At 38.0% G+C, this 60,948-nt stretch overlaps 1 protein-coding gene across 1 annotated transcript; it reads left to right on the top strand.

Moving 5' to 3' along the window:
* Positions 1-8,534: 8,534 nt before the first annotated feature.
* On the top strand, positions 8,535-58,594 carry LOC311293757 (uncharacterized protein; the record flags this gene model as incomplete). Its single annotated transcript, XM_084414248.1, has 6 exons — positions 8,535-8,825; positions 20,341-20,387; positions 46,685-46,811; positions 55,046-55,106; positions 58,278-58,404; positions 58,525-58,594. Exons 3-6 carry the CDS (start codon positions 46,767-46,769, stop codon positions 58,592-58,594), a joined length of 303 nt encoding a protein of 100 aa, XP_084270374.1. The 5' UTR covers positions 8,535-8,825; positions 20,341-20,387; positions 46,685-46,766.
* Positions 58,595-60,948: the final 2,354 nt, after the last annotated feature.

Below are 60,948 nucleotides of genomic sequence, written 5' to 3'. Positions count from 1 at the left end.
GAGAGAAATAATGTATTATCTGTTTATGGTTAGAACCTGGCCAAATCCAACCTTGGAAAAGCTGTGTGTCGGTGTGTGTGTTAGTCTTCTTGGCTACAGGTTAAGGAACCACTGGCATTATTGGAGATTGACTGAGTTGTTGTTCTGGACATGCTGGCGACCAGCAACCCAAATCTGCGACCTGGAAGGTCATGACATGCCTAACTTCAGGGTCAAAGTGTCAGCCGCATAATCGATAGATATATGCTTCAGTCTATCTGTATATGTGTGGAAAATTACTATGTTTATCTATTTATTAGCCAATCAGAAACTGCAACCTGAAGCAAGGACGTAGCTTAGACCTTGGTGTAGGGTATAACTGCTGTGATCTTTGTAACTGTAAGCGGGGCGGCCTACAAACTCCTGTGTGAGTCTTGAAGCTGACTTCTGCTGATGAATCTGCAAAGTAAAACTTTTCTTCAATTTTATTATAATTCTGACTCTGGGTCTTCTTTCAAACATCTGGTGTTTGGGTCCTAAACTGTTACCCCCTAACAATATACAGTGGCTTCTTCTACTTTTCTTAGTGATATTTAGCACCAGTTTATCAGGAAGTCACGATTTTTGTTCTCTTCGACTGGAAATGGTGCTTTATTCTCAAATGTTTGATGTGATGTTCCAATTTTGCGCATAAGTTAAATTCGCAACTTTGAATGGAAACATAGCTACTGTAACTCTCTCGGATGTGGGAAAGACAGTTAAGGTGGACTCATCACAGAACAATACATGTTTTACATTGTCCACAGTCCAAGATTTCCTCTGCTGACACTATTGAAATTTATATTTGGCATTGGCACGAGTGACCAAAGGTTTGACCATGAATATTGACCCTGTGGAGCTCCAAACAAAAAAAGTTTTGGTGTAAACAGGAGAGTCATGGTGCGCATTTAATTCTGCAGGGATTTGGGCAGCTTTGTTTTTTGGATACAATACGGGTTAGTATCCGGCATCTCGGGATGCACAGATGTGTCAATTTTGGCAGATACCAATAACCACTAATTCTTTATATTTGAAAGCCGATAACCGATATATTGGCTGATAAGTCTATATCCACATTTTTATATAATTTTTGAGAGCCAACAAAGCCTTCACCTATCCATGTCTCAAGCACTTCAACATAAATCAAACATATACAGCACTGTAGCCTAGTTTGAACCAGTGTTTTAAAATTAATTTTACACTCATATGGACAACTTTCTTTATCAAAAAAGAAAAGATTGCCTTACAAATAAATAAATAATGCAAACAGGTCATTGGACAACATTACTTAGGTATAAAGAATCAAAATGCATGTGCCATGGATAAATAAATTGGAATCGCATCCACATTGACAATAATGGAGTGATTTTAATTAAACCATGTTGTCGATGAAAATAATACGAGAAAAATAAAAGTGCTAGTTATTATTAATAATGCATCAATGTTTTTGAAAAAGAAACATCTAAAATGAATATTACTGTTTCAAATAACAGCACTGCTGTTTGAGCTTTGTGCGATTAAGCTGAAGAGCTGAATGAACACCGGGAAATTGAAGCACTTTGTTAGCGGGTTAATTAGCTCAACGAAATGCATCCTATATGAGATTAATCAGATATTAATACAACATAAACATAATATTGCAACTTATATCTGCACAAAGTGATGCGAATGCACAAGTGAACTTGAGCTAAGTTACGTGCTAGGTTAGTTATAATTACCATGAGTCTCTATGAATTTGATAGTATAATGTTTTTTTTCTTTTTTTTCTAGCTGTTATTTCTTAAGATTCGTAAGAAACATAATCTCGTCTTTCAAACATTTCATACATAAAATATAAAATCATTTACTTCAAAAGATGTCACTGACATCCACACTTGTTTCTTCAGGGGAGGTGTAACTTGCTGGGTGTAATTTGCATGGGTGTGGTTTGTAGTACTGCGGGACGCAGACAGACCCTTCTCATTTGAGTTGATGCGCTATTGCTAAACATGATCACCGGTAAACTGAAGTGCTTTATTACCGCGTTAATTAACTTAACCAAACACATCCTATATGAGATAAATCATATATATATATACACAAAATAAACATAATGCTACAACTTACAAAAAGGCTGTGAAAGCACTAGCGACTAACGTTCTAAACAAAGAATTCACATTCTTTTACAGTAGTGTTCTCTTTATAATTTTATGTAGCCTATATGACAGATTTGTGCTGCACATGTTGCACTTAACTGTATTTTCTTTTTCGAAGTGATTCCAATCGTATTTAAAAAAAATTCAAAACCATCATGGCGAACATTGCGAAAAAAATTATGAAAAAAATTAAGAAGTCAGACCGAGATGGTTTGGGACAACCATAATGTGTTTTTGTGCAGTCAAGTATATGCATTAAACCAACAAAATTAAATGTTTGTTTATTGCTTATGAATTTCCAAGATTTTCTTTATCGGGGGTTTTCAAACTTTTTAATAGCAAGGATCCTTAAAAAATACCCTTGTGAGATCAGGTTAGGCTTATAATAAAATATAATATAAAAAACTAAAATGATATCAGTTTAAATGCTTCAATTTGTTTTAATATTATATTATTATAATATGAAGTCAAACTGAAGCATTTAAATAGATCTAATAGCAAAATATTTTCTAGAAAAGTGAACATGTGAACATGAACAACTTTTATAGTTATCCAAACATCCCTGAAACCCATAAAACCAAGGGCGAAATTGTCAATCACACATTGGGGGGGACAGCTGTGGGACTTTTTGTGTTGGCGCATGCACACATTTTTTTAATCAAAATAAAATAAAAGTCAGAGTCCGAACACTTAACAGCATACAACAGTAATGCTGTTAAGTGTACTTGGTAGGGGGGTCCGGGGGCATGCTCCCCCGGAAGAAAATTTTGTACATTTTAAAGGTAAGTTCATTAATCTGGTGCACTTTGAGTCACCCGAATCCACTGTTAAAAATAAAAAATCCACCCGCAAACCGCCCGAACCTATGATATTCTCTGATTTAGATATCTGCATCTGATCATCACATTACAATTATTCAAATTCTTAGTGTTAAGCATGATAATATGGTAACATATCACACTGACATAGGCTGATTTAATATGAACATTTATTTAAAATAAAAGTTCTTCTTTTGGCAAAATTATATTTCCTTAATAGCCTAAACAGAGGCTTTACTCCCTTCAAACTTAAAATTGTCCATTTTTCATTACATCACTGTTTGAAAACACTCAGAATAGTTTTTTGTACCTTTATAAAGGGCATTTTCCCCCTAATTTTATTAACTGTATGCTCCATCTTTCATTTCAAATTCTTAAATTTGATAAATATATCTAATTAAAATAATAAGACAATAGGCTGTTACCAATCAAATTAAATAATTTACATTGAAAAATTATAACTGTATTAAATTAGATTATTTTAAATATTTTTATAACCGCAACAGAACCATCACGGTGGGAAAAGTGTATCTGTGACTGTCTGTCCGAGTTTTGTCGAGAGCCGGAGGCGGCACGAAATTTGACGGAGGCGGCCGCCTCATAATTCTCTATGCAGGAAAAACTCTGGCAATACCCATAAATGGAAACATAAATTTACAACTGTACTTCGGTTTCTTTGCGAGGACACCGCCGTCACCTGCCATGTCTATCGGCTCGCTTTCGGGTTAAACTTTCCACGACTGCGCAACTGGGTTATAGGTTGCCACTTGCCAGGTTGAGGTGACAAACGGGTTGAAATTGTATATGGTGTGTGGATTGTGTGAATATAATGCATTTAATACAAGATATGGCAACTGGTCAGACAAACATATTGGTCCGATTATTCATAAAGGAGTTTGGGCCATGCAAATTATGGGAGTTTCCCGGGAGAAATAACAAACCGGGAGGGGTCCGGGAGATAGGGCTAAAAAACGGGAGAAACCCGGTAAAAACGGGAGTGTTGACAGGTATGGCCAAATGTCTGTCAGATTTCGCGCTCCTAACTCTTCTTCTGTTTGGTTTTTCCTAACTCACTGACGGTGCACGAGCTACTAAAGGTATAAGGAAAACATGACATGGATTTCAGGAGAAATAGGTTTTGTTAATGTATAGTGTAAGGCCAGTCGAATGAATTTGGGAAATGGACCGGCCGGGATTTTATATTTTCGGAGCTGGAAAGAAAGACGTATTTGCAATCGCATCGACATTGCCCGCATAATCATACAGTATGATCAAATATTGGGGGGGACAACGTTCTCTTTCTATAAAACCTGTAAAAACGTAAAACATTTTATGTGTTTTGGCCATTCATTTACAAGACAATGGTGTTTTGGGTGGGTGAAAACGGACTCAGTGTAAACAACAAAAACGCAAATCTCTGTAACCGATGACGTCGTGCACATGCGTATTATGTGTTCAATCTATAGTGTTTCATTGCATCTAGTGACCTGGCAGTAGAATACAGCGTTTTTTAGTCGTTACGCGGATCCATGTGAATGGGGATCATTTTGACAATGGTGTCGTCTGTACCCAGAAAAACGTCTCAGTTTTAAGAATATCGTTGTCGTGTAAACATACATAAACCGATCTCGAAATATCCGAATGCATGCGTTTTTTTTCTCTTTACACTGTCATAGAACACATCCGATCTGTGTCACATATAAGCAAAAAATTGGAATTGGGTCACATTTCACTGACAGTGTAAACGAGGCCTTAGAGGGAACATTGATGCCGTGGCTCTCGATACACCACAAAGACTTGCTTTCCTCCTGGTCACATATGCGCCAGTGAGATGCGCAGTTGCGCACCAACAATTTGTCCACTTTTGAACTATGATATGTCTCCCATTATGTTGTGTGTATTGCAATGTTTTATGTGCAGCTGTGCTATTGCTCTGCTAATTCAATCTCCACACTTTGCTCTTACTGATGGACTGTGCAATCAGTGGAGATTGGCCACTAGGCCGCGTATGTTAGTGCTGTCAAATCGATTAATCTTGATTAATCACATCTAAACATAAAGTTTGTGTATATATACTGTATATATGTGTATATATGTTCTATATAATATATTTACACTTAACTTTTATGTTAAATACGATTAATTGCAATTAATCTATTTGACAGCACTAATGTGTGTGTGTGTGTGTGTATATGTATATACATACACACATACACACCCATACATCATCTATATATACCCAAATCATCAGATTACACTGCTCAGGCTGACCATGGTTTAGCGTTACCCATAGATCTACTATGTCATCCAAGCTGCACTAGTCACAGTCTGCGTGTAGCTGTCCTCAGTGTTATGCTTATTGCTATGATTCAGCAAAGCCAGCAGAGCATAGTACAAAACACAGACAGAATGTTCTGTCTGCTCGCTGGATTACTGGAGCTATTTCCAGATAGCACTCTGTAGTTTTCTTTCTGCCACACATACACACACATACAAGGTTTTTAAGGGCGGCCTGCCTCTGGGGACAGCTGTGATCTCTCTGAGTTAGGCTCACTGAGCCATGGCTCCTATACATTCATGTGTGAAAGCAATGATGGCTATATGTCTATAAGCCCAGAAGAGTTCTGGCCAGTTTTTGGAGTCATGAATTCTTAGATCCTAGAATGCTCTAATATTTGGATGCTGGAGTCTGGACTCCTTATGCCTTATACATACAGCAAACATGAAACGTTCAGTCTGATGAAAGACTCTGGGTGTGACTGTGTTTGACTGTGGGACATGATGTACTTTATCTGCTGTCGTATAGTCTGTATGCTATATGTGTATATATAGACTCATTTACAGTATGTAAATGTGTAAATGTGGGTCAGGAAAAAAAGAGGAGATTATGTACAGACAGATCTGCTGTTGGTGTCAGAGCTGTGGGATATATTAGATTGAGGGATTTCTAGGACAGACATCAGAGAACATTCAGATTGCCCTAAACCATATACACACAGTTCAGGATGTCCTCATTTATTTGCCATATACGACACACTTCCATTGCTATATGTGTAATGCTCCTGACAATAATGCTGGTACAGTTTAGAAATACACAGTATTAGATAAATGTTGGACTAACTCTACATTATGACTGCATTTTAGAATAATAGTACAGTCATCAAAACTGAAATAACATATAGTGAGGAAGGCTGGAAATTATGTAGTGACCAAAAGATCAAAAACAGATCAAAGCTATCTCATGATTTTGTTGCCTCAAAGTAGTTACTTTTTTAAATTTAACTTTTGACTGGTGCTCACTGTTGTAGTGTAGAGTAACACAATTTGTGCACTATTTTTCTCTTTTAGGCAAAACTGGTCTTATAATTTGGATCAGAGAGGGAGTGATAGGAAGGTGATAATGCTATTTGAAGACAAAGATGACCATGGTTATGAAATCTCTGTCATATGAAGGCATATACAGTATAGGTTCTCTTTGATTAGTTGTGTTGACACAGTAAGTTTGGTTTTGATCACTTCGTTTCGAAAACTTGATAAGGGAAATTCTTTGATAAGGGGATTGAAAAAAACAACAGGATTTGAGAACTTTACCTTTGCATACCATACGTATATTAAGATATAACATTTTCTATTGGCAAGTTGTCTTTTGTTGCACCTTTTTTCATTGTGAACATATGCATGGTTATCATGCTTATCAGTCGCAGATTCGAATCTTAGATTCAGATCATCAGATATAAATGACTTTTGGGAATCAGAATGTGTTCAGAACATGAATATGTATGATATATATATATATATATATATATATACAGTATATTGTACTATATTTACTGATGTATTATATAGTCGTTGTAATAAATATCTTTCTGGAGTAAACCAATTAACTATCTAAGTGTCCGATAAATGTAGTTACTGTCTCCCAATAGAAAGAACCAATTCTGAACTGCCTGAAAGGAGTTGTCAGTAATTCCACTCTTACCGAACCTACGTAGGTTTATTACATAGTCCTCATTAGCTGACTGTGAACAACATCTACTTAGACCCACCCTCAAACACTGTAGTTGTAGCTGAGGCCTGAAATAGTTTGGTTCGCATTGTCGACAGGTTGAGAAGACTCGGTTTTCAGTGCTACGAAAGTTTACTTCCAAAGGATGTGATTGACATGGTAAAACCGGCACCATTGTTACTGTTCGTATCACTGTGTACAAGTGCCGTGGAAGCCTCCGGAGCTGAAATTCAGATATGGTAATGGCTGTTTAATTTCCGTGACGCGCTGTAAGTGGTAGACCAACCACACCAGACTGAGCCATCTGACCAATCAGAGCAGAGTAGGCTATCGGAAAGGAGGGGTTTAGAGAGACTGAATCCTTTATCAAACCGTTTCAGACACTGAGAAATTAGGTGAACCTGCAATGTATATTATGAGGAATTTAAAGTGTTTTTTGACCTTGAATCCATATTGAAGGTAGCCTGGTAATCCCAAACTCTGCTACTTCGCTTTGCTTCGTAGACAGAGTCTGGCATGGCACAATTGAAAAGCGTTTTCTTTCTCGCGGGGAGGCGCTTGTCTGAAGTTTAAAATCATTGGTTCCCGTAAGCCAATCACATAACGTTTGGTTATGGCGTGTGTTATGCGCATTCTCAGCCGCATCTAACTTCCACTGTAAACACATGTAGTATGATGCGAAAACAAAACCATCGAGCGAAATACCGGAGTGAACATGGCTGTGAACGACTTTTGCAGATTATGTGAAGTAAATCTACGCATCCACGGTACAATCAGTGTCTACGTCACAGCTCTCAGCCCGCCCTCTGTTCGTTGATTGGCCGGCTGTTTTCAGGCCGGAGGAAAACGGAAAGCTATTACGCTGTCTCAGACTGAGTACAGAAGCGAAATGAAATTGAGCGGAAGTAAGAAGTCTGACGTAGTCAGTCTATATTGAAGGAGTCCTCCAAAACAAAGTTAGGAACCTTTAAAATAGCATAATAGGGGCACTTTAATGGTAAGTTTTATGCTATTTTCATACTGTTTTATGTCTGTCAAGTGCATCTTAAAAGAAAACTAACACATAATAGACAAATAAATATATGCAGCAGCTTCATGCCCCATGCACGTTAATTGAAAGCTGTACTGTACCACTTAACTAACATGTATAGAACTACTAAGTTTTTAAAAAGTGTTTTATTTTTTCTTCTTCCCCCATGTCTTTTCTTGCCAATGGCACCAAGTAAGCCGCCACGACTTCCATTGGTCCTTTCTCAAAAACACACAGACACACTGTATGCTTACATAACTTCACACGCTGTGGGGATGCAAACTCAATACAGTGCAAACTGTAAATTTTATTCTTCCTCTCTCTCTCTCTCTCTCTCTCTCACACACACACACACACACACACACACACACACACACACACACACACACACACACACACACACACACACACACACACACACACACACACACACACACTGCATTTGCAGTGGACTTTGGCCTGTACCAGATGGCTTCTGCTCTGCTACAGGACTGAGTCTCTGAAAGGGGAGGGTAGGAGAGCTGAGCAGAGGAGGGTTGGGGGGTGGAAGAGTATGCAGAAAAGTGGCAGTGGTCTTTTCACTGAGCGTTTGTGTCTGGAGCGTTCACTAGCTTCTACCACTCGCTCTCTCTCTCTCTCTCTCGCTCTTTTTGCTCAGGGAAGAGGTTGAAACTGGATTTAACTGACTGAGGAAAGAAAGTAAAGTGAAATAGAGGAGCAGAGCAGAACGTGTGTTGTACATGTTTTTCAGATATCTCTGCATGAAAATAAAGAACGGTCCCCACACGGAACGGACGGCTGAAGTTGTGGAGTAGTGGGTAAGTATATTTCTGGAGTCTGGCTGAGTGTCGTGTGTGTGTGAGTGAGTGAGTGTGTTTGTGAGGTTAGGTTTTGATACCATGAGCATGTTTTTCTCAGTACAGTTTTTCACTTCATGGCAATGGGAGGGTCTAAAGTTAGCACACAGGTTTTCTTCATCTAAACACGTGGCTTTAAATGTCTTAAACGTGATTTAAATGTAACAGTATTTCACTTTGGGAGGCTTATGATCAGTTTAGAAGGGTAAAAAGACTATATTTTTGCAGACAAGATTTGCACGATTTGCACGTACATACTTGATAAAAGTACTGTTGACATTATGTCTACTCTGTGAAATCTGTAAAAGTAAGAAATATTGTGATCCGTGTGCATGTGCTGTATATGAGTTATGCTATATACTTGACTGAATGTCATATGAATTTGTATGCATGCGTGCATGCGTGTGTGTGTCATATACTCATCTGGAGTGTTTGCGTGTGTCATGGATGTGTATTAATCAGATTGTATTATTAACGGAGGGGTTGCTCACTGCTGCAGTGTATGATGGACTCAGCTGCCGTCTTTTTCCTCGTCTGTCTCGTCTGTGTCTCCTTTGTTCAGACGTCCAGACATCTACTGCATCCAGAAATAGAGACTCACTCTCTCTTTCTCTCCCTAGTGTTTTGAGGGGGCACACACAGAGACATAGTTTCAGACGGCATCAAAGCAGTTCCTCACAGCTGTCTGCATATGCCGTCGACTGATTGATAAGCCAAGCGACGCAAGAAAAAGCTCTGATTCTTTCTTATCGCTCCCTGATCCATACAATCGCTCCTCAGTTACTTGCTTAAGGGCTTTGAATTGTTTATGCTTATGCTGCATTAGCAATGTGTGCGTGTGCACACAGCCTGCAAAAGTTGTCAGGTGACTTTTCTGGTTCAGGGGTGGTTGGGTGGTAATCTGCATGAGAGTTTGAAAATATACAGCATGTCCAAAAGGATATCCTGAGGGGAAACCGCCTAAAATAGCCATCCTTTTTTAACTTAATTTCAAACTCTTATCGCAAGTTGTGTGCTTATGGAGAACGAAAGAATCTGTGGCAGAGAAACTGATAAAAGACAGAAAGAAAACAGAGTGAACAAGCAGAAAGGGAGGTAGAGATACAGACTGAGAATGAGGGAGAGAAAAGGGCTTACTAGGAAGAGAGACACATGCAGTCTTTGCATGCCGTGCATTCTTAGTGGCTGACCCCTATGGAAAATAACAACAGGCACATGTGAAGGTCATTCAGTCATCATGCTCCCTTCTGACCACTTGCACACACACACACACACATACACACCATTGGTCATATAGTGGACTTTCAACACTTGCTTCGCTCACAAACCTTACTGTCAGCACTTGATAGAACCTCCTAATTCAAGTCTTCATTGCGTTATTCGGTTACACTGAGATAGAATGAGAAAAGTGGGACAAAATCAAACAGAAGAGGGACCTGTGATTAAAAAGTGTTTCTTGTTGTGTCTGATTCGGTCTGATCTCATCCCTTTCCTCCTCTTTTTAATCTGATTAGTTCTCAGGTTTTTGCTGAGCTGGCTCATACCGAGGAGCGAGAGGTCACGATGACTCCCATTGTGTTTGTGAAAGGAGACGATGAGGTCATGAGGGACTTTGGTCCTTCACAGGTTAAAGTTCAGCTTACGGGCAGGCTCTGTTCTTGGTTGGATGCTGTTTTGAGTGGCTAAACTGAATAAGATGACGACTGGGAGAACCCATTACTTAAATATGTAAATGTACTTATACAATATTTATTTCTTGCCGTTTGTTAGAACGTGAATAAACTAAATGTTCTCCGTTTTTCTCTATGAATGGACGATGATGCCAATTTTTTATTTGTTATTAGCGTCCGTGGGATTTTTGTGAATACTCCACTCCCCTCCTTACCTTTGCTCTACTTCTGTCTTCCTGCACTGTTATGCAGTGTCTGAAGATTTCACACTCTGCCTTGTAAAAAATAAATTATTTAAACCACAGTGATCATATATAATTAATGAGAAACCATCTGCATATATATGATCTATATGAACTATTGCTATTTAAAAAGAACCATGTGATCTTCTGCTGAGATGTATGAACTCAGTTATGTCAGTTTCACAATATTGAGAAAACTGAATTCTGATCATTTCATGGCATTTAGTTGAATTATAATTAATTTAACATTTCAGACTCCGTGAGGTGAATTGGAAGCACTGCTGGGTTCACCACAAGATTTCAAAATAGTTGTTGATAGTGTAACTTGACCTCAGCCAATGGCGTCGCTCAGAGCTGCTTTAATCCCTCCCACATGTAAACAATGGCATGTTGCCCAGAGCAACTGCCAAAACCGCCATGCCTCATATGAACTGACCGAAAGTGCCTTTTCCCACCCCTCTCTTTGCTGTATTCTATTACTCTTTTTCTGCTTTCTTTCTGTTGTTAGTTCACAGGAAGAGAAAGAAAAGAGTTGCACCTGTAGTCAGTGTGCTTTTGTTTGGGCACATGTATTCCCAGTTGTATTTGCTTTGATTAAACAACTACAAAATTTGTATTATTATTATTATTATTAGCTCAATTGATTGATGTTATCCCATTTTTAATCCTTTTTTTTTTTTTATAGCAGACCAGGGTCTTTCTTAGAATGTTTATTAGTATTAAAGTAAAATTAGCCTATATTATTATCTAGCAAAAAAAAAAAGAAGTATAATTGCTTACAGTATCATAATTACTTTTATCTCATGTGGGCTCATCTTATTTGTTGGTATACAAAGTAGCACTTCACTACTTGTCATTGCCTTTATGAACAAAACAAAACAAAACAAGCATCATATTGCTCAATCCAGTTAGCAAGTGCTTTGTTTTTTGCTTGCTAAATTCAAAAGAGAAGAATGAGCCGACTGAAGGTCGACTATCAGCAAGTGTGAAGTTGACTGTCCTGTGCATTAAATTCAGTTCTCAGCTTATAAATGCAAAGGAGCGTATCATGAGACTGTTTGAGCTAGATGAAGTCTGACAGTCTGTATTTAAATGGAGTGTGTGGCAGCTAGAAGGGCAGCAATGCTGAAAATACATTGAGGACTATATCTGGTTTTCGATTAGCCATTATGACAGATCCCAGATGTTTTTAGTTTCTATAGTCAGAAACTTAGAGCAAACAGCTCAAAAGTTTGGAGTTGGAATGTTTTTTAAGATGTTTTTGAAAGAAATCTCTTATTTGATCAAGATCAAATGTAATTGTCAAAGCTAAATCATTCATTTCAGCATTTAAGCATCATTTCAGCATCATTACTCCAGTCTTTAGTGTCACATGATCCCTCAGAAATCATTCTAATATGCCGATTTGGAGCTCAAGAAACATTTATTTTTATTGTTAATGATGTGCTTTTTCAGGATTCTTTGAATTGAAGTTTAAAAGAACAGCAATTTTTTTTTCAAAAGAAACATGTTTTAGCATTATAAATGTCTTTGCTTTTCTGATCAATTCATCCAAAGTGTTTTCTTTAGGAAAAAAATAGATTTTTTTTACTGACCCCAAACTTTTGAACGGTAGTGTGTCTTACATTAGTACTGTTAATCTAATATAGTATACTTAACAAAAGTAAAATGAGTCGACACAACATACCACAATAACAAAATGTAAAATATATTGCTTGAGGAACTCTCCGGAGATCTCTCTCCACACTCAGTTTCATTTGACGCACTAAACAGAAGTAGACTTTGTGACCACCTCATTATAATTGGCTAAACACAAACATTAATGACGCAAGTAGCTGACAGATGTAAGAGCTGTAAGATCAGGAGGAGAATTTGGAAGAAAACAGGACAGATAAACATAAAGCGAAACTTTGAATCTGAGACGGTTAGTCGTGCTGTAGATGAAGAAAGAGAGAGTGAGACAGATGCCTTGGGCTAAGTCTGACCCAGCTGTGTAAAAATACCATCTATACACTCTCAAACACTCTCGTCAACTGAAGATTCTGTTTATCTCCCTGTGCCTCCAACCAAAACAGGGACACAACTCCCCATCCAGAAATAGATCAGACATAGTGTGCTGCAAATTACACTATAGAGTCCTGACAGGGTTCGTATAGGTTTGGTTGTTGTTGTTGTTGGTGTTTTTCTATTTGAATATATGGGTATTGAGAGGAAGGCTGCTTACTACAACTAGATTTTTTTCTCTTACTACAACTATTGTAGAGTTTATGGTTGTGAATGGTGCTACAGAGATTAGATTAGAGCATCTACTGTACATGCATCCCAGAATAGTCCAAAGAATGACAGGAAGTGGGTTGCCACAGTTGCAGGGGCCAGGCAGGGTCAACTGCTGTATGTGCGACTGGATGAGACTGGAGTAATAGAATTTGAGCAGCTTATACTGGTACACGCACGTAGCTTCTTGGGGACATTTGACAAATGGTGTGACACAGTTCTTCAGTACACCTTTATTCACAGAGCTCAGGCATATTTATATTTAAATCTATAGTTGTGCATTATAAGCTTTAGTGATGCAAATTCTCACATATGAAAATATGTTCTGACAGTCATGCAAATGAGTATTTTGTATTATAAAACGTTTCCCTTTGGTTGTCGATGTGTCTCTGTTTTTTGTTTTTTTCTGTTTTTCAATATCCAATGACAGCAATTCAGAGAAACATCAAGAGATTGTTCTTTCATAGCTCAGGAAAACGTTCTGTAATTAGATAAATTGGTACCATGTGCGTTATTGGAAAATATTACATTTATTAATTTTATATATCATTTTTTGTATGCTCATTTCGCCTATTTTTACATTACAGTTAGCTGCGCTGTCATCTTACAATCAAAGTTCTTTAATCTTTAAAACCACAATTTTTTACACTGTGCATTATAGTGTTGTGACGCCTAGATGAACTTGTGGCATTAAAAATGAAAATATATATTTTTTTATTCAGACAAATAGAATATTGTCCTTAACAAGAAAATTATTATTTGATCGTATTGACCAAAGTTTTAATGTGTGCTTATGTTTTATTAGTCCTAATGAAATTGGAATAAAGTTTTTTTGGCTTTTAGTATGACATTTATTTAGGTTATCTGTATGGTAGTGTGCTCCAAAACAATGACAAAATTCTCATTTAGAAGATATAAGCTTTCAAAACTTACAGTCTCTCACTTCCGCCAAAATGGATCAATGATTTTGATGACATCACTCTGCACTCTACTCTCAAATTTTCTATCCAATCAAATTCTCTCTAGAATTCGAAGCGTCCCGCCCCTTACACGATAAATAGACGCTGAAGGCACTTCAGGGGGCCTTTAAAGCCTCAGTTATTTCTTAGATGTTTCTACTAAAAGATTTTTCCTTAGGAGAAGATAATTGAAATAACTGACTTTTAATATTTTGCTAAATCTTTGCTGTGTGTGAACATTATCTGAAATGTATGAGGATAGAAACAGCAAACTTAAGCAAACAAAATTGCTCTCAATTTAATCTCAATGCTGTCTGGTAGAACAATTTTTCTTATATACTATTCTATATAGATATTAAAGTGATCTAATTTCTTTTTTTCTTTCCTTTTTTTTAAATGAGAAACACACAGACAGCAGCGAATCAATTTGGAAATAGCACACTCCCGGTTTTCTTCTAGCTTCCTGCTGCACTGGGAGGTGCCAAAGAACACGTTCCAGTCGTTCTTCTGTGTAGTAAATCCAACCACGGAGAAAAATCACACTACAGCGTTAATTCATGGATTAATTTCGGTAAATTTAACATCAGAGCACAGCACGTGTTTCAGAAACATCTGTTTATGGCATTCTTGTGCAAGTCTTTTTGTGTTTTTTGGGGGTATTTTGTTTTATTGGGACTGAAACAGTCACCATGTCTTTGTTTACTCTATCCAGCAGAAAGTCGTTAGACTTTCAGAATTTCTTAGCAAAATATGAGAGTGCCTCTTTGTGTACATTACATATGACAGAATGAGACTGTGTATGAAAGTTATCCAAAGCAGTTGAAGAAAGCTAAGTGACCGCTGTGTTTATTATACTGTCATATGTAGAAGTCCAGAGAAGTCATGTAGCTGTACGCGCACAAAACACACACTGTACTCAGCCGTTAGTCGACATGAAGTGCTGTTCACAACACATTAAATCTATAATGTACGTCATTATAGAAGTAACGGGAATTCATGTAGATGCTAACAGTGTGTATTTCTGAGGGAAACATAATGTTAATTGAGAAAAAAAATGTTTCTGTTTTTTGACAGTATCCAATAGCCTGCAAGGCCTTAGTGACGTGGAGAAAGGGAAAGTTGTTTTAGAAGGAAATTATTATTTTTTTATTAAATATTACTTAAGCCCTATTCGCACTGGATTTTTATTATCTAGGGACCTTGTGTGATTGAGAAATTCACACACCCCCCCACACACCCCCCCCCCCCCCCCCCCACACACACTTCTGAATTTCATGTGGCGCATTCGCACAGGATAAGCGAAGCCTGTGATTTTACTCGAATTTACTGACTTATCTCCCGGATATGATGTCAGTAGGCTTATTGCTTGGAAATGTCTTGTCTTTATAGGTCTAGCTGTATGATATATCATAAACAGAATGATGTTCTTTACCGCATGCTGTTATATATGTCATCCATCTCCATCTAATCGTTCTTTTTGTTTTTGCTCTTCTGATGGTTTTCAGCTTTCTCTTTCTGCAAATTGTATAGTTGTATACGTGGTGTATATATGGTGTATAGCGATATGACCCAGCACCCAAAATACAATCAAAACACTCCAACGCAGCCTCCATTCTTCGTGAAAGATGTATAAAAAAGCGCACAGGAAACAAAAACCTTGAAAAAAATATATACGACCCCTCCAAATCACAGAGATGGCGATTCGCACGGGACTAATATTATCACGGGACCTCGGTGTTCTGCGAAATATTGCAGGTCATTTGCGGGGGAATTTTTTACTTTACAAATTACAGACATGGTTGATTCGCGCGGGATTAAGATCACAGACAACTTCTGCAATTATTACAAATGACTAGAGGTCACCAGGTAATGCTAATCCAGTGTGAATAGGGTTAAAGACTATTCGTTTTTCTTCTTTCAATAATAACATTCTCTGATAAATCATTCATAATAAAATTAGGAGCAGGCATTAAAAATACATTTTGATTGACTTTAGATGCTATTCTGGCCATATTTAGACCTCTCTGGTTGAAGAGACATTTGGAATAGCTGGTTTCTCAAAAGGCTTACTATTTTCAGGTAGAAAATATGACAAAATGTGAGACTGGAAACCCAACTCCCCTTATGACATCAATGTCAGTGGTAACTGAGAAGCCAGAATGCCAGTAACTATGAAAGAGCCGTGGGTTCTCTTAAACAGGTAAATGACTGAGGTGTCCATTCTTAAGCCAGAAAGAAAAAGAACCGGTCTGGAATGTAGTTTGTCAGGCAACATGTATGTCGATACAGTTTCAGGACATCTGGCCACAGTCCAAACAAGGATTCATTGAGCAACTCTTTGAGAGATATTTTTCTTCATTCCTTTTTTTTTTTTTCCACTATTCACTAAACATCTAGAGCCACAGAATGTCTCTTTATTTGACCAAAAGATAGTTTAGACTAAGAAGTGTCTAGGACGGTTTCCTTTTTAGAACTGTTTTCATGTGTTTGTTCAAAAATTCAAACCTAGTCCATTTTCAGCATGATCATTGTATGTTTGTAGAATGGACACATGACTTCATCCTAATGGATAGAAATTATGTTTTTACTAGCGCAATAATCAGCAAGGGGTCCATGTTTTCCCTGCATTTGTCTGCCGCTCAGGAAAGGAAGGAGCCAAACATATGCGCGTATGTGTGTGTGTGCTGGCATTGTCACATGGAGAAGGCATGTGTGTTTCCTCCCAGAGGCCTCCGCTGAGTGTATGTGTACACATGTATATGAATGAACTTGTTGCACTGCAGCAGTTTCCAGGGTCAGAGGGTGCAGCGTTTTCAGAGCAGCACTGTATGTTTACAGTGCTCACGCACATACATTCAAAGACATACATTAACCTACTCACCTATCCAGAGAGGCCTCTTAGGGTGGAAACCCAGTTCGTTCTCTCTAAAAACACACAGCTGTTTTGTACAATTTGATTCTTTGTGTTGTCCAGTTAAAGAAATATTCTAAGTTAATCTAAATCCAGCATTTGTTGCATAATGTTGATTATTACCACAAAAAAATGATGTAAACCTTTTTTTTTAAATTACACATTTGCATTTAGACACTTACAATTGAAGTAAATGGGGTCAATTTTCAAGTTTTTTCAAGTAAAACAATCAATCAAGTTTTAAAAGAAAAAAAAAGAAGAAAAAAAGTGCTGCTTAATTTTATAAAAGCAATTCTTTAGCTAAAACTTGTGCTTTGTAGAGTGTTTGTTGTGGTGTTTACAGGCCTGTTTATGTTTTTTTCCCTTTTTTTCCCTTTTTTTTTTTTGATTTTCAAACTGAAATCATGTTAACAAGCTTTGTTTACATCTTGCGATTATGCTATTGAAACAGTATTTAATGTGGAAATACATTTTTGTGGTAATCAACATTATGCCACAAGTTATGTCAATCGAGCTTAATTTGTACGGAATGCAGAATGTTCCTTTAAACCTACCTGTAGCGAGGACTTTCTAACCTATCTAGTAAAGCTAAAAATAGAAGGATCAATAAAATTCTCAAGTACTGTATGTAAATCTGTCAAATGATTTTCAACCTCTTTGAACTGATTTGAAACTAATTGAACTATGTATACTTTTCTGAGTAAATACTTAACTTTTATAAAAGATAAATTATATGAAAGTCTGAGGCCAAAGAGAAAAAGAAAGCTACAGGGAAAATTGGAGACATGAGAGATAGACATTTAGACGGTAGTGAAATACAGAAACAGTCAGACTGTCAAAGGCTCTATTGTCTTTACTTTGCTCTGGGCTCAAGACATCCGCATAGTTGTACCTCTCCATGGGGCCTTTGCACAGCTGTGTGTGTGTGTGTGTGTGTGTGTGCATGCACGGGCGTCCTCTTACGCAGTATGGGTTACAGTGTAACTGTCAGTGTTTTCTCTAGGAAGAGTGTTTGTCTTACAGGCCGCTGGAGAGGCCCTTTTGTTTAACTTGGTGAAGAGGATCATCCTCAAAGCAAAGACCTTCAACAATACTGTACGCTTACGCTGTAGTTTAGTCAGTGTACGTGCTTGTAGAGTATGCGTGTGTGTGTGTGTGTTTGAATGTGTCTCTGCAAGTTTGTTTAGTGCCTACGCTCCAAGGAAACAGCAAGCGGTGGCCTTGCTCAGTTATTACATTTATTATCTGTGTTTACATCCAAGTTGTGAAATTAATTTAGGTGAGGAAAAGAAATGTCACATAACACGTTTCCAAAGGGAAAAAGTGACATTTCAAACCCCATGCTCGAGAGAACAAAATCATCACTTCTGTGGAAATTGGCTACTTCCTCTCAGATGTTGGCAAACATTTTATGGACTGGCTTTGGCTCCAACATTTCTAAATGACCAGAGAAACATCTTTTCTTTTCGTTCTCAGAGCAAATTATTCAGTTACACAAACTTGTTGAGGCAAAGACACGTGACTTTTGTGATGCTTATCTAGGAATTTATTCGGTAAATGTGTTGTCATCGTGGTCAATATGCATGTGTTCTTACTGAAAAATACTTTAACCACTTGAAGCAAGCATATTTTATGTAAGTAAAAGTATGTATGTATTTTGGTATTTCCAAACACAATTTTTTTTTTTTATGTAGTGTCCCTAAATTCACAAATACATATGAAAACCAGATTGACATATTTTTTTCCCCAGCGTTTGAAAATTTGCTTATGCTAAATGTGGATCCCATGAAGAGTTTTTCATTGTTTGTTTTTTCCCCAAAAGACAAAAACAATTGAATGAACAATATTGTATGAACTTGTATTTTATTTGCATCTTGGTATTTCTAAACAGTATATTTATGTAATGTGTAGTCCCCACATTTACAAAAATATATGGAAACATATAAACATATGGATGTTTTTTTTCTCGTAGTTTCACATTCTTACAATTTATGCTAAATGTGGATCCCATGAAGAGTTTTTCATTGTTAGTTGTTTCTTCGTAAAATCTGTCCTATACCTGCTTGTTTTGCTGTAAAGGATCACACATCATTATCCACATGCTTGTTTAGTTTCTCACTGTAATAATCACTCTCAGCTCACAGTGTCAAGGGCTACATGATCAATAACGCTGAACCTGAAGACCTCAGATCCGTGGTCATAGTTCAGAATTCTGTGTAAGGGGAGTCTGTGAAACAATAGTGCCCTCTTCTGGGAAGAGAGAAGAGAAAAGGCCAGAATAAGGCCAGCATAAGGCCAGCAACAGATCAGAGACACTGCTCTAAGGGGAATAGAAAGCTTTGCAGCAGATGTGCTCTTATAATAGTCCCTATTGGAAGCGAAACACCAAACCAAAATAGTGAAATTCAAACAGGTTAAATCCATCTTCAGAAAAGTAACATGAAATTGAGGCAATTGCTTGTAGGCAAGTTTTGATTGCCTCTTTTTAATGTCATTGAACTTTTGACTGTTTTAGGAAACAAAAAAACTAAATGTAGCTCATGAATTAGTCACAGTAGCTGAATGATAGACTAAGACACAGACATTCACAATTTGCACAGCGTCTCACAGTCAAACACACACACACACTTTACTCATGTGCATTGGTAGAAATGGAGCTGTCTGGTGCCATGGCAACCAATGCGGATATCCACCCCAATTCCCACCCCCTTCTTCATCAGAAAGAGAGAGAGAGCGATACAACGTTAATTAAAATGGAAGCAGGGAATAACCGGAGATCGAGGGGGAAAAAAGAGTAAAGCATAGCTTCTACAAGATAAAAGGTTACACTTTGCCTGCAATGCAAATAAAAAGGAAATGAGACGAATCCTGTATGCGAGAAGTTGAATGAAGTACGTGAAATGAAGTCCAACATAATTAAACGGGTTTTGCACAAATTTGACACAGTGCCAAATAATGAAAAACTGCAATTTACCTACGTTATATATGTTTTCTTCCTTTTATATTCTTTCATTTTAATAATCACTTTTGCTTTGGCAATAAACACGTGTAAATATTTGTCATGCAGTGAAGCACAAGGAAAAACTGAAGCATTAAGACGCACACACACAGACAGGAAAAGCACCAACATGAGCTAAACAGGGCGCCAGGCCGGGGCATTTGAGGACAACGTGGGAGGGAGGAAAGCAGGGGGGAGGGACTAAGGTAGATTTAGAACAGGAGAGAAGAATAATTCCAGGGTACACAGAGAAATAAATGAAGGGATCGAGATAAAGGGGTAGAGTAAAGATCATGATGTGCCTACGTCATTGAATGTCTGTTTCTGAGACACTCCTGAGACATACAGTTTAAAACATTTCTTTAAAGGTTTGACTGTAATTCTTTTACTAAACTGAGTTTTTCTTTGTATGTCCCTTACAGATGAACCTGCAAATTCAACATGGAATTGAATATTTCCCACATATGAGGTAAGAGCAATGTGAAATGTCCCTTGATACGCATGGTTGCAGTACTGTAGTGAACCTGCAGGTGGCAGACTGTCACACCAGCGTCCTGTTGGAGCTGTCCGTTCAACCGTCTTCGAAACATTACCCAGCAGAACAGTGTTATAAAAAGGGAGTGGTTGGTGATACCGCCCCTCTATAGTCACAATTCATGAGTCAACCAGATATGATCATCATAATTTGGTTAGAAGGACAGCGGTTGTGCATGTGTGAGTCCCCTGTGTGCTCCTATAGTTGGAAAGGTATTCCACATACATACTACAATCTCTCTTTTATGTGTACTGTCCAGCTCTTACAGACTCTGTGGACAGCACAAACGTGTATTCAATCGCTGTACATAATTAGCTAAATATTATGGAAGCCTTTTTCCATCTGAGAGTAAAAAATAAAAATGTAATTGTGGGAAAGTTACATTGTGAGATAGCTACATAACACAAAATGTCACAAAATGCATTGTGACAATATATCTTGTAACTGTGACTTTCTTTCTCTCTAAATTTTTATTATCCCACAAAGTTGCAATTGCAAGATGTAAAGTCGAATGACGTCATATAGTGAATCACATTGCGATAAAGGTGCATTAATGAGAAACACAAGATACAGCATGTCTTATTGGGAGATATTAAGTCAATCGAGAAATATAATGTTGCAATAATGAGAAAGTCACAGTTGCGACACTGATTCAAAAAAATCACAATTTGGAGAAATAAAGATACATTTTGAAATGCAAAATTGGAATTATGAGAAACAAAGTTGCTTAACTGTGAAACAAAGTCACAATTCTGAAAAAATCAAGTTGCATTTGCAAAATGTACAGTCACATTTTGAAAAATAAAGTTGCAATTACTAGACAGTCAAAACTGTGAGATAAAAAGTCACAATTTGGAAGAAATAAAGTATTATAATGAGAATAAAGTTGCAATTTACTCTGAGACAGAAACAGGCATCCATTAAATACTGAGGTCTTAGAAAACCTGAAAAAGTATTTTCTTTCTGAATCAACAGTAATCGTATCAGGATTCGGCACATCTGTGCATCAAGCAACAAAGTGAAAACATGACTCATCAGTCTCCTGGCACCCTCTTAGCCATGGGATAGCTGCCCATGGATGTGCCCAATCAAATAAACCTTAATCTCTAAAGGCCTCCAGGCCAAACAGGCCGATCCGGCTCCATCCAGTCCTATACAGGCAGGCCACAAGTCTGCCTGGGCCTCGCTTGCAAAGTCATGCCCACTGCGCCCTCCCTGCAGCGGGTACGGGACTGAGGGGAAATGTCCCCCTCCCTCCCTTCTTTCTCTCACCCAGGCCTGTTCGAGGCAATAGCCAATAGTATAACCAACTCGGACAAAGTTAAAGTGGTTCGAGACAAGCTTTCATCCAATCAGAGCACACTGCAGTAGAGCAAGCAGGTGGGTGGGGGGTGGAAGGAGAGAGACAAGGGGAAAGACAAAGGAAACGGAAGATGGAGGGATTGACTTGGCACAAGGGAGAAGAATAGAAATCGAGATAGATGGAGGAGAAAAGAACATGTTGTTTGTCGGGGAGGAAGCAACGAGTATCGACTGTTGCTGCACTTATTGATCGTTCTCAAATGCTGTTTGTCCAGCACAGTCACCGAGACATTTATCTTCACGTGTGCACACACCCAGACGTTGTGCGGATTTTGTAACATTTGTGCAATTGTTGTAACAACCGTAACTGCCTGTGTTCTTTGAATAGTAACACCCACATTGTGAATTCTGGACCTCAGGGCAGGAGACAGACACACTCCATGCGTCTTCCTGCCAAGATTCGCCAAGTTCACTCACCAGTGAGAAATTGGTTAGTGTAGCAGACTGACTCCTCCGCCTCATATCGCTCATCCTTTTCCTGCCATCAATAGACGGATGACCCAGGCGGACCAGAGTTGATGGAGGAATGGGCAGAGAGCAGAGCTCCCACACACACTGAGAGTCTATCTATCCTTCTGTCTGTTTCAATAGATGAAGGGAAGAGAGGTGATTGAATGAGTTCAGCTGCATTGCTTTGCATTCTGCTTCAGAACTGCAGAATCCTTCTCTCTGTTTATCTCTCCATCTTTTCATCTTCTGTCTTCCTTCCATTTCCTGACCGCTTTTTGTCTTCTCAAGAGTCCTCTCAGATACCACACACACAACACATACAGGAACACAGACGAAAAATACACAAACATCCAGTGGGGCAACATTATCTAAAGAGGAAGGTCATATAAATTGGTGTTTTACAGATAAACTTGATTCAAAATTACAGAGAAAATTACCCTCTCAGGAAAACAAAGTGGAAAAATTGCAAAAGTATCTTTTTGAGCGTGACAAGCTGTTGCACCCCTAAAGGTAATTTGTTTGTGAGTGTTCCTATTATTTTTAACTTACTCTTAACTAACTAACTCTAAGGCCCTCTGAGAAACGCAGTCTTGCCCAAATAGGAATTTATATATAGTCATGGTTCAAGGTACTGTTTATTGTGTTCCATGGGAGAAATTGAATGAGAGAACTGCTGCAACATTAACCAACAAAACATACATAATACAGACATTAACAAACCATCACACTTACAAAAACTTCCTAAAAAAACAACATTTTAATGCATAAATTACTTACATCACATCACCCTTAGCTGCATGTACACCAACATACAAGCAGTTGATAGTACCTACAATTATCTCAACACTCTCCCTATATCCTGCTGAAATTACTTGATTGACAAAGGAACAAATTAGTATTTATATCAATTGTACCTACATAATGGGACCCTGTATCTCCTACCAGAGTTCATCAGCATGTACTAAGAATACAACACATGCAAAGAATCCAATAAAATCTAATTGGCTTGCTGAACGGACTGCTAAAAATATATCGTGCTAAGTGTGGGTATTCCCACAATCTTCCCTGACACTTTTGTTATTTGAACTTTCATAATGCAATATACTGTGCGTATATAGTTCAAATGTTTGTGGTCGGAAAAATGTTTGTGTATATACATTTTTTGTTCCACGATTGACATTGATACACATTTCTCATTGCACTGCCTGGTGCACTTCATGCAATACATATGCAGGCTTTATCCTCTCTATGTTAGAGGAGATCTCCAGATGGACATGTGATGAAAAACGATTAATATTTGTCCATCATAAACAGCTTCTTTGTGGCAAATGCTTTCTTAGAATCACAGGCTCCAATTTGATTGGATGGTTTTATGCAATTTCCGGGAGTCAGGATGCACTGATTTTTATCAGGCTTGTCAGAAATCAAAGTTGTTGTGTTTACAAGGTAATGGACTCTGATAATGAGAACTTTGGCAAATTCAGTCTTTTTCAATTAAAGTTTATGGTTTATGACATCTTACATTTTTCAAAGATATTCAGAGATTGATTTGTCTACTACTTGATATCAGAATCGGAAAGCTTTTATTGCCAAATATTTTTACTAGGGGTGTAATGGTACATATATTCGTCCTGAACCGTCACGGTTCGGTGCATGCAGTCAGATGATGAATACAGTCAGTCACAGGCGATCCACACTCCAATCCAGAAGGGGGCGTACGTGGTTATGCAACACTGTTTGCTAACCGCCACAACAGGAAAAAGAGCAGAAGAAGAGAATCTACACAGTACCAGAGCCCGTCTACGGAGAGCCTGTCCACTCCCTATTAAGCCCTATTGTACCGAATTGTGGTTGTAGTACCACCAGAGTTCCACTGGGGGGCGCTCGCCATGAGTGCAAAATGAATGGGAGTCAATGGGGCTAGACGGCTAAATTTGTCTCTTTCACCCGATTGCCGTTGAGAAATCTCAGATTTGATTGTAGGTTTTGCAAGTTCAACATGGGTTTTAGGTCGAAAGTTGAATGAACGAGTACTTATGTCGTTTTGATTTCTTACAGGTTGAGTTGTTGTTGCCCATAACACGCTAGCATTCTGCTAATGACGTCAGCATTCTGACGTCATTGACATTTTGAAAGACTTTTTTAAAGCAAATAAGTGACTCTAAAAAATCTAACACCCAGCAATGTGTCATTTCTTTGCATCTCCTTTCGAATACAACATTCAAATTACTAGACAAAAAATTATATCCTGAGAAAAGTGGATTTTGAGGGGTATACCGCCATTGACCTCCATTCATTCTGCACTCGTCCTGTGAGCGCCCTCATATGGAATCAGAGTGGAACTGCAACCAGTTCAGAAGCCGGAAGTGTAGTGAGAGTGAAACTTCTCGCCATATTAGACATTCTCTGACAGTACACACCAACCTAAAACAAGAGTTCAAATGGCACGCAAGAGCTTGCTAGTAGCCAAACTTGACGGAAAGGAAATCGGGACAGCAGAAAGCAGCATTCTGTTTGTTTTCTTTATTTTACAAAAGCTCAATGTTTTGTTTTTATTGTGAGTGTACACAAATAGACCCTTTAGACCTAGTTTCGAATGATGTCTTACATTTATCTGTATGACCATAAATAACATTTATTTAATATTTTAAGTTGGTTTCACTGTTATACTGAGACAAAATCATTTGGTATTGTGCCGATTTGTGTCGTGGAAGTCTCACTGAAGTGTCATGGCGTGTCCTGGAAATGGGAAGCACAGGTGCAGCTTCACTCGCTGTCTCCTCGTGGAAAGGTGAAGTAGGCTCAGATAATACCACTTTTTCTCCTCGCTCATCTTTTTTCGTGATTTCGGGACTTACGAAGAATTTGTCTTTGTGAGAGAAGCTTCCACAGCACAGACAGTATGACAGTGACAAGACACAGATAAAAAAATATGTATGTTATATACAAATGTACAGACCCTTTCCAAAAAATTAGAATATCATGGAAAAGTTTATTTATTTCCATAATTCCATTCAAAACATTAAACTTCCATAGATTATAGATTCAGGGCCCACAACTTAAACGATTTCAAGTATTTAGTTGTTTATTTGAACATAATTTGGGCTTCCAGCTTATAAAACCCACGAAAACAGGATTTCAAAAAATTTGAATATTACATGAAATCACACAGTAATTACACAGTGATACCATGGTCATTGAACCAGGTTTTGGTTATTTTGGCAGTGTGGGAAGGTGCAAATCCTGCTGGAAAATTAAGGAAGCATGAAGTGCTCTGAAAATGTCCTGGTAGAAGGCTGCGTTGACTCTGGATTTAATAAAGCACAGTGGACCAAAGTCCTCTTTTCTGATAAGAGCAAATTTTGCATCTCATTTGGAAACCAAGGTCCCAGAGTCTGGAGGAAGAATGGAGAGGCACACAATCCAAGATGCTTGAAGTCCAGTGTGAAGTTTCCACTGTCTGTCTTGGTTTGGGGAGCCATGTCATCGGCTGGTGTTGGTCCACTGTGCCGTCCACTCAACGCAACCGTCTACCAGGACATTTTCAGAGCACTTCATGCTTTCTTCAGCAGACAAGCTTTATGGAGATGCTGACTTCATTTTCCAGCAGGATTTGCACCTGCCCACACTGCCAAAATAACCAAAACCTGGTTCAATGACCATGGTGTCACTGTGTAATTACTGTGTGATTTCATGTAATATTCAAAAAAAAAAAAATCCTGTTTTCATGGGTTTTATAAGCTGGAAGCCCAAATTATGTTCAAATAAACAACTAAATACTTGAAATCGTTTAGGTTGTGGGCCCTGAATCTATAATCTATGGAAGTTTAACGTTTTGAATGGAATTATGGAAATAAATAAACTTTTCCATGATATTCAAATTTTTTGGAAAGGATCTGTAAGGGAATGTAAATAAGAGGTATGGTGTGCTAAATAAATATTATAAATAGTGTTTTGTATTGCACGTTTATTGCCCAGTGGGGGCATTTAACTGTTCATAAGGTAGATGGCCTGAGGAAAGAAACTTTTCTTGTGCCTGGATGTTCTGGTGCTAAGTGCTCTGTAGCACCAACCAGACAGCAACAGTTCAAAGAGGAATTGGCCTGGATGTGAGGGGTCCAGTGTGATTTTTGCCAGCCCTTTTACTCATTCTGGATGAGTACAGTGCTTGGAGAGTGGGGAGGGGTGTACCAATGATTCTCTCAGCAATCCGGACCATCCGCTGTAGTCTTCTGTGGTCTGATTTGGTAGCTGAGCTGAACCAGACCTTTATAGAGGTGTAGAGGACAGACTCAATGACTGCAGAGTAGAACTGCATCAGCAGCTCCTGTAGCAGGCTGAACTTCCTCAGCTGGCGAAGGAAGTACAACCTCTGCTGGGCCTTTGGAGTCAATGTGATTGTGCCACTTCAGGTCCTGAGAGATGGTAGTGCCAAGGAACCTGAATGACTCCACGGTCACCACATTGCTGTTCATGATGGTGAGTGGGAAGAGTGCTGTGGTGTTTCTCCTGATGAAGACCACAATCATCACCACTGTTTTGAGTGTGTTCAGCTCCAGGTTGTTATGACTGCACCAGACAGTAAAAATGGTAAAATATAGTTACACGATCTGTCCATGCTCGATCCATTGAATTTTGTCTAACTAAATTTAGTAGGAAAGTCACAGATAAACAAGACACAGAAAATGGCAAATGCAATATTTTTGTGAATGTAGCTTTTTTTCATTATTTTATTAATTGAATTATTTTTGGTTGGGATGCTACTTAGAAATAGTAGCTTGCCAAGCTATAATCTACTCATAATTTGTGAGTAGTGATTGTCTCAAGGTTACAAATAAGATCTGTGGATCTCAACCTTTTTGACTTGAATGCCCCCTAAATATTCGAAAGCCCCTCATATTGACTAAGATTTCCTCTGGAGTTTCTGCAGTAATTATGACAATGCTGCTTGTTTTCAAACTTTTTTTATTAACAGAAACTGGGAGTGTTGATTTATTAATTTTCAAGATTCGGATTTTGTATGTTCTTCTATAAAATCAATAGTTATTGAAGGGGAAATTTCTGTTTATTTTTTATTTTCATTAAGTTGATATTTTTTATATAATTCATTTTAAGTCACCCTTTGGATCTGTGGAAGTTTACTGAGGCACCCAGGTTGAGAACCACTGCCTTGGATGGTATTTTTAAGGCTTCTGTTTGTATGCCCATGATGTTATGCTGCTATATTCCAGGCACCTTTATACTGTCACCACATAATGCACAATAATTCATATAGGCTAAGTAATATTTACTATTGAACTAGGCAGGCATAAATGTGTTTGTTTGGATAGTTCTGCATTTCTATAGACTTAAATCTTTGTTCTTACCTGGATCAGAGTTTTTATTATTATTTTATGATTCTTTTAAAGCAGCACTGGAAGCCACTCGGGCAGATTGCCACATACTGCTCATACCAACACATTATCCCACTGAATGCCTGCCGAAGAATGCAGCACATACCTCACCCTCCACCCCGCTATATCCCTCTGCCTGACTTTCTACCATCTCTTTATCACCAACCGCGAAGGAAAGATGAAGATAGAAATTGAGAGAAAGATGCAAGATTATAAATTCGAGCATAAAGTCTGTGAGTGGGAAGATAATGTGGTTTGAGTGATGAATGACAGGTGTGTGCTGAATTTTATGAGTTATGATTCTGCAAAAGTATGTGTATGAGTAGCGCATTACTCTTTAACCGTTGTGTGTGTGTGTGTGTGTGTGTGGGGGGGGGGGGGGGGGGGGGGTTCAGCTCGGCAAGCTCTATTCTTCCTAATGTGTGTGTGCTACAGGTATGACTCAGTGACGGATATGAGCAGGCATGAGGTATGTGTGCGGGTTTGTGTAGAGGATGTGACTCAGGAGGCATGCACTGGTTGTTCAGTTTAAATCGTTCGATATAATGACAACTGGAGTAATCACATTGTTCAGTAGTCTGAGCCAGCAGAGAAAGTGCTCTGTGACTCATACAGAAAGGCAGGGTGAAGCTCACACTCGCAAACAATATAACCCCAAGGGCCGTCATTCGCTAAACGTGAGATAATTTGCTATAAACATGAGATAATTCAGGGGGAAACGCCTTGCATGGTTGTTTGTTTTTCTAGATAGTTTATTTCATCTGTAAAATGTGTTAGTTGAAGTTAAGGCCACTCACTCCCAGGAGACAATAACATAAACCTACTCATATGTAATGTACACAAAGTTACAACAAAATGATGAAAACCTTTTGGCTGTGTATACGCATACTTAACAGTATACTCAGTAGGACATTTCCAGTGTTTTGGTCAGTGCTGAAGTATTTAATATACTTCATATATAATTATTTTAGTAAACTCTGAAGGATATGACTTCACCTCAAATCTTATATTAGTAAGCACTATCCCTGTGGTTTAAAACTGCCCTTCAGGCCATTCGTATTATGGTATTATATTCATAAAATAAATGATGAAATTTCAATTAAATTAGTATAATAATCTTGAGGTGTATAAGCAGGGTTTTTCTTTTTTCCCCCAGTAGCCTATAAACGATTAAGTAGTGAGCTTCAGTGTTTTGGACAACAATCCTGGTGTAATTTGATAACTACTTTCCAGGCTTGATCCTTTGAAAATAAGCAAATTTGCACCAAAATTGTATCATAAAAGAACATTTTCGATCACAAGAGAAAAGGCTGAAATTATGAATATAAAACTGATCTGAAAACAGAAACTTTAAAATGGACAAAGCAGCATGGATATAAATTTTAACTTGATGTCAAGTTTGATCATATTTGTGATATCTTGCCAGAAAGAGCCCGCTTTTACAGTTGATGAGACATGTACAACTGCTCTATATGTGTGATGAGATGCACAGAGAAATCCAGACGGGCAATAAGCACTCAGTCTGAAGACCAACGGTATTAGCATATTGTCAAAATTCAGATGTGATTGCAAACTCATTTTGCATTTGCGTTGCCTAATTGTGCACACACAAATTGTGACAATTCAAATACTTAAATATAACGCAAATAACATTTGCATTTCCCAAGATACTCCTTTTGGATACTGGCTGATTAAAAAAGAGTTTTTCCCGTTCTTGAACAGATTGCAGGCTTGCGCTTGTCTGCCCTTTGCGTTATATAAAGGGACTAACCAAAATTTAATGTAATACGTGCAGGGAACAGATGGACTTGTATTTGAAATTACAGTTTTATTGAAATAGTATTAATTTGGCACATGCATAACTACTGGTACACCTTATTTTTCTATACGATTGTTAATTTATTTAAACAGAAAAATGTTGACCTTTTTATTATAAAATCACACCAATGAAGGAATTAACTGTATTTAACATTGATTGAATTGCTCTTTAATCAAAGCAAAAGCTAATTGAAAATGAGCATTTTTGCTATTGTTTTTCAGCCCAATGAGTTCAGATTTGGCTAAGAATTGCTTAGTAATCTTAGTAAGAATGCATTAATATTAATAAGTATACTGAAGGTTTTAAAAATGCCAGGGGGGTTCATTTCATTTTTGTTTCATCTAACAATATTCACAATTGTTATAGAAAAAGCATTTTACAGTTGGCATTAAATAGGTGACTGTAGTGAATGATGTAAATATTTGAAGTGATGGGAAATAATGATGTCTAAATAATAGTACTGAAGTCTCTTGGCTGGATTAGGGTTTTTTTGAGTTCCCAAAATGTGCCAAAATGCGGAACCTTGAAACATTTCCTGACTACATAACTTGTAAGCTTTAAAGAGAAAACAAACATAAGTGGCTTTTAGACATAAACTTCATGCCAAGATATGATGAAAACAGGACAGGCCATCTGTGAAGTGATGGGATATCTCTTAAATGATTTTGAAGTGTTCTACATTTATTAATACTTTCAAAGATGGCGATTAGAAATTGTGCTTTCCAGGACTCGGAAAGTCATGTAAATTAAAAAAGTGTGGGAACCCTTAATTAAAGCTGGAAAACATACTGTTTCTTTTCACAGTGTAGTATGCAGAGACCATATGGAGAGGGTTGATTCCCCTGAAAAGTATAAACACTGTGAGCAACCCAACACATTTCAGCTGATGGCATGAGTTTTGGGCTTGACTATCTTTTTATCAAGCCAATTGAAGATGGGGCAGTGTTTAGAAAACCTGTTTGAGAACATTACGTTTGGTGATTTTAAACAGTTGGTCATGAATTGCAGGATACTCTTTTTGCTTGTTTCAGCAAGATTCACATTGATTTGCTGCCAAAATGTTAATCAATTTAGTGCAGCTGTTTAGTCTGTCACCCTTCCTCCATTCTTAATTGGTGAATGTGACAGACCTGTAAGAAGAGGGTGAGAATTCAGCAAAAACAGTTGAAGGTGTGACATCCCCCAAATCACATTTTTGAGTCAGCTAGTGGAGTTTTGGCTCGTGTAATGCCTCACCATTCAATGGGTAATTGCTTGCTATTTTCTCCTTTTATTCAGTTTTACTTTTTCTAAATCCTGACTTTAGAAAAGATTTTGACATTTTCTATCTTTCCGTTTTTGTCTTGCATTTTGCGCTTTGGGCAAATTGGTTTTAAGACAAGTTGCTTTACATTTATATAATATATATATCTTTTCTTTTTTCTTTTCTTTTTCTTTCTATCTTTCTTTCCCTTTATCTTTCCCCATTTCATCTCCTCTTGTGTTACTGAGGGATCATGGTCCTGTCATAATTAGGCCCTTTCTCCGTAATATTATTCTGTGGCCCATTAGGGGGACGACAGGCACTTCTGCTTCCTCTCAGCTGAAACATTACAACTCTTTAGCCTGAGTAAACACACTCTGAGATTGACTCTTCTCTCTGGTCAACACCCCTACTCACTAAGATATCAGAGTAGTACTGTAAGCACTGACCGCACTGGTGATTTAATCACCGTCCAAGAAATGTTAAATGTGTTTACAAATATGGGTTTCTTAATGTATTCCAAAGTGTTGGGAAATGGTGTGTTACTGCCCTCTATTTTCACTCAAGCTCTTTGTAGTGCAATACAGAGTCACTTCAAAACTTGCATGTCATCCTGTTTTTCTCTTTTTTTTGTTTTTAAGTTACAGCCACAGAAACACATACTGTGGTAAATGCAAACCCTCTCAAGTTGTAAAGTCCTCTCACTTGTGAGTAGTGCTCAATGTTGAATAGTCCACCCAGAAATGACAATTTTGTCATTATTTACGCACCCTCATGTTGTTCCAGAGCTGAATGACTTTTCTGACCACAAAAGGAGAATTTTTAGAGCCTTCACACAGTTCCTTTCCATTCAACAACAATTCACACTTTCACAGGCTACCAAGATCTAGAAATGTGTTAAAACATCATAAAAGGACCATACAAGTGGTCCATATGATGCATCACTGCATCCTTTTTTGAATGTGATCCTTCTATAATGTATGGCTTGAGAAGACTTGGAAAGATGCACAAGTCATAATTACGACTTTTATAGTGCATTTATTGTTTTTTTCATATACTGTAAAAAATATGGACATAGTGTCCGTGACGTCACCCGTAGGTTTCTGAAGAGCATTTTTGGAGCCCAGAGTGGGCGGAGTCAGCCGTTGCATCTTTGCCGGGCTTCATTCCTGGATAACCGAAAATGGGCAAAGAGGCGGGATTAGCTGAAGTGACGTGACAGCTAACAGACAGCAGACAAACGGCTAGTAGTGACAGCAGCGGCAATCCACCTGTCAATCAATTGGCCACGCCCCTTAACTATGCAGAACTTTAAGGCTTAATAAAATATAAAAAACAGATGAGTTATAAAAAAATAATCCCCCCCCCTCACAGTTGTCATGAAGTGCAAAATTAGCTAAATAGACCAAAACCACTTTTTGTACCAGGCTGTAAACATATTTTTTTCTGCTGTAAAGTTGCATGGGCATATTAAAATGGGGGGTATATGGGATTGACTCTCTTTTGGAGCCTTTTTAGAGCCTATATCTAGCGGCCAGTCGATGAATTGCAGTTTAAGTCACTTCCGTGTTGGATTCAGGAGAGAGATCGGAAGGTTGCCACTTTTTCTTTTTTTTTTGCTAGACCATGACCGTTGTGGTCTATCTTTGTGAGCTGCCCTCAAATCTCTCCTTATGTGTCCTGGAAAAACAGCGTATGGTTTTGGAATGATATGAGGATGAGTAAATGATGACAGAATTTTCATTTTTGGATGAATGACTCCTTTAAGATGTTTGAGAGTGTTGGTAATTTTCTCCAGCACTTTAACAGTCTTTGTTGTTCTTGTGTTGGTAGATGTTCCAATTTGTCCATTCATTTACTCCATGTTTCCATTTGCAAACAAGCTTTTCTTTTCTTTCTTTTTTTCTAAAGAAATATTCAAAAGAATCTGTCAAAATCTGGCAGAGAGGTTTTGCTGTATAACTGTAACAGTTTGCAAGTTAACTGCAACCTTTCCTAAGTTGCTGCCAAAGGGAACATAAAGTGTAAATTATTTATTTACATTGTTGGATGCTGTGATCACATCTGAATCACTTTTTCACACATGTCCCTTTAGCCAGCTGATCGTGTGTGAGAAAAATGGGTCAGAGTTTGTTTATTATTCTGGGGTTTGCAATGGATTGCCTCAGTAGGTGAAATTATTGGCTTTTCTCTGAAAATCTTTTCTCTCTCTTCAAGTGCCCATTCATTTCTAGACATGCACATAATCAGTCAACTATTCTGTCTTGTGACTAACTTTTATCTTCTTGTCAATCATAATAACTTGTCATTTGTCAATTAGACCTTGTGGAGCTTGTGGTTACTGTGTCATTAAAGTTACGGATGCCGCAACTTCTTTTGAAGCCTCTCCTCTGACTTACTGTTTCCCCTCAGTTTTTATTTAAGCTTTTTGTTTTATTTATCTACCTAAGGTTAAGATTTGCGTGGAGGCATCTGGTCCTGGATCATCTCAAAAGAAGCGGTTTCACTTAAGGTTTCTGCATTGTTATGGTGGACGTTGAGCCAGTGCTGGGTGTCTAAATGGGTTTTATTGAAAAGGAAATCTGTCAGAGCCTGATAAAAGAGAATGGGCTCCTGGACATGAAGAATGGGTCAGAGGGTTCATTCTGAAAGGACTGCCTTTTCATCACTGCATGACTCATTCTTTGTGTGTCTGTGTATGTGTGTGTGTGTGTGTGTGCATGCATAGTATTCAAATACCCAATCATGTGTATCCAGAGAGTGTGTTTCCTTGTTCTTTTGGTGTTTATTAAAGTGTGAGGGATAACATTTACGATAATGCAGCAATATATAGATGGTCCTGGAGCTGAAGTCAGGAAAATATAGACATTTTTCTGTGTGTGTGCGAGACATTTAACTTGAGAAGCATTGTGTGATTTTATGTGTGTGAGTGTGTGTGTGTTCTGGCTCACTGAGGTATAGTGCCCTCTTACCTCACCGCTCAGGCATCCCTGTGCGGAGCAGAGCAGTGTGAACAGAGAGAGAGAAAGTCTCACAGTGAGGGCATTCATATACTGCTAGCATTGACAAAAGAGATGAAGGGAGGGAGGGAAAGTGAGAGAGAAAGAGTACAGGGGATCAAACTGAGATTGTGGAGGCTTAAACATCAAACATTCATATTACCGTTATGAATGACTAATCAGCAAAAATGGGTGTGAATTAAGCCCAGATTGGTTTTGCAGACGAGGTATTAAAAATATAATTATCATCCAGCTATCCCATTACCCTACTAGTATGGGTTGGGATACATTGTACCTTGATTATGTATCCTCAAATGGGCTTGTCCATTGTAGCGTTACCTTCTAATTCACTGTTCTTCTGTCTATCTTTCCCTTCTCATCTTTATTCACCTCTCCCATTCTCTAACCCCCCCATTCATCCATCCACCCAAACTGCCTAATCCTGCTCCTTTGGACACCAGTAAGTGCCCCGTCCTTCCCCTCCTCTTTCCATCATGTTGAGCAGGATTCCTAGAGTTCCAGTTGTGGCGCTGCGTCCCTCACAGGCCCCTTAGCAGGGCCCTCTCCTTCATATCGGGTGGCCTGGTTCACCGTGTCCTCAGACAACCCGAGCTGAGCACAGGAAAGGGGCCACGATCTGGGGGAGGCCCACCTCAGCCTCAGCTCGGGATCTACAGCTCTACTGCTCTGCCGCTCCCTCTCTCCAAGCAGCCACAATATAGTTATATGGTGTAATGCCTCTGACAGCCATACAGAAAGATGTTTATACAAGTGTGTGTGTATGTGTGTATATATATATATGTATGTATATATGTAAGTTTTTTTTTTTTTTTTTTGATTAATATACACACTTTTTATGATATAATAATTATAATTATTTTATAGCAATTTTTACTCCTATTTAATAATAATTGTTTCTGGAATCCCTCTAGCTATCTATCTATCCATTCATTGATCCATCTATCTATCTATCCACAAATCTATCTTTCTGTCTACCTGTCTATAATAAATTACATAAAAATATACATTTTGTTTTATTATATGTATTTTAAATGAATGACTGGTCTCAGGTAGTCTTTATACATTCATTATTATTATTATAATTACATAGAAATAGGTTTTACTCATATTTATTACAATCATTATTATCTACAGAGAATATATATTATTCACATTCTCTTTGTGGAAAATGTGCGTATATATATATATATATAGCCTATATATATATATATATATATGTGTGTGTGTGTGTATCATATTTATTACAATCATTATTATCTACAGAGAATATATATTATTCACATTCTCTTTGTGGAAAATGTGCGTATATATATATATATATATATATATATATATATATACACATAGCCTATATATATGTGTGTATATATATATATATATATATATATGTGTATATGTGTATATATATATATGTATGTGTGTGTGTGTGTATATATATGTATGTATGTATATATATATATATATATATGTGTATGTATGTTTGTATGTATGTATATGTAGCCTATAAAAGTATGTGTATACACACACACACACACACACACACACATATATTTAAAGTAACAAACAAATTGCAGTTTTCTGCAAACCTTATCATTTTCTGACTGACATATCACATTTGCAGAGCCAACAAAACACTATGCGGTAACTACCTGAGACAGAGAAAGTGGCCATGTTTGAAGGAGTTCTAGAGAGTGAGAGAGCTTGATAGGTTGATAGTCATTCTGCTGCATCTACATGTTACCAGACCAGCAGTCACATGATCAGTTAGCTTCTGTTTGATTGGACGAGAAAGCAAAATCCAGTGTTAAATTAAATTAAGTGTCCTATGAGCAATGCCGAACATGTTTCAAACCAAACACTGTGCGGCATCACCACAGGTCGATGCGTAGATGCCACTTCACTTGTGTGACTCAGCGGATTTAACAATCTAACAGATTCTGAAGTTCACAATTAGTAAAGTGGTCCTGTATCCTCGTTTTTATGAGCATGTGTGCATGTGGGTGTGTGTCTATGTGAGATGGTGCTCAGTATTCAGACCACACTGCAGACAGTCTCAGCAGCATAATGGGAGGTTGACTGTTGGGGCTAGAGGAGAGGAGGGGATGCGGTGAATGAGGGCTGAAGGAGGGGAGGGAAAAGGGGTAACGGACGTGGCGGTGCTCCAGAATCAATTGGCGGTGTAATGAGATGGCACTACGCCAGGTAACCATGGCGCTGCCCCCTCCGCTCTCCTCCAGAGTAAATTAAAGAGGAAAAGAGCATGGAGAGAAAGTGAGTTCGTTTCTGAGAATGACAGAGAGAGAGAGAAGGATGAGACGGAGATGCAGACAAAAGAAATCGAAAGAGAGAGACCAAAAAATATAGATGGGGCACTGATAAAGGGTAGTTCAGTGTTAGAAGGTGAAGAGAAGAAAACATTTAGCGACGAGGGAAAAACAGAACTAGAGAGAGGAAGAATGCAAGAAAGCAAGTGAGAGAGGCACTTACCTCACACAATGAGCATTCCTGAACTCCTTTTCTCAAGCCCCTGCTCTAAAGAGAGAGGGGAGAATGGAGTCCAAAGTTTGAGGCCAGAGGGGCTTTTTATATTATTATTAAAATTTACTGAGACATCTTTTTTACGGCACCTAGAAAAGAAACTGGCATGAGATGAATTAGTAGATTGTGTCCCCTTGAGTCCCAGCAACCACCTTCTCAGCTCTCTCTGTCTGTCTCTAACCCCTTTTCTCTCTTTCTTTTTATTTCAATTCAAGCTGTGATATTTATTGCCAAAGCACAGGTAAAATCATAATGGAATCATAATAATCGTAATCTCTTATATGTATAATTGTGCAATAATAATAATAATGTCAGTGGTGTAGCTAAAGGATGAAAGAACATTGAATAAATGCTCTTACATTCACCGCTGTTATAAAGACGGGTTCAATGGTTTCAGAATTCAATGAAGATGTGACCGAAAAGGTTTTCCTACAGCTATAGTGGTTTTGAAGATAAACGTCTGTTGAATAATGCACTCAGAGTTGCTCCTCGAGATGCATCCTTTTAAAATATTCACCACAGAATATAACCAACCCCTTCCCTACTTTGGCACACGCCACATATCTGAACCCCCCTCTCTTCTTTTCTCTCTCTGTCAGTGCTGTGCTGATTTTCTGGTTGGATGAGAGGCATCAGTCAGTTTGATTTTACTGAGGCTGTATGCATTTCTTCATCAGCCCCTTTCTCCCTTTCTTTCCATCCTGCCGAGGGGCTGAGATGTGTTAATACTGTGTAGTTGGCTGTGTTACTTGCTTCTCTGATTAGTGAGCGTGTGTGACGGTTACTGGAGATGAATTGAAATTAAAGCTTGATTAATATCGTAATTAGGTTCCCCCCTCTCCCATTTCTTCCTGGTCCAACCTCACGCCTTCCTAAGAAGGACTCCGGCTGTTTTCTTTCTTTGTCTACATTTTTGTGTCTCTTTAGCCACCTGCTTGCTTCAGTCTAAAGAGGATTTAACTGTTTATGCCACTTTGGAAGATTTTATCAATGCAATTTGACTGTTGTTGTGGTTTTATACCATGTGATTTATATTAATATTGAACAAATATTATTACATTACATACTGGATGTGAAGAAAAGTCATGTGCTCTAGTGTCCTAGTGAGTTTTGTACATAGGCAACATTTTAAGATGTCATATACACATTACCGATACAAAGGCTGTTCCAAAAGGTATAGGTATCTTTTGGAAGATACAATTAAGCCCATATTATTTTTAAGATTATGGCCAATAACTGATAAATGGTCAATATTATAAATCTATAATCTACATACTTGAAATAACAATTTGCTGCAAGTGAATTTAGGCATCACATCATTATAATGTACAATGTATGTAAAAGAATGATAAATATTAATTTTAAAAAGTGAAAAAATATATTGTTTGATTTAGTAAAAAAAAACAAAAAAAAACCCTTGTGATTGTAAAGGAGGGAGCTCTGGGGTGCTGGTTAAATTGTTGAACCTTTGTCATAATCTATCGCTATCCCTTTAAGTTAGTGCTAAATGCTGATCTAAATTCTAAAATAAGCAGAAGCGATTAAATACCCAATATAGTGGTCAAAACTGGCACTAAATAACTAATAGCAATCAACTGAACCAATATGGTGCTAATACAGTACATTGTGCATCTCTACCCATCCCTGAAACTATCAGGCAGCTTCATACAGTATGTATCAGTCACGGTGAAGGCAATCCCAAAATGGCAACAATCTCAGTTTGGTCAACGTTGCCACTTAAAGTTGCGATGTAACGGAAGTAGCGACAGATAATTTTTCTGTATTGTGACGTTCATTCCATTGAATTAATTATTGACAAAGCAAAAAAGATTAGAGAGATCTGGCATACATCGTCAGAGAGAAGTCTGTCGTTTCGAGTTATGATCTAAAAAAAATCTGATTTAAATTTTAAGACTCATTAGATCTTGGGAGGGATAGAGCTATAGTTTCATGCACTGTGATGCTGATTGCAAATTCAGTTACTGGCACGCTTTTTGACTTTTATGTAAGGAATATTATATTTACTTTGTTATCCCCACAGTAAAGATTTGTTGAGTTGTTGGTTAAAACCAGTTGAAACGTCATCTTTCCTAAAAGTTTTTTTTTTTTTTTTTACAAAGGAGGTTACTTGGCTCTAATCAGATCAGTGCTTGAAATGCAACTACCATTTATTGACCAAAAAAGTGTACTGAAGGCACTGAAATGTGATGAAATTAGTAGTTTATGACTCCAAGTTTGCACTAGCACCGTCTTTTGTACAATGGTAATCTCCAGCCATTGCATCCTGGGAATGGAGGACAGTGACAACGCTGTATATCTGAGTGGTAGATTAATAGGGAGGACTGGAGTGTGGGTGCCGCAGTAGCACATGAGGAGAATATCAGACAGAGAGACGAGAGAGAACTGGAATGGGAAAGAAAAGCAGTGGACAAATTCAGTACCAGCACAAAATTACAACTATCTTCAGAAGTGTTTATATCATATTGGAAACTGTAGCTGCTGGGTTTAATCACTTTCTTTTATATTGTTGTATTAAACAGAGAAAGGAGATGCCAAAAGCTAAAAACAGGGATTTAGAAACCTGTTAACAATACTATCTATATTGTTTAAAGTAAAGAAGCTATTTTTACTGGATCTAATCTATTGATATTTAAAATTGCTTAAACGTAGTAAGTTTGATTCATTCATATACATGTGTGTGTGTGTGTGTGTGTATATATATATATTTACTTGCCCTGACAAAATTTTCACTGGCACCACCATAAAAAAAGTGAATAAAATAAATAAAATTGGCTTTGGAGTTGTTGTTTTTGACCCATAACCTTAATAAATATGGTTGTGACACCAAAAACTAGCCTAACTCATAAATTTAGTTAAAGACAATTAACCTGCAGTAATAAAATAAGAACAAATAAAGCAATAGCACAAATACAATAGAACACTACAAATAAAAAACACTGCTCTTCATGTTTTTCAGAAATAATCAAATGTAAAATTGCACTGCATCTTCACTGTATAAATTAAATATCGATTAATCCTTATTAAAGTTGCGAAAGTTATTCAGTCAAGAGCAGCGAGTGATATTTTTTCTTTGTCCTTTGTTGTTTAATTAACATTGCTGTCTGAGAAGCGGCTTTCTGGGCACACGCTTCAAATGTGTGCTGTGCGCACAAAACTTCTCTTTGTCGTCTTCTTGTGCCTGAATATTTAAATTGGCAAGGCTTAAAAACTTGCAACTAGTGACAGTTGCGTCGACTGTCCCTAGTGATGTTTACGCGGGCAGTCCTTATTGTCGAGCCAAACATGTGTGAGTGTATGATGTGACATTTAATGTGTTTACTGAAACCAGATCACAAGGATATTTAGATCCCTTCAGCCAGGTCCACATTAACATACATATCATACCTGCTCTATGTTTAGATCAGGATAACATAAATGCATTACATTTGAAACAGAATTGCCAGACTTCAAAGCGGTCTTGCAGAAGCACATATTTGATATTTAGATTGATTTCTTGGAAACATGCAACTTAATGTAAAGATCTTTTGTATACTCAGCTATAGTTTACTTTTGTGAATGTTAATGTGAATGTTTTCTCTGTTAACTCTTTCCCCGCCATTGACTGAAATTTACGGCTTTCCGTGTTTTTACTGTTATACAGTAGGGGGTGCTATTATGGATCTTCTGAAAGAGTACAGAATCTCCTGATCAAAACACATGTGAAGAAGAAGCAGAAACAAGAGATATGATATGTAAGCAGATTCATATGTAAAATAACGCGATCACCAACATTAAACAGCTTAAAAATCAAAACTGCCTAATGTTCCCGGATGAAATGACGACCCAGTACAAAGGAATGCATGAAGGCTTGTTTTTTTCTTTTTTTTTTTTTTTAAACAGAGGGTCTGTTCTTTCTTTTGATATATTGTATATTCAGATATTCATACAACTAAATATTCTGGGGACCATGAAACTTGGTGGCTGGCAGCTTTTTTCAAAATCGCTGGCTGGGAAAGTGATAAATGAACATCTGGGTTTTTTTTTTTTGGTAATTCAAGCTGGAGCAGTTTGTTTTCTGAATGCGTAATTAAAATGTATTGTTACATATTTAGTTATTTCCTAATTAATTGTATTTTTCTCTACCTAATACTGAATTGCTTTGGTTTATTGTCTATAATAAACAAATAATCATCAGAAATTCTGATGTACCTCTTCAGACTAATTTCTGTGACAGAGAGGGGGGAAAAAAAGATTTGCAAAGCTATTTTTTACCTCTTTAAAATTTAGATGCTTGTCATTTGCTTGCTGACCAGGCAGCTGGTTGACAAGACACAGAAGATTTTAATGACTCAAGTGGTCACCCATGTCTTATTCTTATCATGGGGAAGATTCATAATTTTTGTTCTTTATCACTTAATCTGTGTCTCTCTTCCTTACTGTGTTTGTGCTGAGTGGGTGTTCTCTCTTATATTTCTCTCTTCTGGCTTCAGAGGATTTGACTCCTCAGAACCACTGCCAAGGCTCTTTCTTTGAAAACCAATAAGACCTCACCGGTATGTCACCATAAACAGGCTCGGAGCCATTGAGCACAAGACGACATTGTTCTTCCTGTTGAGGTTGATGATGCCCTATGGAGTCATTATAGGCGTTTGTGCTTTCGAGTGCTGTTTAGAATGTCTCAGACCTGCCCTCTTGTTGCAAATATACAGGCTCAAAACGTTTTATTAAAATGTATTCATATTGTCTCAGAGCTTTTGCCGCTGGTGGATGCCTCAGGAGATTTTATGACACTTTTCTCTAAACCTATGTCTAGTTAACAGGTGTTTTTGGGAGTGTTTAATTTTATGATGTGATAAATAATTGGCTGTTCTGTCATAGATTTTTCATCTGCACTTTTATTTATTGTTGTAATGGAAAAGATAAAAGTGAAAAAAGAAAAAAAAATAGAAGCAAGTTGACCTTGGAACTTGGAAACCATTATGCGCATAAACATAAGTTTAAAAATAACTGTTAAATAAAGATTTTAGTCTTCACAAAGGGATGACAGAACTAAGGCATTTTGCATACCCCTGTCATAAGATCTTGTTGCACCTCTGTCTCACATTACAAGAAACAAAAAACCACCGTAGGGCAACAAACAAGCAGAGAGAAAAGTGATATGGAAAGCATTGTAAATGTGGTTATTCTTTATCTATATATATACTATACCTATCTGTCTGTCAAACGTTGTGCTTTTCCAAGCTGAGTGTTGCACCTGCCGCTCTGCATATCCTTCTGAAGAATCCCAATGTTAGAAACGAGCGGCTGAAGTTTATTTTTAACAAGGTCCATTTCAGACTGCTCTTTTTTTAGCAGTTGATGTGGGCCAATCGAAAATCAAAAATCGACAGTATGACAGTTTTTGGAACAGACAAACAGTATAAACGAATATCGTTTATGTTCAGTTAGTTAATGTTTCACATTGCTTACACTCTCTCTCTCTTTGCATCCATTTCTTCTCCGTCTTTGCTCCCCTGTGTTGGAACCAGCCGCTGCGGACAGTACTCCCTATCCTAATGCCCTCTTTGTTCACCCTTATGTTGGAGGCCCGCTCTTAAAGCTTGGCATGGGTTAAGGCAGGCGAGAGGGTTGAGGGGGGAAGGAAGAAGAGCGGGCACAGGGCAAACAAGGGGCAGACAAGGGGGCTTGGCAGACACCTGAAAGTCAAATCTGCTCATTTAGATTCAAGAGGAGCAGGATGTGGAAGAGACTTAAAAAGCCTCTTTGTACCCCCCTCGACCCTCTTATAAGCTCCTACAGACAATTTCATTATGTTGCAATTGTTTACGAGCAGATGTCAACCTAATTTATTGACATTTAACACAGAATAATTAAATATTTATTAATATCAGTTCATTTAACATTAACTATATTTTTAATATCATACACTACTGTTCAAAAGTTTGGTGTAGATATATATATCTTACCGACACCAAACTTTTGAATATACTTATATATTAGGGGTGTGTGATATTGACAAAAAATGATATCTCAATATTTTCTGGGTTTTTATCAATAACGATAATTAGACAATATTTTTTTAAACACAATAGTGTGTTTATTGGTTTAGGACTACCGTTGACAGCTGACTCCTAAAGATTTGGATATTTTTCATATTCTGTACGGTGGTCAGTTCGTAGCATTGACATTTTTTTTATTTTCCAATAAGTTTAAATTGATTTTTAACTTTTATGGGCATTTTTACCTTTATAAAGCCATTTTTAACCTAATTAATTGAGTGCATCATCTTTTGAGTCAAATTCTACCATTTAATCAATAAATTAAATTAGAATAATAAGACACAATATGGCTGTTACCAATCAAGTGAAATCGGTATCAACAAAATCCATCTTAGCAATGCAGAGGAAACACAGAAGCTGCATCTGAAGTGGCATTTATGTATTTACACAGACTGTTTAATGCAGCTCAGAGGGGACACGAATGCACCTGCAGTTACAAATGCATAAATTATCTATTGATGTTTTAAACATAAAACGTTAAATACTGATATTTTGAAATTATAAAAAAAAAATTAAAGATACTTTAAATGTGAAATTAAAACCACCAGTAGGTGGCAGCAATGAGTGAGTCATTGAGTTTCAACCGATTCATTTAAACGGCTGATTCATTCAGGAACGAAGCATTTGACTGTCTTAAAGCTACACTGTGTACAATTTTTTAAGTTGATTCTTAGCAAAAAACACTTTGTTCTTTCAAAATGATATGTGCTCATTAATGTGTAATTACTTCTACCAACTAATCAAGTATTCTCATAAGCGTAGAGTCTGCCATTTAGAATACATACGAGCGAGTCGCTCGAATGGCGGCAGCCATGTTGCGCCTCCATTTTGAAAATACATTAGCCAAAGAGGGACATACCTGGAAATTCAAGCTTCGCCTTTCATGTTTTGACACTCAGTGGCACCGTGACGAATGCGAGGGGGAGATTACTCGCGACTGCCGGCAGATTTGAAATAATACGGCCACCGTAGGAGTTAAAAACCCCTCGGAATGGGAGGGGCTAGAAAGTAATATTCAGTTGGTAGTCATAAACAATTTCACCGCTAGATGGGACAAAATCCTACACAGTGTAGCTTTAATGAGTGAGTCGTTGAATCATTCATCCAAATGATGTGTTCATTCAGTAAGCCATTGCTCAGAGACGCAAAACAGTCCTGTGGCTTTGTTTGGAGCCATTTTCCTTGGCAAAATGGAGCAAAAACAAGCAATACTGTGTCTAAAATATAGTCAAACCCAAAATTATTCAGACACCAGACACCATTTTTTTACTAGTGGGTGCAGGACACTAGTTCATTTATGTAAGTGAGGATAGCAAAATAAAGTAAACTGTGACAAAACTTTATTGCTAATGTGACCTTTTTACACCACAGAATGAACAAAATTAAGCATTGTTTGGTAATTGGCCTAAATTGGTATTATCTAATTGTGTACTTAAATTTAACAGCTGACAACTGACAGCTATTCAACCTAATTCATTTGTGAGACAGTCTAACAGAAGGATGGCCAAAACCAGTGAAATATCACTGATATAAACTGATTTGATGATTTTGATTTGTCATATTTTATTACCATTTTCTAAACTATAGCGAATAAACTGTGATAATATGAGAAATGTTGAAGGTGTCTGAATAAATTTTGGTTTGACTGTATATGTCACTTAATATTAACTTCTTGTTTATTGAACCGTTGTATATCCATTACTAATCATGCTGATATTTGAAGAAAAAAATTTACTCTTTCAGTGATATTAACTATATTAAATTAAATTAGACAAACAGAGGTATTTTTGTCCCCCCCTTATCTTGAATATTGGGGGCATTCTACATGCATTTTAATAGACTAAATCACGTGCACACACACACATACACATACAGTACCGTCAAAAGTTTGGAAACATTACTATTTTTAATGTTTTTGAAAGAAGTCTCTTCTGTTCATCAAGCCTGCACTTATTTTATCAAATTTTTTTATATATTTTGCTAAATATTATTACAATATAAAATAATGTTTTTTTCTTTTTAATATACTTAAATACAATTTATTTCTATGATGCAAAGTCAGAAATTTCAGCATCATTACTCCAGTCTCAATCCTTCATTCTAATATGCTGATTTGCTGCTCAAGAAACATTTCTTATTGTGGATGTTGAAAACAGCTCAGTAATTCTTTGGAAACCGGGATACATTTCTTTTCAGGATTTTGTGGTGAATTGAAAGTTCAAAAGAACAGCATTTATTAGAAATGGAAATCTTTTGTAACATTATAAATACCTTTACTGTCAATTTGATCAATTTAATGAGACTTGCCTAATAAAAGTATTAAGTTCTCAAAACAAATCTTACTGAGCCCAAACTTTTAAACTGTAGTGTATATTTAATAATTTATATACAAAATATATCATTTTAAACTTTTAGTTACACATTATAAAACAATCGATTTATCTTCAAACATGATCCAAATTCATGTTTATTATGTTTATTATTTATTTATATATTTATTGAAAAGGATTCTTTAAATGAATTAGACTTTTATTTTGCAGTTCACATCACGTTGGCACCTTTGGAAAGTAAAAATGTGGGGAATGAATATGATGTTGCACCACATGCTGGCTGCAGAATGTGCACCCCTGAAATTATTCCCCTCCTGCCATGTTGCACACCGTAGATGAGTTGGGCTGCATTGCAGGATAAAAGGGAAGCCATATTGAGATCCCGTGAACCATTTCACGAGTAATTCCCATGTGATTCTGCAACTTCGCCAGATACACTCCTTTCTTCATGTAGAAAACCATTCGGCTATGAAAATATTTTTGTCAGGATGCAAATTAAAGAAATATGAAGTGTTTTATTCATAAAGAGGCATATTTTTAGGCGAATGATGAATAATGTAGGTGAAAGACTCTCTGTGACAGTGAGGTAATAGCACTCAAATATGTTTGACTGTCTGGGGACCGGCGGAACGCCAGCCAGACTGTGACCAACTGACACACTGACTCACACACACACACACACACACACACGGGGAGCATTGGAGAGACTGTGCCAATGCCTGGATTAGGCAGCCATGTAAACAAGCAAATAGATATGGAGACAAGCAGACAGACAGACACAGGCAGAGGGACAGATGGATGGACAGACACAGAGACAAAATGCTATTAATTGCATCCGATTAGCATGGCGGGCACAGCACCCCGTCTACAGCGGGCACTATATCTGATCGCGGGGCATAACAAAAATATTTTTCGCTGTCGTTTTGTTGATCCGAGGGAGTTTGTACCTTAAAAAAAAGAATCGAGACTGCTGCCCGTGGTTTTATCCAGAACAGAACAGGACAGTGAGCTGTGCTCCCTTTCGCTTGCTCTCTTTCTCTCTCTTGCTTGTAACTTTCTGTCTCTGCCATTTTGATGAGGTTGAAAAAAAGTGTATCTCTTTTTCTCTCTCACTACGTGGCGTGGATTGGACGCCGACTGGAAGGAAGGAGGGAGGAGTAGGAGCAAGAGAGAGCGCTCTGCTCGCGTAGACGGAGAGATGGCATATTTGCAGAAAGAGTAATGTGGTGTGAAAGCAGTCCTTTTCAGTCTTCACTCTTTAGACTGTTCTGTCGTCCGTAAAGCTGCTTTTTATTTTCTGCACTACGCTCTACCCCTCTTTCTGCATCTGCTTCTCTCCATTATAAACTTTTTTCTTAACGTTTTTATAGCTTTATTTCATTGCTCTGTCAGTTCGTTTCTGTTTCAATTCGTTCCTTGCTTGTTTTTAATCGCCCCTCAGTTGTTGGGAGTTCATGGGAGTTAAAGACAAAGGGAAACGTCCACATTTTGGCACCACTAAGGGGAGTCAGAACTGCAGCCAAGGACCCTGCTGAGATCCAAAAAACCCCAGTACAGCGAAGCGCCAAAAAAAGAAAAAAAAAAAGAAAAGAAAACACCACCCTTCCCTTTGCATGGTCACAAATTCCACTCTCCCTGTAGCCAGGGCAGTGCCGCAGCTCCTCCTCGACCACATCTCACCGCATTCGACCTTTCCGCCTTCTCTTCTCAGTCTTCCATGGAACCTTTTCTGACCCATTTTTGAGGATTTTCTTTTTTTCCACGGTAAATACGAATAGGACCGGCCGCACAGGAGGGCGAAAGAGGGGACAGGGGCTTTTTCAATGTTGTCTGCCGATGACTTGGCGATTTGCTCTTGTTGAACTAGGGTTGCCGTTTTTGGCTTCTTTTTCAAGGTTGTAGGTGCTGTATGTGTTCTTCCTTCATGTCAGGACGTGTTTGTGTATTAATGGTTTGAACGTGCGAATGAGCACTTTTGTACTTCCTTCTAACATGCTGTTTTTCTTTCCTGCTCCAGTTTTTTTGCGGGCAACGGAATTGGCCTAGTCTGCACCCTAAGCCTGACTCCATATTGCCGCCAGGTGTAGGATGACTCTGGTATGGACATAAAACTGGTCATCACCATAGACAGACGTCCTCCACCGGTATGAAACTTTCCTATGCCCTTTTTTCTTCTGTCCATTCTTTTCGTTCTTTTTCAGTCCGAACTTTTTCTGAACGTTTTTTTTTTACCTGCATCTTGTTTACCATCGGGTTGTGTCATTTCTTGTTCGTTTAAAAGTCCGCCTTGACGTAAAAATAGTCTCCGTATCCACAGTTGTCCACATTCCATTATGCTCCATAAGCAAACATTTTAGTTTTATTTTGTACGTTTGGATTTTTTCAGTGACAAGTCGTAGACCACTAGTCTAAGGTCATATCCGAAATAAATGTAGGTCAATTGCGGTCAAACATTTAACATACTTAGAAACTTTTATTTTTTACAGGGTCAGTTGTTGTCAGATATTTGTGTACACAAACTGTTTGACGAATCAACAATTCATTCATTTTCCAGTGGCTAGAAATCAGCAAGCAAATAACAGTAACGGGTTCTGAGTGCTCGTACGATGCCATGGAAACACATTTGAAATGTGAGACTGTGTACTGGATGCATGTTCAAGATTCGATTCACTAACAACTTATTTTCTTTTTCTCTGGCATTTCTCATAATACAATACACCGTGTCTCTGTGTAGAAATAGGTCAAGATATAATACTGATATATTTAATATTTACTCTATTGTTCTGGAATAACCTTTGATTTTCCTTAGGGAGTGGCACTGTACCATGAATCATGGCATTTCTAATTGCAGCTTGTTGCACCTACATCTTGTAGTACAGACTGGGAAAGCCCTTGATGGAGAGTCTGTGATTTCTTATTTCTGTATATTAAATGGCAGTAATTGGTAAACAAAAAGATACACTGAATGTGTGCGATATAGTTAACTAAAACTAGCTAAACAGTTTTTAGGTTTATTTAAGGTTTATTTTAGGTTTATTTAAAAAAGTTTCGTATTTCTATACTTGCGCTTATGTTGCATATACACTAAGTTTGGAAACCAAAATAAATAAAGCGTTTTTGCTATTGCTGCTTTCTCAAATGTCAGTCACTGCAGTATATTTGATCCAACAGTAGCGGTGTTGTCTCATCTGGGCACGGCAAACACCACATGTCTTTCAAACTGACCTTCACTCTGAATGATATGTTTTAAACTGTAGTGATTTGAAATACAAAGAATTTATGGTAAAAAAAATGTAATCCCATCTTAATCATGTCTCTAATTAGTTATTAAACAAGTTATTTTTGTTGAACCACACCCAATAATTTTGTATCAAATTATTTGAACAATTACTTGAGTTTAAGTTGCAGTAACATTTGGGAATTTGTCGTTATTTTTCTTGTCTAATCAATAAGACTTATTCTGTATGTTAGCAATATTCTAACCTCATTAAAGTAAATGTATTCATTTTGTGCAGATTTTTACCCCCTGAATTTTTTTGACCTGAATTCCACTGTCACATTATATATTTGACTTACTTATGTTGTTGTTTGCTTGTGGAAAGGGACATGGATAATTTGTATAGTTCTTCTTAATGTTTCAGCAGCTGTACATATTTTTTTAAAAGCCACTCATTTTACAGGATCAATACTTTCTCTGTTTATGAATTCCTAATCTTATCTTTTATCTATCCTTTTCATGAATTTCAGGTGACGTACATAATGATCTTCTTCCTCTGTATTACCTGGCGAGGCCATTATGTCTATTAAAAAAAAAAAAACGTATCTTCCAAAAATGGCCATCTATGCCTGTCTTTTGTTTTAAACTGACTTGTCAAAGTGTTTTGAAATTGGTGCGTGAGGAAAAAGAAAAACAACAGTCATAAGAATAAGCGTTTTTTTTAGTGCAGTGGATTTTATTTTTGGTGTCCTGTGAAAGGTGGAGTGTGTAGCTGTGACGCAGTGCAGTGATGCCAGCTGCCACAAACCCGTAGATCCGAACTTGTGGTGACTCTGTGCACAAGCTCGTGTCTATAGGTATGTGTCTGCGAGGTGAACGCAACAGTCTTCCCTGCAACCACTGCTGTTGCTGACTAGAAACTTCTGTTCAGGGTTGACACTTTAGCTGTAAAGGATAAATGTTAGGTGACTGCATGAATGTTTGCATCTATTTATTAGAATTAATTGATTGCACCTATTTTCAACATTGAGGCATATAGCATATGCGCAAACGTAAGCAGTGGAGACATTCTCCTATCCTCCCCCTCAAGACAGCGATGTCTCGGGATGAGGTAGTAGGTTGTATAGTTTAGAGTTACAACATGGGAGATAACTGTACAGCCTCCTAGCTTTCCCCGAGCAGACGCCCTTCTCTGTACAAGCTACAGTGCTAATGCTAACGTTGCTAGCATCGCAACTAACATGCTTCCCTGACGTGCTAAGAGCAGTACAACAGTGATTATAAATGTTATATGTGGAGTCTAATGGTCTTTGTTGATGATGTAAAGGGTTTGACAGAATGCCCATTCACTCTGAGAAGGATAACTATAAACTATAAAGTTTTAATAATCACTCTAATTCTATGAAAATAGGAAAGTCTGCGGCTCTGCGCCAAAACTATAACGATAACAACACACTGGAATCACTTTCAGAATGATTTTCAGCCAATCAGAAGCCACCCGACTTTAAGGAACTGGAGCATTTACAGCAGCAGACGACATAGCTGCAACGTGCACTTACAATAAAACAGCATGTTATCATCTGTTGGTGTGGACACTAATATAGTTATTGTTCTTGGTGGGAATAGGCTTTTAGCCAGAATTTAGCCATTTAAACCATTCCCTACGTATTTAATACGTAGCTGATAATACATCCCATAGCTGATTATATTTTGTCAGTGAATCTGTTAACATCATGCTTGCCTACAAGTATAGCATTTAATAAAAACAGCATTGTGTTCCCACTCCCCACAGAGAATAGAAATGTTACATTTCTATCAAAAGACCACACAGTTATTGCAACAGGGTGTTTAACATGGTATCCTACAATGTTCTGCACCACAAACACCATGTCTTAAAATACACATGGGAACTGTGAAAGCCTTATGTTCTTTACCATATCCTTCTGGATTTTATATGACCATCAATTGTTGTGCGTTTCTCTCCTGCTTTGAAAACACATTTATAACTGGCAAAATGTCTGTCTTTTTTTTCTTTCTTAAGTGGTTATGAAAAGTGATATCAATGACATCAGGTACAAATTCTACCATAAAGGAAACTGTAGACTGTCCGTTAGATAGGAAACTTGTTTAACCGTCTACCTGCTTTGTATGTATTTTATTACAAGTTTGCTTATAGTTTTATCAGCATGCATAGAGCTTTGAGAGTCGTAATGCTATACTATGGAGACATTAGGCTGTTGCAATGGCTATTTTAGGGCAAATATTTGGTTTTGTGTGTTCATGCTTTTGTGGCTATTTCAAAAAGATGTCAAAACATGGAGAATATTTTGTGAGGACTTGAAAAGCAAATTTGGTACCACCAATTTGTTGGAAGCAGCATCAGCAGTCACTGCGTCAGATAAAATATGTGTTTTGAATGACACTCCTATACATACATGTGTGCATGTTGTGTTGTTTCAGTCAGTGTCTTTGTTTTCTGTTGTGCTTTAAGTTTGTGTGTGCCGTGGTGAGGTTTGACCCAGGTGTGTGTGCTTGTTTAGGTGTGGTTGTTGTTTTAGTTGTTTAGTGTAAATTTCTGCTTGATTCAGTGGTACACGTGCAAGCATGTCTGTGTGCGTGGAAATCGGGTTTATTAAAGCAGTTTGAATCAAATGGTGGAGGTGCTAGTTGTGATGTCATGAAATGGCGAAGACTTTGCTTGTGAATATTTACACTATTCAAAGATTTGGGGTCAGTTAGATAAGATGACAGTAAAGACATTTATAATACTTTTATATCTTAAATAAATGCTGTTGTTAATCAAGGAATCATGAAAATATCACGGTTTCCACAAAAATAGCAGCACAGCCATTTTAAATAAAAAATCGAATAAAAAAATCTTGAGTAGCAAATCAACATATTAGAATGATTTCTGAAGGATCATGTTCAAAAACATTTAAACGGGAGTGTATGTTATCCAGAAATGATTTAGCATGCACTTTTTCATGAATTGTTTTGATAAATAGTCAATACAGACTAAATATATATATAATCTGGAGGTCAGGGGTGTGCTCATCTCCAATTAAAAACTGAAATGTAAACAATCACATTAAGATCAGAAATATCCTACAATCTTTTAAGCAACAATTTTAATAGCACAATGAGTTTTTAAAAAAAACATAACTACTGCATTACGCAGTAATTTGAGGGAGCATTGCAGTCAATTAAATTCATTTCAAATGCTCAATTGAACCTTTGACTTACTTAATTTGACAGCTTAATTTCTACATTGGTTAGTCTTGGTATTTTGTTGGTCAGTAGATAAATGATTCGATCAGTGTGTAAAAATTAAGAATGACTTGTTGGTCTAGCGGTAACATTTTCACTTTTAGTATGATGAGCTCCTAACCACCCCCATATGACTTTATTTAATAAATCAAAACTACAGCTTAAAGTCAGTGTGTATCGGGAGTGGGTTAAATGGTTGATAGCATTTTGTTTCATGATTTCACTAGAATGAGGCAGCAGAAAAGCGATACATCGGAGTATGAAAGCTGTTTGCTGGTCAGAACCTTACAGCTGATGCGTTCCTCTACGATGAAAACCGCAACAAATTTTTTTTTGAAACATCGGATTGCCACTCATTGGATATTTAATATTTGTGTTATCTAAGGTATGCTAATATATTTATGTTATGCTATATGCATCTATATTATCTGTATTATTCCTTATGCAATAGTTTGCATAATGTACTGGGGACAAAATTGACAATGTCTCCACCGTAAACAACGTCTGGTTAGTGCTGCTTCCTCTGAGGTGGTATATGGTTAGGTGCCTAGCCTTAATAAATGTTTGAAGCCAGTTTATTATACATAATATACAGTTTCCTGCTTTGCTAACAGTGTGAGTCAGCAAACTTCTAATGCAGCTTAAGAAACACAGTGTGGATAAATAATGTTTTGAGCGCTCTGCCACCCAGAATGCCTTAGGGAGAGAAAATGGTGCACTGAAGCCAAATATGTACAGAGTTCAGCCTCGTTTAACCAAAAACTGTGCCGTCAATGTGGAAAAACCAGCTCCAGAAATGCAAGTCTGCAGCTAAAAAAGGCTGGAAGAACCAAACCACATTTAGACTAGCACAGTTTAGAATGCTCTGGAGTAACAGATCTGATTTGGATGGATAGATTGATTTGGACCACTTTTTCACCACTGAAATATCCATATTTGTAAAATGAGTTCTCAAGGTCAAACCCTGCTGAAATATTATGAGCTTGAGAAATTTGAGAAACTGCATATATTTGACAAATTGTCACTGTTGTGCAATTAATGATTAAACCTCTTAATTCAGTCCTTTCTATGCCAAAACCTTATTTCTGATAGATGTTTGGGATCAGTAATAGACATTCATCTGCTCTCTTTCTCTCTTTATATTTGTCCCACTGTCAGTCATGTCCTTAAGGCTGCTTATACACTTGGCAAACAATAGTGCTTTTGTGTTAAAGGAGAAGATGGGACCCAGAGAATGTGTTTCGCTGATGACATCATTCTTTGAGCTAAAAAAAGTGTCTGATTCAAAAATGTCAAACAGTGCAATTTTTTTATGGTGTTGTGAGTGGTTTCCTTAGAGGGATCATTCCACATTACTGTTGTTAAAATGAAGAGTATTGTGTATTTATGTAAACTATACCATTAAAAATGTTGGGCTTGGTAAGAATTTTAAATGTTTTTAAAAGAAGTCTTTTGTCACCAAACTTGCTTTTATTTGATCAAACATATAGTAAAACAGTAATATTGTGAAATATTATTACAATTTAAAATAACTGTTTCTATTTTAATACATTGTAAAAGGTCATTTATTCCTGATATGATCAAGCTGAATTTTCAGCATCATTACTCCAGTCTTCAGTGTCACATGATCCTTCGGAAATCATTCTAATATGATGATTTGCTGATAAAGAAACATTCCTTACTATCATCAATGTTGATAACATTAGTGCTGCTTAATATGTTTGTGAAAACTATTGTACATTTGTTTATTTGATGAGACGAATAGTCCAAAGTTAGATGGTTAAAAGAGCCGTGTTTATTTGAAATCCAATATTTTTTTGTAAAATTGTAAATGCTTTTACTGTCACTTTTAAACAATTTAATGTGTCTTTGTTGATTAAAACTTTCCCCTTTGTGCCTTTTGAGTAAGCTATTATGAACCATCCACGTGGTCTTTCTCTTAGATTTTTTAGGTGTGTGTGTGTTTATGACCTTTACCTGCATGATAAAGCGCAGTTGGGGGCCCTCTGTTGGCTAATACTGGTACCTGAGTTATTGTATTATTTTCACGGATATAAATCATGAGAATGCAGATGGATAGAGTCGAGCAGGAGTGTGTCTGCTTAACACAGCACTGTAGCTGCTCTAAGTGAAGTACGGCAAGCAAAATGGGCCGAAATGAATCTCAAGGTGAAGAATGTGAACTGGTACTATAAGATAAATGGCTGCTTATGTCCAGGAGAGGGAAGTCTAACACCATTTCCACATGAGGGACACTGCCATAAGTGTGTTGCGGGCGTTTCAAGCTAGCAAACGTCAAATTTGAAATAGTCTACGTAAAGAATATCATAAGTGTTAAGCCGTGAAATTACTGTGAATGCGGACAGGAGAGAATATAATGTGTGAAAGTAAAGTGCATGTGAAATTTTGTCTGTCGCTGATTAGAGCCCATCAAAGTGGCCCGTCGGAGGTCTCCTCCACCGCAGTCTCCCTGTGTCCCCCCTTTTCTCTCCTCTCCACTTTACATCTCCCCGATTCCTTTGCCTTCTGTCATTCTCGTTCCTCCTTCTCTCTTTTTCTTCCTCGTCTCCCTCTGTTGTGGCCGTGGCGCTAGCCAGGCGGTATCGAATGTAAGCCAAGCACATCATATTTTCATGTGTTCATGCCTCTTTTTATCCTCTGCCCTCCCTTTCTCTATATTCTCCATTTCTCTCTCTCTCTCTCTCTCTCTCTCTCTCTCTCTCTCTCTCTCTCTCTCTCTCTCTCTCTCTCTCGCTCTCTCTCCCTGTGCTTGCTCCCTCCCTCTCCCTCTCTCTCTATTCTTTCTCTAGTTCCCTCCCTCCTGCTCCAATCTTCAGTTTAGCTAGAGAAAGAGAGGGAGTGAGAGTGGGAAAGAAAGAAAAAGAAAGAAAGAGAGAGTGGAATAATGGTGAGCGACGAGGGGAATTTCGCCGCTCAGAAACATTTTCTTCCTCTGAAACAGAGAAAACATCACAGGTAAGGACATTTGGAGATGAAAATCTCTTTTTCTCTGTCTACCAATCTCTCTCTCTCTCTGTTCCTTTTATTTCCTTCCCTCTCTTCTTTCTCTCAGGGGGTAGAGGGCCTCTTGCGCTAACTGGTGTCAGCTGTTGCAGGAAATGAAGGGATCACTTCTATCCCAGTCTTTCTCTCCTGCTCTCCCTCTGAGCCTCGATTTTTCATTAGACTCGTATCCCGCTAAACACGCTCAGAGTGGGAGCGGCCCGCTCAGACAGAAAGATGAATGGGACTCAGATGAAGAGGGTGAGGAAGAGTCGTTTCGCCGCTGTTTATTTTTGCTGCTTTTTGACTCGTAGATCAGACGTTCTGCCTGTTTTTTTTGCCACCTTGGGATATGGTACCCGTCGCACATGTGACATGGGGGTGAGAGACTGTGCATGCGTGTGTGCGAACGCCCCCACCCCCTATGCTGATCTCTCATCTTATAGCCCTCTAGGTAGAAGTCTGGTGTGTGTTGCCGGTGTCGTGGCCCTACCTCTCTCTCTCTCTCTCTCTCTCTCTCTCTCTCTCATCCCCATTCAGTTTTCTGTCCTATAGGCTGATTAATCCGGATACCTTTTCTCCCCAGATTCTTTGTTTCCTTTGTTCACGTTTTCCTTTTTCAGCAGCGCTCTGCTGCCGTTTGAAATTCCCACCTTTTTTCCCTCTCTCTCACGTTCCTCCTATCTCTCTATCTCTCTCTCTCTCTCTTTCCTCTGCGTCTCTCGGCTCCAGACAGCGGGCAGACATCAGCCTGTCAGTGCCCTCTCGTGTCTTTTTACGTGCTCTCTTCTTTTTATTTTGTATTCGTGGTGTGTTGCGTTGCATCATGGAATGAGCAGCATAAAAAAAGCGTTTTTTTCTCTCTCTGTCTCTCCTTCTCTGTCCTCGCAGTCTCGCAGGCGTTCGGAGGACCGCAGCACCCGAGGCACGGTCAGTCGCTGCCGCCAGCTCGGTGAGTTCACTCCTCTTCTCTCAGTGCATGTGTGTGATTTATACAAGAGCTGACGTGACCCAATAGTATCTGTATATGAAGTAGCAATGACAGTGTTGCGCTGTTCTCGTAGGTTTGAGAACTTTGGATTCATGTGAATATCATGTCTTTTTCAGCCTTTTTATAATTGACTCCAGCTGTTTTATACTCTAAAACCTCATTGCAGATGAGTGAATGTCTTTTCCGCAGTAATTCATATCGGTGTACAGAAAGGCAGGTGCTCGATTCGTGTTATGTGTGCGTGGCCGGCGTGAGGGGTCTGTGTGTGGCACCACTTCTACACGCATGTCCTCGTCCTCCGTGCGCATGTGTGTTTGCGCGTGAGACTCGATGTCTTTGTTTGCAGTCCATGCTGATGGGCGTGTGTGTGTAACTATGTTGTGTTGCTTTTAAGTAGCCGATTGCAGTAAATGTCGAAGGGATGGCGAATTAGAGACAGCGGAGGAGAGAAGGACGAGACAACAGCAGAGACACAATGGCGATCGCTCGATTCTCCGCGCCGCACCGTGCCCCTCTCCTTCCCTGAGACCCTAACTTGTGACGTTCTGCTTCGATGTCCACGGGTTGGGTTCTCGGGAGCTGTGAGAGGCACTCAGTCATCCGCCCATCCAAGAAGGACCAGAGCAGAGGACAGCGAGAGAGATTGTCCGAGCAGATTGAGTAGGGAAGGAAGGACGGTCAGAAAGAGGGACACGAGGGGACGAGATAGGGTTGAGTGAGGTGAAGGTGGCGCAGTGTAGGCCTGTGGATTGTGGTTCAAGAGTTTAAAGGATAGAAGGTGAAGACAGAGAGAGTGAGAGATCTGTGTTTTTAGGTTGGGGTGACGTTGGGCCATTGAGGGTTTGGCCCAAACAAAGCGTATGTTTAGACTGTGAGTCAGGACACTGAAATGGCTGTGTGTGTGCATGTCTCTGCCACAGCCTTGTCTGTTACGCCCTCGTTCCGCACCCATATTTGTGTGCGTCTTTTTGTGTGTCAGTACTTCTTTTTTTTAATCCAAATTCTTCTTTCCATACAGGAAGTCCTCATAGATGGACATGTCCAGTGACTTCGGTTCATGTATGCATGTGTGTGGGTTTTATCCACCAATTTGAGAGCAGCACAAAGTACTGTTGAGAGCGTGACATCGATAGCTCGGTACACTTGTGTTTGACCTCATACAAACCTTCATCGATATTAAAAATAAACGCACATGTTTTCTTGTTATTTTCGACTTCAGGCTATATTTTTCTTGCGACATGTTGACCGTCATATTCTGATATTCGTCATATTCAGATTTGGAAATAGCCCACCTTTACAGCAACATATGTTGGATTATTTTGATGCTCAGAGGATGTTAATGGCATAAAATAGAGAGATACCTTTAGTGTGTCTGCAGCAGAAGTGCATTGTATGTGTACGCAGCGTCATGTGTGTTCCTACAGACATCGTGAGTAAGACAACCAACCATATCTCTGGTAGGGCTCCAAATCTCACTCATCTCTCTCACTCTTCAATGGTGCTTGATGTTCTCAGAGTCAAACAGAGGCTATACATTTTGAACAGAAGCAAGAATACATCCTGGGCTTAAACAGTCCCGCAGACTAGATTTTTATCTGGAAGATTGACTGTGCTGTTTCAAATGGTGGGGATTATGATACCAGTTTATTTTTCATTTTCACCTTATATTTGTGCATGTTACCCTTGAAGTGAAGAAAAGCAACATTTATTTTTTTCCTGTCTTTATGCTTTCTCTAACCACGAAAGTATTTGTCAAACAGCGTAGTGCCGAGCGATGCAGAATGATGTTTATTTTCAAAAGATTGGTTGCCATATTAAGCTGCTAAAATGGGCATTTAAAGGGAGTTGCAATCAGCAAAATGAACAACCCATTTCTTGACATCATTAAGTGCCTCATTAAACTCAATTTGTATTATAACTGGAATACTTTGCTTGTATTGTTAAGTTGGCACTATACATTTTATGGATGTCTGTGGATATTTATATTGGCTTTAGAGGGCATGACAGTTATGAAGTAGATGAATACTTTCATACTCACCTTTGCCTCTATTAAAACGCTTCTCTGCTGTTCTTGAAATACAGTTAAAGATTATAATTTTGATTTATTGACTACATTGATGGATACATCTGTAGTGTTGACCAAATTTGAGTACATAGCAAATTTGTGTTTTAAGTGTCATCATGAGTTCATTGTGTTTGAATATGTGTGTATGTGATGTGTATGTGATGTGTGGTTTGTTCTTAGATGAGCAGTGTTTCAGTGTCTTATTACACTGTAGAGCATATAGTCTATGTTAGTGCATCGGGTCACGAGAGGCAAGGAGAGAGAATATGGTGCATTGATATAGAAGATGTGTATTAGGTTTCTCAGATCTATCATTTAAAATGGTCTTTATAATGGAAATATTAATTTAAAAACCAGTTGTGATTATTTTGTCAAAAGGATATATTTGAAGCTATTAGTTTAATGTGATACCAGTGATTTATTAAAGGCAATAAAAATGGATACATATTTGATTTAGATGATTTGATGTTTACAATAGACTAATACTGTTCTTCCAATATAATAATGTATGAAGACTGCTCCTATGTAGTGAGTTAATTTTCTATATAAACAAACTCTGTGTATACTGTATGTTCACGGAAACATTTTAATAACGCCTTGCCAGATTAATATTATTCCTGACAGGTCATATATAAATTATTGTTGCACTTTGATTTAAGCCGAAATCTTATATGAACGCATCCTTAAATATAAGACTACTCATATATAGTAAGCATTGTCTTTGTTAATTGAAATGTCAATTAAGAATAAAAATAGCTGCATGTTATCCTTTCTGCAGTTATCTTAACATTAGGACAGATTTTATAATACAACAGTTATACAAATATCAAAATACAACAAATATTAAAAATACAATGAGAAGCCTGTTTTGATTGGTCGAGGCTTATTTATTGGTCCGTAAAGCCAATCAATTTATGACAGCGTAGTGTTTTCTCATATCAGGGTTTGTTATAGTAACCGTTTTCCAGTTCAGGTGAGAATTTCATGAGGGATTGTTCATGTAAATGTTTCAACATTTACGAACATGTATGTTCGTCATGGTTTGTTGTGTGTATTGTGGTGTCTAGCTTCGGCGAGGGCATGCAGGAACCCCTCCTCTCCTCTGCAGTGCTGGATGAAGACTATTGTTCTGGTGCCCTCGTCTTCCTCTGGCACCACACCTCACCCACCATGCCAGCCCACCTCATCAAACAAGTATGTGTGTGTGTGAAACTGGTGCAAGGTCAGTGTGAAAATGCAGGACGGTTATGATGGAAGATATTTGCTTTAGTCACAGTGGTTTGGCATGGAAATTTCACCTCTTGTGTTTCTCAGCATCTCTCATTTGTATGGAGAGATGCAGTTGTGCAGTGGAAGAATGGTGCTGAAGTTACAGGCTTCTTAAAGTGTCACTCCACTGATAATATCCACACACACACACCATTCCTCCCACACACACACCCTGTTCCTCTCCCTCGCTGTCAGAATCATGGTAGTTGGTCTGCAGTGCCAGCACACGCCCCAGGAACGCCCAGATTTTACCGCAGTACCAAAGTACCCTGAGCAGTTTCACACACATAAATCCACTCACTCCACCCGCAATATGATTTTGAGGCTAACTAATCAGCTCAAATCAATGTATAGTATAATGTAATCGAAAGTTAAAATGTCTTAAAATGTTAAAGTTACACTGTCATCGACTGTCATCAGCTTTAAAAGTGATATTTTTTTTCTCTTGTATTTATACTTTTTCAGGGAGTATTTAAATTGTGATTTCCAGGAAAGTCATTGAATATAGGGAAATCTTAAAAGCTTACAAATCTTAATCTTTAATAGTGAAAATAAATTTGTCAGGTTTTGCCCTTGTCAAGGGCATTTTTTGTTTGGCTTGAAATTTAGAAATTTAAAGATTGCTTAAAGAGTGAAATATCACTTCACATACTGAAGGTTTAATCTGGGGACATTTGTATACCAGATAATTGAGTACTTCAAATTGAGATCCGCCAAGCAATCTCTATGCAAAGATTTCTATACAATTGCAAATGTTTTGAAAAGTCGTCTTTGTTTCATTTAATTTTTTTTAAATGTACGTGATTTTTTTTAAAGCGTTTTATGTCTGGCCATGTGTGCATGTCTGCGTATTTTGCAGTAAGAAGACACCGTTGTCCCTTTCTCACAGACGTTGTCCCACACGGCCATATGTTCAAAGCTGGCATAAAGCATCCTACATATTTTCTATAGTCTGTCCATCTGAGTTCGTCCACACAAACAGAAAAACAAACACTTAATAATAATGGTGAATTACAATTGTCAGCCATTAAACAAGCAGCAAAGACATGCAAGAAGAATACATTTGAACGTGGACTCATTAAGAAGAACCGTGGAGAAAACTCAAGAAAGAGCTGGAAGAGAGAGAATAGCAGCTCAACAGTTAAAGCCCTTTCTCATTTAGAATGTGAAACAGCAGGAATGTGACTAAATAGCAGTTTTTCGTAGACATGCCTGACTGCAGCTCACCCCCTCAGTCCAGCTGATTTCTCTAAATCCAGCACAATGGATTAACAGAGCAGTCGGCCACAGTCACGGCTACTGAATTACTGGAAATCTGCATGTGGATGTATGCAGTCTGGAGGGAAAATGTATTTGCACACTCAAGTGTGCTGCATTTGAGGTGGATTAATCGCATGCAGTGTTTTTATTTTATTTTTCTTGTTCGTTCATTCTCTTCAGTCAGTCAGTCATATTTATTTATAGAGCACATTTAAAAACAGCTGTTGGCCAAAGTGCTGTACAAAGTGTAAACAGGTATCCTAATGAGTAAACATAAAACACACAAATAAACAATACACTACAATTTATACCGCTAGGCCCACTTATGACCATAAGCAACAGTAAATAAGTGGGTTTTAAGCAAAGATTTAAAATCAATGTATGTTGGTGCAGTCTTTATGTAAGATGGTAGATTGTTCCAAAGCTGTGGAGCGGCCACTGAAAAGGCACAATCTCCTTTCAATTTTAAACGTGTCGTTGGAACAGTCAGCTGTAGACTACTGATCGACCTAAGTTTTCTAAAACCATTATGGTGGGATGAAAGGAGATCAGAAATGTATGGGGGAGCCAGTCCATGCAATCCCTTATAAGCAAACAATAGTGTTTTGAACTCAATACGATATTTAACTGGAAGCCAATGGAGAGAGAACAATACTGGCGAAATATGTTCGCTTTTCCTTGTTCCTGTTAACAATCTTGCAGCAGCATTTTGAACTAGTTGAAGACGTGACAATAGGGACTGTGAGACACCCAAGTATAGTATATTACAGTAGTCTAATATTGATGAAATAAAAGCATGTATCACAGACTCCATGTCTCTGGGTGATAAAAATGCCTTAATTTACGCAATATTCTTTAACTGATAAAAGCAACTTCTGACCACACCACTGATCTGTTTGTCGAAAGTCAGAGCAGAGTCAAAAGTAACGCCCAGGTTTCGAACATGTGTATGGAGATTGCCAGCTAAAGGTCCCAGTTTACTGGCAACAACCTCTGTGGAAGTAGAGAAGCCAAAAATTAAGACTTCCGTTTTGGAATCATTTAACTGAAGGAACTTGGCAGACATCCACTGTTTAAAGTCTCTCAGATAATCAAACAAACACTGCAAACTAGAATCATCCTTTGGATGTAAAGGAACATAACACTGAGTATCATCTGCATAACAGTGGTATGATACATTATGCTTGCTAAAAATAGTATACAACGGGA

Source organism: Rutilus rutilus, assembly GCF_951802725.1.
Source record: "Rutilus rutilus genome assembly, chromosome: 7".
Classification (NCBI taxonomy): Eukaryota; Metazoa; Chordata; class Actinopteri; order Cypriniformes; family Leuciscidae; genus Rutilus; species Rutilus rutilus.
This window is presented reverse-complemented; position numbering and strand designations above follow the sequence as displayed.